The 71,322-nt window shown below is 45.2% G+C and overlaps 3 protein-coding genes across 4 annotated transcripts in view; all 3 read left to right on the forward strand.

Moving 5' to 3' along the window:
* The first annotated feature begins 1,275 nt into the window (after positions 1–1,275).
* Positions 1,276–17,781, forward strand: LOC111839715 (sodium/potassium-transporting ATPase subunit alpha-3). Its single transcript, XM_023803902.2, has 22 exons — positions 1,276–1,424; positions 1,726–1,789; positions 6,589–6,705; positions 6,791–6,850; positions 7,202–7,405; positions 7,612–7,725; positions 7,865–7,999; positions 8,145–8,262; positions 8,451–8,719; positions 9,460–9,658; positions 9,884–10,128; positions 10,622–10,814; positions 11,210–11,522; positions 11,740–11,890; positions 12,953–13,121; positions 13,681–13,835; positions 13,937–14,060; positions 14,404–14,549; positions 14,638–14,768; positions 14,884–14,985; positions 15,072–15,163; positions 16,596–17,781. Exons 2-22 carry the CDS (start codon positions 1,784–1,786, stop codon positions 16,622–16,624), a joined length of 3,072 nt encoding a protein of 1,023 aa, XP_023659670.2. The 5' UTR covers positions 1,276–1,424; positions 1,726–1,783; the 3' UTR covers positions 16,625–17,781.
* Positions 17,782–28,532: 10,751 nt separating this feature from the next.
* Positions 28,533–54,363, forward strand: LOC111839697 (ETS domain-containing transcription factor ERF-like). The gene is made up of 5 exons (XM_023803857.2): positions 28,533–29,143; positions 45,777–46,011; positions 48,052–48,167; positions 48,461–49,329; positions 49,461–54,363. Exons 1-5 carry the CDS (start codon positions 29,122–29,124, stop codon positions 49,965–49,967), a joined length of 1,749 nt encoding a protein of 582 aa, XP_023659625.1. The 5' UTR covers positions 28,533–29,121; the 3' UTR covers positions 49,968–54,363.
* A 3,546-nt stretch (positions 54,364–57,909) lies between these two features.
* LOC111839695 (uncharacterized) overlaps positions 57,910–71,322 on the forward strand; it is a 14,199-nt gene continuing 786 nt past the window's right edge. The window contains exons 1-7 of one of the 2 annotated variants that reach the window (XM_023803855.2): positions 57,910–58,590; positions 59,674–59,829; positions 67,366–68,491; positions 68,606–69,032; positions 69,158–69,255; positions 70,624–71,039; positions 71,277–71,322. The exon at positions 71,277–71,322 is cut by the window's right edge and continues 786 nt beyond it. In XM_023803855.2, coding sequence (XP_023659623.2) covers positions 59,680–59,829; positions 67,366–68,491; positions 68,606–69,032; positions 69,158–69,255; positions 70,624–71,039; positions 71,277–71,322 — 2,263 coding nt within the window. In that variant the 5' untranslated portion in view covers positions 57,910–58,590; positions 59,674–59,679. The remainder of the gene's footprint in view (positions 58,591–59,673; positions 59,830–67,365; positions 68,492–68,605; positions 69,033–69,157; positions 69,256–70,623; positions 71,040–71,276) is intronic. The other variant, XM_023803856.2, reaches the window with a different exon arrangement.

Consider the following 71,322-nt stretch of genomic DNA (forward strand, 5'->3'; position numbering starts at 1 on the left):
ACGCAAGAAATCTAATGGCAAATCTATATTATTCCATTATAAATTTAAAATTATCTACATCAAAAGTGTTGGGATGGTTTGCAAACCCTAGAGACTATTTACAAGATAATAAAACTCTTACATACACGTAAATGCATGTGCAGACTTGTCTCAAATTGAAAATGTCGTGCCAGCCAGCTGCCCAAAGTTGGCAGCCCTGATAATGTCAAATGTTTGGACATTCATATTCTACAACACCTGCAGCTTTGGGAAGTTCTTCTCATGCATTCATGCTCGATGCTGTTGCAGTTGCAAAAATTCACATGAACACAGAGTGCATGGGAGGTGTCCTGACAGCAGCGGCCGCACATTACACCCACACACATCGCACACGCTCTTTGTATGTGATAATGTCTCACTGACTGAATTCTGCCGTCTATCAGCTTGGTTTGCTTTTGTCCAGCCGTTTTCTCTGTGCTGCATGTGGTAATTATTTAAGCTAATAACAGGAGCCGAAGATAGTGACTGAAGATGTAAAGCTTTGAATATATCAGTGAAATATATATATAAAAAAACTTTCAGAAACAAAACGAAAATGTTAAGATTTTCAGAAAATGTTAGTTTTCTGAAAACAGACACCAAAAACCAGAGAGTATGCTCTTAACCAAAAGTTATCAAAGTTAAACTTATGGCTGCAAGCCCCCATCCCCAGGAATGGTCTGTGGCTCAGCAGGCTCGACCTATGTAGTTGTGATCGGAAGGTTGCTGGTTTGAATCCTGTGCTTGATAGATTTGTTATATCACTGTTCCTCCCCCTACTAGTGCTTGGACTCCAAGCCTTGCTCTTCCCTGTATACCTGAGTAGGTGTAGTGGAAAGGAGATCAAGGTGGGATTTTTGCAAAGACGCCACTGGTACATTTCATCACAATCTGTAAAATAACAGGATACAACTGGATGTATGCGATAAGTGACACTAGCAATGGCTTTCCAGGTGACTGGGCTTTCACGAAATGCACAGACTACTGCAATCTGTACGCGAAAGTAAAGATAGGTAACCGCTGCGCGCCCATTCAAACTCCTCGGCCAAGGTCGCGCGCACGGGTTGCCTGGCAGCCCAGGAATTCTGCAGTAAAGTGGGCGTGGCGCCGGCACCATCCACCTGCCAGTCAACGGCTCTTCTCTGACATGAGTGGCCGTCTCGCCTGTCGCTCCGAAACGCTTCCGCTCCCTATTGGAGGCGGCCGTGGTCCGTTGGGCGGGTCCGTCGGCGCGCCGTTTCTGATCTCCGGGCTGTAGGGAGTGCGCGTACGCATACTCGCTGGCTCTTCTTCCTCAGGCAGAGTGGTGCGGAGGAGAAAAAGGGGGTGCAGCTGCTGATTGCAGCGCCGCGGAGGGAGACCACAATTAAAAACCAAATCAGGCGACACGGCTCCGTTTTTCAACGGTATTATTTCGACAGCCGCAGATCGACTAGTCAGACACCTGCATCTTCGCTAGCTACCCCGCCTGTCATTATACTATTAGAATAAAACACAAATATTTCTCAATTTGAATAAAACCTCCCAGAGGCGCTCAATGTCAGCCTCGTTATCTTTTCACGTATCCCCATATTAATTCTGACACTATTTTGATACAGTATATTTTATTATTATTTTTTTGTAACCGTCGTATTCTTTTTTCCTTCAAGAAAAAAAAACGAAAATTGAGCAGGGAACTGTAATTTTCTTGTTCCATCATTTTTTAAGTGTGCAGAGCAAAAACAACCGTTTCATCAGCTGAAGGAAAGCGACAGCCATCGCCAATATGGGGGTAAGACAGTCGTTTCGTCTATCTGTTTTAATATAATATAAACGCGTCTTTTGCCAAGTCTGAAATCAGATGTCTTTCTGTACAGGTGGGGTGCCTCAGTCAAAAAAAAAGAACTAACATGTACAATAAATTATGCGGTTAATGCGGATCCATTAAACGTTCAAATGCGTGACTGTGATATATGTAGTGCGCTTCATTGTTATAGCATTGGAGATCAGGTCATCACCTCCTTGTATGATATTTCAGTAAAGCACAGCTAAATGAACATTCCCTAGCTGGCGCGACTATACTGTGCAAATTGCGTCAGGTCTGTGCATGACAGCGAATCACCCACCCAGGCGTCATAATGCGGCTGCTGGCTGAAAAGATGTGCGATTTTATTTCTCTCGCTTTGTCACAGCTGTGTCACTCAGATTACTCTGCTTATTATACGTGTGCAGGTGTACTGTTAATGAGAAAGGCCATTTTAATACTGTAAGGTTTGTATTTTTATAGTTTTTTCTATCTATTACGAAGAAAATGTACAGAAAATGTCTTTGATTGTTCCCAAAACAAAATACAAATAATTCATGCATATTTAATATCATGATGTTTTGGTTCATTTATATTGGGTGAGAATACGCATCTGATAATGTGGCTTAATTAATTTTCACCCCTTAATATGATGTGATGCTTGCTATACGTTTTTCCCCTTTTTTCCTCCCCCTGGCTGTACAATGCCGGCTCCCTACATCTCGAACGTTCACGACTGCATTTACACCTATCGGCAGCCGAACATGAGGACGTTTGAACTGAATTGCTTTGAAAAGCTTAAAAATCATCCAGCACTAGTTGTACTGAAAATAGGTGTATGCCCAATTTATACCACTAGAGACACCAACAATTAGCGCTAAATCATGCGTATTCCTTTTTGGGTCTCGGCTTTAATGTAGTTGTAGTAACTGTTATGCATTTTACATAGGCGTGGCAACGTGCGAGCACAAATAATTATTTTATACTGAATTCTGCTGGTGGACTCTTTGTCTAACCTTAGCAAAACCATCCTTTCACATGCATTTTGAAGGTTGCAGTGAGCCCCATACTGTGGAGATCGCTGCTGGATTTGTATAGATTTGGTGTCATCCTGATTATTGAGAGGGAATCACCCATCGTGATTTATGCTTTAAATGTGGGCGTGGCCCGAATAGGAAATTCCCCAGTAAGAAATGTGATAGGGCAAATCTATGCCAGAGGCAGAAGGATAGACCATAGCTCTCTCCGGGGTCCTGCGTAAGAATGAACCTGCCCTCCCCGTGTGGTGGTACAGCCCACCGCATATCGCTTTGCCACAGTGGTATTTGTAGGCTGTTTTTGCTCTGTTTACTGTTAACATCGTACTTACTTTTGTCACATATATATCGAAACGTATGTTCAAAACAAAAATTTGACTGATGCATTTCAGCCAAAGGACGGATTTTTACTTACATAACTATAGCCTGTTATACTGTGTTGTATTACTGCTATAAGCGATGATTCGTATGATCTGTTTTACCTGGTCATTTGTAACTGGGTTTAAATCTTGTGAATTACCTCATTAAAGAAAGCCTTAAAGTGCATGTTTATTTATAAGCAAATAAAATGATTTGTAAATGATCTTCCTGTTAGTGTAAAACTGTTATATTGTCTGTCAAGGTGTCAGTGTAGCCATTTCAAAACCTCTCCTAAAGTCACCCCAGCATTTACGGTAACTGTCCCACACACCAATGCATTTATGACTCAACCATAAGCACATTTTGTTTGGCTAACCAATAGCTGATTTAGCTCAGTTATTTAATGAAATAATTAAATTTAACGAATACATGGAATGGCTGAGGGAGGTTGGTGTTCTTCTAGTTTAGCAGGATGAGACAGGGTCCACACCCTGATCAGGCACCGTCTATCAGAGATTATTTCCCTGCACAATTTGCTGACCTCAGCAGACGCCATTTTGAGGGGAAACGGGCATTAGATGTATGGAAGACTAAGCAGAGGAGCCACAGAGACACACAGATACGTAACTAAGAGCAGGTAGAGGGCAGTAATGTACCTTAACAGCATGAACGGTCTTTTCCTTTTCTGTTTCTAGCTGGTGAGCTGCATTAAGGCACTAATGATGTCTGCTGGGTAATGGCTGGCGTCCGTGCAGCAGGTGTGCCCATTTGCTGTAGTGCACGGGAGGCGCGGCCTGATACGGCCTGTCAGGGTTCAGCAGCCTGAGTCTGACTTCAGAGCGTCACCTTGCTGTATCGGCCTATAGCTGCCAGAAAGCCACTCACATATCTGTGTGTAGATGAAGGCCTGCCAGCATGTTTGTAGCACATATGCCTTATCTCTGGGAATGGTCCTTGGATTGTATGAGCTCTTTGCCAGTAATTGTGCGTGTGTCTCTATGTCTGTTAGAGACAGAGAGCGATTGAGAGCAAAGGAAAGAGTGTGTTGTGAGGGACTCCATGTGGCTGCAGCAGGCATGTTTAGTGTGTTAATCCCGGTGCGTGACCTTAATCCCCACAGAGCTCATTGGCTAGAGGCTACAAAGACTCACACATGTTCATTTCAATTACAGTAATAACTGTACACAGAGACCCGTCCGAGACCACCCACATAAACATCCCAGAACTCAGACAGACACATACGCTCACACCGATCTCTAAACTGCCAACTTACTTGGGCCGTATGGCGTATGTTTGCAGGTTATTTTCTGTTTTGATATCCTATGAAGAGTAGCGCCATTAGCAGTGTTTCCCCTACCGTTATATTAAGGGGGTACCCCGCCCCCCCCCAGCGGCACCTCCCGCCCCCCCCCAGCGGCACCTCCCGCCCCCCCTTGAAGGTCAAGTTAATTTTATTTTCTATATAGTGCTACATCACAACAGAAGTCATTTAAGGTTACCTTTTTGCTATAGAACAGGTCTATACATTGTCCTTTTATTAAACAAACTAAATAGCCTTATGTTATTTATCTTACTTACACAACAGCTTGTCATTTTTGTCTCTACACGGTCGCGCGTTTACAATTCTCCTCTGCTCTCTGTATCGCGCATGGCGGAGTTCCGCCCCGATGCGCACACACAGATACGTGCGTGCACAGACAAGTGAGCACACTCCCACCAGCGGACAGAGAGCGCGGGTCGGAAAATTACGTCGCGTCAACCACCTGAAAAGCAGACAAAAATATCTGCTTCCCAGGGTGGTGAAGATGGCAACACTCGCTCTCCTGCGAGTAGCAGAAATGTTCTGATGTTTAGTTCAGTTGTTATATTGACTGCTGTCATTAAAAGTAACACATGAACACCATGAATCCTGTCAGTGTCCGTCTGCCCCCCCCCCCCCAAAGCTGTAAACCTAGGGGAAACACTGATTAGTAACATTATCATTCGTAGGAATGTAATGAAAATCCAGATGTTCATGATACAGCTGCTATTCAAAGCCCCCAAAAACCCTCAGAAAGGGAACCAGTGGAAATGTGACAAAGCCATCAGATCAATACCTCAGTCGCATCACTATTAAAAACTGACAGGGTGTATGTTAATGCTGCATGTTACTGTAGCATTTTTTCATATTCAAATATTATGATTATCAGTTGTCTCTGATGGTGTTTGCAATGCAAATATATACACAGACTTGTTTTGTTGATACAATTCATATAAACTGTACCTAGTCAGAATTGCTAAATGTTTAAGCTAACTGTATATTTTTGTATTATATACCATGAATATAGACACGTATTGTAACACCCTAAACCATAAGGGGAGATATCATTGTATTAAGCTGAAGGGGTACGATACAGCATTGTATAATATACAAAAGTTTCTCAGCTCAGTGCTTTGGAAACCCAAAACAGTCCATATTTTTGCTTCCTCCCAACTCACAACATACCTGGGTTGAGAAACATTGCTTTATACCATTAAACAATAATTCAGGCACGAAATCATAACATTTTAATTCCTTTGTACATATGATCTTATCCAGTCGAGTATTTCAGGGTTATGAGAGTGAAAGGGGCCAACAGATCATAGTTTTTGAGTGAGCAAGAGGAGGCTGCTCTTTCTGATTATGTGCTATATGTGGAGAGAGAGGATCCAGTGGGCCATGGTTCTGTAACGAGCATGGAGGTCACTGTCCATGGTTATGAAATAAGAGAGGTGACTTCTCTCCATGGTTTTGGAGCGAGTGCAAAGAAAGCACTGATAGTGGTTTTGGAGTGAGTAAGAGGGGAGTAATGATGAAGGTATTGGAGTTAATGAGGAGAGATGATGGCGATGGAGTGAAAGAGGAGAGATGATGGAGATGGAGTGAAAGAGGAAAGATGGCAGAGTGAAAGAGGAAAGATGGCGGAGTGAAAGAGGAGAGATGATGGAGTGAGAGAGGAGAGATGATGGAGTGAGAGAGGAGAGATGATGGAGTGAGAGAGAAGAGATGATGGAGTGAGAGAGGAGAGATGATGGAGTGAAAGAGGAGAGATGATGGAGTGAGAGAGGAGAGATGATGGAGTGAGAGAGGAGAGATGATGGAGTGAAAGAGGAGAGATGATGGAGTAAGAGAGAAGAAATGGTGGAGGTATTGGTGTTAGCGTGTGAGCCAGGAACGGCTTGTGTTCCAGAGTGCAAGGGAGGAGGCAGCCAATGACGGATCAGCGGACGGCTAGATGCAGTCTATGAAATCCATCCTTGCATTCTGAATGCGTCCGTTTGTATGTTTAATGAGGCTGACAGAGTGCAGTGATACCGACATGGGTGATGGTACTGTTCCTGCTGCTCGATGCTGTCTTCTCTGCTCCACAGTTCGGTCGCTCAGACAATTACCATGAGGACACCACACAGGATGGTGATGACAAGGACTCTCCCAAGAAGAAGCCCAAGACCAAGGACCTGGATGACCTGAAGAAGGAGGTCCCTCTGGTGAGTTCCTAACACAGTTTCCTTTATGCTCTGGCTCCCCCCAGGGCACGGTACCTTAACTTAAGGTCTCTCTGCTTACCCCCAGACCGAGCACAAGATGTCTGTGGAGGAGGTGTGTCGGAAATACAACACGGACATTGTGCAGGTGAGCATCATGCTGGTGAGCTGGGTGACCATTCACATCGGCGATGGAAAGTAATATACTCGTCACTTGGAGATTTAATATTGTCACAAGATCATGGATGGATTAGACATACGTGCAGTGCAGTGCAGTGCAGTGCCTGGGGCTTTTGGGTGGCTGTTGGCAGCATTGTGGTCCCCCACCTGCAGGGCTGAGCTTTAACTCCACCCTGATTCTCCCTTTGTTTCCTCCTACAGTCCAAAGACTCGTAGTTTAGCTGAATTGGTTTTTCCTGATTTCTGCACAGTAAATACACAGCTGTAGTCAAATTACTGGTTATAGTAAACCCACAAATCCTCTCTGCCCTCCCCAAAGGGCCTGACCAATGCCCGAGCAGCGGAGTACCTGGCCCGGGACGGGCCCAATGCCCTCACCCCACCCCCCACCACCCCGGAGTGGGTCAAGTTCTGCCGGCAGCTGTTTGGCGGCTTCTCCATCCTGCTGTGGACCGGAGCCATCCTCTGCTTCTTGGCCTATGCCATCCAGGCAGCCACGGAGGACGAGCCAGCTGGGGACAATGTAAGTGAGACGGACAGGACCGATTTGAGTAGGCGTGGCCAATATTGGGGGGGGCAGGAAAATGTGTGGCTGTGTTTCCATGGGATGGGATCAGTAAGGGTCAGTGTGACGAAGGGTGAGATCGTTGTGGGGATTTGGAATGTGGAAACTGCAAGCTGATTGATCGTTCCCCCATTTCTTACTTTCTGTCCTCTTCTGTCCTGCAGCTGTACCTGGGGATCGTGCTGTCGGCTGTGGTCATCATCACCGGCTGCTTCTCCTACTTTCAGGAGGCAAAGAGCTCCAAAATCATGGAATCTTTTAAGAACATGGTGCCGCAGGTATGGAAAGGAGACTTTTCTGTAATCGTGTTTGTTGCAGCTGTTCATCTAGATGCTTAAGTCGCTGCTGAATGTGCTGCTGCAATAGTGTGACGACGGCTGTGCGTGACCGCTAACCACTGTGGGTCACATGATTCAGCAAGCCCTGGTGATCCGTGAAGGAGAGAAGATGCAGATCAATGCTGAGGAGGTGGTGGCAGGAGACCTGGTGGAGGTGAAGGGGGGGGATCGGATCCCTGCTGACCTCCGAATTGTCTCCTCTCACGGTTGTAAGGTAAGTACACTGACTCTACACTCACATTGTGCACTTCTGATGTGCACACTACAGTACTGCTCAGTAAATGTGTGATGTTAATGTATGTTTAGAAGGTATCTTTATAATGTACATAAAATTTAATCAATCACTTTGTTTCATTCAGGTGGACAACTCTTCCCTTACTGGAGAATCAGAGCCCCAGACCCGATCACCTGACTGTACCCATGACAACCCCCTGGAGACACGGAACATCGCCTTCTTCTCCACCAACTGTGTCGAAGGTATCGTGCCTCGCTGTCTCGAAGGCACTGTGGGGACATGGCCTAATCTGTGCACCTTTACTTCCCGTTCAGCCGTAACAGAATGCTCAGTATGGACCGTGCTCCTGTCCTGCACAACTCACTGTGCCTATGATGTTGACACTGGCCTCCAGGATGAGTTTGAGCCTGGAGTCTTGCTCTCCCCCCAGGCACGGCACGTGGCATTGTGGTCTGCACGGGTGACCGCACCGTCATGGGCCGGATTGCCACCCTGACCTCCGGCCTTGAAACTGGAAAGACCCCTATTGCCAAGGAGATCGAGCACTTCATCCACCTGATCACGGGCGTGGCCGTCTTCTTGGGCGTCACCTTCTTCGTCCTCTCCCTCGTTCTCGGCTACTCTTGGCTGGAGGCCGTCATCTTCCTCATCGGAATCATTGTTGCTAACGTCCCTGAAGGCTTGCTGGCTACAGTCACGGTGAGTGCGTATAATGGAATTGTCATTTGTGTATTTCTTTCAGACTCTACGATGAATATGTACAACACATTAAGTACAACATCCAATATTTATTTGCGATGCTCAACAACAGCAATATTCAACATGGTTCCTACATCCATCTTCCTAACACTTATACAGTACAGGGTTGTGGATGGAACAACAGGCAATAAATAAGACTTAATGCACGACAGGCCATGATTTGCATTTTTGTAAAGACAAAGAAATAAAAATAACATGAGGCTGACTTTGTGTGTATTTTCAGTAACCACAGGTCCTGCCCCTCAGTCTGCAGCACTGTTGATGTGTAGCAGCACCTCTGCTTTTATAGTGTCTGTAGTCAGAATGAAAGGCTCTAATAGCGCATCGATACCCTGCTGTGATTCGCCTGGCTAGCACTACATGTCCAGTAATAGAACATTAATCTCTCACCCTCCAGCTTGAGGAATTTCACAGTGCAGTGTATAGATAACAATACACACCAAACACTCCACTGTGCAGATACGAGAAGAATCATAGAGCAGCGGGGTGAAACTCACTTCGGTTACTGGGCCATAATGGATCCAGTCCAATGTCTCATGTACCAAGCTGTGTGTGGAAGGCTAATATATTAACCGCAGCTTTAACAGCTGGCCGGGAACATGATTCAGCTTGAGGAAATACATCCCTATTAAATAGGGAGAGTTTCTCGTGCGTGACACACCGGTTCCCTGTCTCCCCAGGTGTGCCTGACTCTCACTGCCAAACGCATGGCCCGCAAGAACTGCCTGGTGAAGAACCTGGAGGCCGTGGAGACCCTGGGCTCCACCTCCACCATCTGCTCCGACAAGACGGGCACCCTGACCCAGAACCGTATGACCGTGGCCCACATGTGGTTCGATAACCAGATCCATGAGGCAGACACCACGGAGGACCAGTCTGGTGAGGCCTGGAATGGCAGCCATTTTGTGTAGCACCCCATTTACGGTAGATCATTGTTTCCAGTCCGGTCCTTGGGGGCCCACAGACAGTGCGTGTTTTTGCTCCCTAGACCTGGGTGTGGGTCCCTGAGGACGAGGTTGGGAAACACTGCTGTAGAGTATGAATGTCACAGTGCTGTCACAGGCAGGATCATGTCATGGATTCTCGCACCTCCCAAATCTTCAGGAACCTCTTTTGACAAGAGCTCAGTGACGTGGGCATCCCTGGCACGAATCGCTGCGCTCTGCAATCGTGCCGTGTTCAAGGCCGGCCAGGAGAGCATGCCAATCCTCAAGAGGGAGGTGGCAGGGGATGCCTCCGAGTCGGCCCTGCTCAAGTGCATCGAGCTGTCCTGCGGCGCCGTGAAATCCATGAGGGACAACAACAAGAAGGTGGCTGAGATCCCGTTCAACTCCACCAACAAGTACCAGGTGAGGGTGGGGCCCCGGCCACTGTGATGCAGCTGTGCCCATGTACACTTGCGAGAGGGACTGAGGTCAGCAGTCCCTACGTTTCAGCGCAAGGCTGCACGTTTCAGTTACACCTGCAGGGAATGTCCTTTGCAGGGTATATTGGAGCATCCGCATCAAGGTTGTTTGTTTCCAGTTAGAAGATCACAATTTCCGGAGATTCCTCCTGGATTTAATTAAGTTCATCCTATCTTTCCTAAAGACCTGGGGCTGGGATGCTCTTTGCTAAGCGACACCATAGAGGGAGCGTTTGCTAAATGGTTTTAGCCAGCGAGTATACTTAGGGATCATTGTCGAAATTTTCTTATTAAACTCTAAGGATATTATTTGCTGGTTTAGGAGATGCTGTCACGTGGCATTTATACAGACTGCAGTTTGAGCCATTAATTCATCAGAATATTTAACAGCGTAACAGCTCATCACGTGTGTGCTGTGATCCCATGTGTGTCTGCAGCTGTCTGTGCATGAGACGGAGGATCCCAGTGACAACCGCTACCTGCTGGTGATGAAGGGCGCACCGGAGCGCATCCTGGACCGCTGCTCCACCATCATCCTGCAGGGCAAGGAGCAGCCCATGGATGAGGAGATGAAGGAGGCCTTTCAGAATGCCTATCTGGAGCTGGGTGGCCTGGGGGAGAGGGTGTTAGGTGAGCTGGGGGGCTGTAGGCCAAGCTGAAAGCTGACAAGAAAATGAGACTGCTTTTCTTTTTCATTCCGCCATGTTGTACAGCACACTGGCCTTCACTAATTATCATACCACAATGCTTCATCAGACTGACTGTCATTAGTAACCATAGTAACCATAATTGTTTCACCACACTTACCTTCTTTGGTAACCATAGTAGCCTTCACTGCTTCATCACACTGACCTTCTTTGGTTACCATTATAACCTTCACTGCTTCATCACACTGACTTTCATCAGTAACCATAGTAACCTTCACTGCTTCACCACACTGACCTTCATTGGTAACCATAGTAACCTTCACTGCATCACCACATATTACAGTATGGCACATTAACACTTGTCTCTCCATGCGTTAGGTTTTTGCCACCTTCTACTGCCCGAGGACAAGTACCCCAAGGGTTTTGCCTTCGACTGTGATGATGTAAACTTCCAAACAGACAACTTGTGCTTTGTGGGCCTGATGTCCATGATCGACCCGCCCCGGGCTGCGGTGCCTGACGCTGTTGGCAAGTGCCGATCTGCCGGCATAAAGGTCATCATGGTGACCGGGGACCACCCTATCACTGCCAAGGCCATCGCTAAAGGTGTGGGCATCATCTCTGAGGGCAATGAGACTGTGGAGGACATAGCAGCCCGGCTCAACATTCCAGTCAGCCAGGTCAATCCCAGGTAACATACTCGCTCACACACACACACACACACACAGGAAGGGCTATACTCTAGCTGCATGTCTGCAATGAATAGTTACATGCTACTGCAGGTAATGTTCGAGCAGATACACAGTGATTCTCGTTTATGTACTGTGCTGTCGCTGACATGAGGCTGACTTTTGTGTGTGTGTGTGTGTGTGTGTGTGTGTGTGTGTGTGTGCATATGCGCACATCAGGGATGCTAAGGCCTGCGTGATCCACGGGACAGACCTGAAAGACCTCACTCAGGAACAGATGGACGAGGTGCTGAGGAACCATACTGAGATTGTTTTTGCCAGGACGTCCCCTCAGCAGAAGCTCATCATCGTGGAAGGCTGCCAGAGACAGGTGCCCCCCCCCCCCATACGATGAGTCAGCATAGCGCCCCCATGTCTGTCTACTTTTGTGGAAGTTGAAACAATCAAACTCAACGATTTGACAGGAGAAGAGAAACCGGAGAATAGCCTCTGCCCATGCATGATTCATACACTTCCTCTTATAGTATATTTGATTATCTTTCGTCAGTCAAGAAATGAGATTTCATTGGTTAGTCCGCCAGCGAACTGACACCCCTGTCCGGTTTACGCATTGCGATTGGTTCCCCACCCTTTCGGTGTCAGCTATGTGTCCTCCCAGCGCCAAAGCACCTGTCCTTGATTAGTTTTCATGCAGTTTTTTGTAGCGGGATTTGCTGTTTTCTGTTAATCAGCTAGTTCCCCTTCGGTTGGCGCCAACACCAGTCCATTCGTCTAAACCATTCTGTCTACGACCTTGAGAGACTGGAGAGTTACCTTATGGCTTCTGGCTGTGCCTAGGGAGGCTATTATCGTTATCGCCACTCGCTCTGTCTGCCCCAGCTACTCTGTGTCATGACAAACATGCTTCCCTGCTCTCACTAAGACTATATTCTCCAGCACAAATCGAAAAAATGTCAAAGTAAATGCAACTGAACTGAAACTTATATTGCACCATTTAACTACGAAAATCTGATCATTTCAAACTTCCACACATTCTTGCACCGTTTATGTCCAAACATGAATAGACTATGATCAACGTAACACCAGAGAGTTGCTATAACACAGTCACATGTAGCAGTCACATGGAAACATTTAGTATTTAGTTTTTTATGTATAATATAAAATATACACTTTGCAAATATTTAACAAATCATTCTGAAATTTTATACACAGTATCATGCATCTTGTATACATACACTAACATTATATTATCCAATTGTTATGTCTGATCCATATATTAATGCTTTTCCATAACATGCTGTCTATCGTCTGTTTTATATCCAATGAATCTTTCTGTCTTTGGCGTAAAAAGCCTTTCACGGCCATTGTGTGTCACGTTCTGTAGACAGACTTGAGGCAGTGGTAACCCCCATCCACATCGTGTCCTTGGCAGGGAGCCATTGTGGCTGTGACTGGCGATGGAGTGAACGACTCACCAGCGCTGAAGAAGGCCGACATTGGTGTCGCCATGGGAATTTCCGGCTCCGACGTGTCCAAGCAGGCTGCTGACATGATTCTGCTCGATGACAACTTCGCCTCTATCGTCACGGGTGTGGAAGAGGGTAAGCGAGAGAATCTGGGAGTGAGACAGAGCACAGAGTGAGACAGATCACAGAGCTGCGGTGATGAGCAATGCAGAGAATGAGACAGCAGAGAGTGAGACAGATGCTGTGGTGAGCAACGGAGAGAGTCATACAGAGTGAGATGTAGCTGCTGTGGTGAGCAATGCAGAGAGTGAGACAGCACAGAGTGATACAGGACACAGAGTGAGACAGCACAGTGTGATACAGAGCACAGATTGAGAAAGAACTGCAGTGGTGATCGACGCAGAGAGCGAGACAGCACAGAGTGATAGAGAACACAGAGTGAGACAGCGCAGGCTGATAGAGAATACAGAGCTGCAGTGGTGATCGACGCAGAGAGTGAGAAAAAGCACCGAGGGATACAGAACACAGAGTGAGACAGCGCAGGCTGACAGAGAACACAGAGCTGCTGTGGTGAGCAACGCAAAGAGTGAGACAGAACACAGAGTGAGACAGCACAGGGTGATACAGAGTGAGACAGAACTAGACACAGGGCTGCCCCGGTGAAGACCAACACGCCTCCATGTCATCCTGGCAGGTCGCCTGATCTTCGACAACCTGAAAAAGTCTATCGCTTACACTCTGACTAGCAACATTCCCGAGATCACCCCCTTCCTCTTCTTCATCATGGTGAACATCCCCCTGCCACTGGGCACCATCACCATCCTCTGCATTGACCTGGGCACTGACATGGTGAGAGTGAAGCTGCACTCCTTTGTACTTCATATGCTGTCAGCAGAATAGGGTCTTCCTGTACTTTTTGCCGCTTGGACGTTGGCCTGTGTGCTCCGCAGGTACCGGCCATCTCCTTGGCCTATGAGGCCGCTGAGAGTGACATCATGAAGAGGCAGCCCAGGAACCCGCGAGTGGACAAGCTGGTCAATGAGAGGCTCATCAGCATCGCCTACGGACAGATCGGTCTGTGCCCTGCATGGCCCATCTTCCAGTCCGCACTGCCCTCTAGTGGGAAAGCATTTGCATTTAACTACAGAGATTAATAAACTCCAAATTTTTATGTATACCAGAGCATGATGGGAAATGTATGCATTTCCCTGGGGGAAGGCGCTGTGTTTAATGCAGTGTCATTTAAACCAGTATGAGCCTTTAGATTAACCTGTCAGCATCCTTTAGAATTTCAGCATTCGGCTGAATTACAGGCAGTGTGTCATGGGCAGATGGTGCGCAGTTTGTGGTGCTTTGTGCTCCTACCTGTGACCCCCATCTCCTGATCTCTTACTCACTTCCATGCCACCCTTTGTAGGCATGATCCAGGCCCTGGGCGGCTTTTTCAGCTACTTCGTCATTCTGGCAGAAAACGGCTTCCTGCCCTCGCTGCTGGTCGGCATCCGTCTCAGATGGGATGATCGTTCCGTTAACGACCTGGAGGACAGCTACGGCCAGCAGTGGGTAAGTCAGGTGTCCTGTTGGCCTCGCCCCCCCCCCCCCCACCTGAGCATGATCCCGGGCCTCACTAAGCACCCCCCTTACCCCCCAGACCTACGAGCAGAGGAAGATTGTGGAGTTCACCTGCCACACGGCCTTCTTCGTCAGCATTGTGGTGGTGCAGTGGGCTGACGTTATCATCTGCAAAACGCGCAGAAACTCAGTCTTCCAGCAGGGCATGAAGTAAGTCCCCTGAGCGGCCTGCCTTCAGCGGCCTGCCCTGAGCGGCCTGTCCGTACGACCATGGGCTGCGATCAGGCCCTTCGTGTTTCTGAGCTTTCTGCTGTGTTTCTCTCAGAAATAAGATCCTGATCTTCGGGCTGTTTGAGGAGACCGCTCTGGCCGCCTTCCTGTCCTACTGCCCAGGCATGGATGTGGCGCTCAGGATGTACCCCCTGAAGTGAGTATGAGTACCCCCCCGAATGCCCGGAGCTTGCTGCTGCGTCTCTCTGCAGGAGGCTCACTCCGCTTCTCCTTCCTCTCCAGGCCCCTCTGGTGGTTCTGCGCTTTCCCCTACAGTTTCCTCATCTTTGTTTACGACGAAATCCGAAAGCTCCTCCTGCGCAGACACCCTGGAGGTATGGAGGCATCCTCATTCACACTGTGTCACAAACACGTCCTCAGATGCATCAGCAATAACACTCGGTTTGCTTTCTTTTTTATTTTTGGTCAAAGCCCATTGTCAGTAATACACAAAATAACAGAACCCTCCTCACAGTATATTATCAAGAACCTAAATGAGGAACCTTATGTGAAAGCTGTGGTGTAAGTCCCGGATTTTGTGTAGTGGGATATTGGGCCTTCTTCTTCAAGAAGAAGAGCTGCCATCTCTTTGAGGGATGAAGGAGGTGGGATTCTGATTAGCGTGCTGCAGGACTTCCCGTAAGGTTTCAGTCATGTTTAGATCCGGCGACAGAGGAGGAATTTAACATGACCTCGGCACAGCAGGACTCAAAACATCCCAAGCCAATCATCATACTACACTTTGAAAACTACAAGCAAAAACGTTCCCTGCCTGCGAGACACACAACCTTGAGACTTATGATCTTAATGAGGTCTCAGGCTACACTGGTGTAAGAGTCCTGATGTGTATGAAGTCACCCTTAATAGCCGTTTGTATTGGGGCAATGACATCTTACCCCTGTAAATGGCCTCATATTACACTGGCTAGTAAACGGTCCTACTTTCTGCCGGCTCCCTCTGCGCCGCCTACTCTGTGTCACGGCTGTTAAACGACCACGCGGAGCCAGTGATTCCCACGAGATTTCTGATTTCTGATTCTGATATGGCCACTTGTCAGCTGATGGGTGGCCAGGTTATTATCATTAACAGGAACTAAGACGAAAACTAAGAATGAAAAATCACTCTTATTAAATAAAAAAGATAATTTGCACAAAAATCAAAGGTAAACCAAAACTGTAGTTTCCACTACGTCATAAAGAAAAATAAATTCTAGAAATCTTTTCATATCATCATTGCATGAATCATGATCTTTTGAAAATGGATCACTTCTCTGCTGCCACATGATGCACACCAAGACCACGATGCTGTCCAATCTCAGGGCTGCAGACTAACCTTCCGAGTGGATTGGCTTTCAGCCGAATAAGACACACTTTTCAGTTGTGCTTATAATTGTGATTTAGTTCATTCAAAGCCAAAGTCCTTGTTTCCTTACCTCCCCCCCCCCCCATACAAGAGATGCAATAGAAACACTTTCAATTGTTACAGAACAGGCATATCAGCACAATAGCATCAATCAATACGGATACGCTACAGATTTCAGGATGACTGAGCGGACCTCCTAACTATTTCTCTCTCTCACTTTCTCTCTCACTCTCTCTCACGCTCTCTCACTCTCTCTTGCTTTCTCCCCCACTCTCTCGCTTTCTCCCCACTCTCTCTCACTCTCCCTCGCTTTCTCTCTCACTATCGCTCACTCTCTCTCCCTTTCTCTCTCACTTTCTCTTGCACTCTCTCTCTCTCTCTCTCTTTCTGTGTCTCTCTCTACAGGATGGGTGGAAAAGGAAACATACTATTAAATGGTGACCTGTGTATTTAGTCATCCTGCTCTACCCCCCCCCCCCCTCCCAAGCCCAATACCATGACAACGCCACCCGTGGTGTGCGACGTGGAGAGGACTGACCTGAGAAAGGAGAGAATGTGTCCCTGTTAGCTGGCTTGTCTCTATACTACACCTTCAGTGAACTCCTGCCAGTACAGTGCAATGTTTACATCCTGTTATGGTACTGTTTCTCTGTGCTGTTCCATTGCTGTGCACCTAAATACCGCTCTATTTACTCTACTCTATGTACAAACGGCAGCTGCATAGTGGTCCTGTAGATTGGCGGGGTCATCATGTCTTGTAAAAGCCTCAGTTTTGTGAATATGATACTCCTTCACTGCCTCCCCTTCCTCCCCTCTTTCTTCTCCTTTTCCTCCCTCCCTCTCTGTCCCTCTTTCTTACCCCCCCTGGGTTGTGCGGACCCTTCTTGCTGAACATTCCCATTGGAGTCACTGCCACTCTGAGTCTCCCTGGACCTGCCAAGTCCCTCTAGGGGACAGAGCATTCCGTAGCCCTGTCATTCGGCCCCTTTTGTAACCTTTTTGGTTGTAGTGGTGTTTTTTAGAGGTCGAATGATTTTTAAGGTGTATTTTTAAGTGTCTGTTGTTTCTGACTGAGTGGCTGGGAGCATCTTCTCTCTTTGCTCCTGAGAAAGCACATTGCTCCTCTTTCATGCTCGCTCACTCTGTGGGTGTCCATCATGTGTCTGTCTGTGTGCACTGTGGGAAATATTGTTCTTGGTCACTTCCTCACTGATTAAGAGAAACCATTCTGTGTTCTAGGAAAAAATATTTTTAATTCAAGAAATAAAAAGGGAAATTTAAATATGTTACAAAGAAACAAGAAGTTAAAATCTCTTTTTCTGTAGGTATCGAACTATGTCATTTTTTATTTAATTTGTGAAGTTTTGAAAGTGCCATTGTGAAAATAGCCGGTTGCTGTACATTAGAGAATAAGAGTGTCTGTAGGGGTCTGAAAGTGAAAATCATCCTGAAGCCACACAACCTCTGGGACCCTTACAGGCTGGCTGAGCCTCACCCCGCTGCAGGGGTGCCGAGGGGAACACTGTGGAGGTCACGTTAAACACAGCAAGGGCAATCAACACTAATAAAACATCTGGAACATTTAATACAACCCGCTGCTGTTGCTGTGTGTGTATCTGTGCATTTATGCTCACTGCTAATGATACATTCTCACTGCCAACTACACAAACTCAATGTAATAAGATCACAGTGTTTGAGGGAAGTTACATCCATCTGCTGGCATAAGCAGAAAGAGCAAAGCCCAAATTCCATGCAGGTAGCCGCAGCTCATGCCTTTAGGATGTTCAAACACATTTAGGCGACTTTGTGACAAGCAAAGAAAGCAGCCCGGGATTCATTCAATACCATCACTCTGCTTTTTCAAGCCACCCTCCACTCTGTATTTCCAGATGTTCACGTTTTAAGTACATATCATGAATTTAAAAGACCAATGTATTATGTCTGAATGTATCATGCAACTTCTCATGAGTTAATAAATTAAAGCTCATCATAGTTTCCTTGTCTAAATATAGCACGCAAGGGTCTAATGCATATTTAACTATACACACCGTAAAGACATTTTTGTATGTCTTAATATTTTGCAAATGAATCCTTCCGTCCATCTTTTGACGGCTTCTGTAGGTCAGGGTGGCCACATGCTGCCTCAGCCAGACCAGACCTCCAAGGTCGCATATTCTGCTCCTTCTGGGGTATCTCCTCTTGGTCTAAAAGAGCAGTGGTTCTATGTGTTGCTCCTTCTGGATCTCCGAACTCAGCCTGACACAGGGTGAGGCCAGAAACCCAAAAGGCCATAAATTCCCATTTCTAGCTGCAGGATCAGCTTTCTGTCAATAATACCAAGTCAGTTTGGAAAAGCCTAAAAGGTAGACTGTCCCCCACCCCAGCCTGAGCCTGATCTGCGCCTGCTTCCGCAGTGTCTCACCCCCCGCCACTCACTATTCATGAGAGCGATGTGGAAACTGTCTTCAGAAAAACCTCTGTCTGCTGAAGCTGAACATTCATTTTCCCTGTTCCTCAATTGCCTGGATCAGGAGCTTCAGGATTCAGTTTTGCTCCTACAGTTGAGCACCCCCTGCTGGTTCAGACTGTGGCATCACACCTCTGGGTTTGATTCCGGTTCTTCCCTCTATGCTCGCAGAGACTTACATCCATCCAAAGTACAACATCCATCAATCCATGCATCTGTTTTCTGTAACCGCTTGTCCTATTCAGGATCACAGTGGGTCTGGAGCCTATACTGGAGGCTATGGGCACAAAGCAGGGAACAACCCAGGATGGAGCACCAACTCATCACAGGACACACTCAGACACCAGTCACTCACACACCTCCAGGTAATTTAGTCACTAAAATTAATATCAGCGTGTCTTTGGACCATGGGGGGAAAATCAGAAAGGCTCGGATGACACAGGGAGAACATGCAAACCCCACATACACTGAACCCTGAGACTCAATCGCTGGTCCCACAAGTGTGAGGCAACAGTGCTGACCACTGCACCACCATACAACAGTGCTGACCACTGCACCACCATACAACAGTGCTGACCACTGCACCACCATACAACAGTTTCTTCCCGAAGCAAAAAATATGCGAGTTTGCATTTGTAATTACATGTTGCATAAATATTTATGATGATTTTTTTATTTGATGAAATGTTTAATATCAGGAGACCCTATGCTGCCTGGCACAGGCTCCAGGAACTCCCAGAATTCTTTGCAGTCAAGATAGTACATACTGATGACACACGGCATGTCTGGGTGTCTTTGCACTCTCTTTGTGGGCTGACTGCAGATCAGAAGGTGATCTGGGCTTGCTGGGGTGGGTAGGAAGATCTTGGGTGGCATTCTTTTTTTCCACTTACCTCTCTGTGATGCACCCCCCCCCCCCCAACCCCCAGCGACCACACAGCACAGTTGGGTGTTCCACTTTTCCTTGTTACTTTAGCCACCCATCACACAGATACAGAAATAGATGCTCGTTTTATGGGGCAGTAGAGAGAGACCCTCATAATGCTTCATGCTATTGTTCACATCCTCATTACTGCCAAAGATTTCATCTTGGATATTTTAACGGTCTAGGAGGGTTATGAAAAGATTGCAGGCATATACCCCTTGAGGGTCAAGATTTATTTAGGGAGCGATGAAAATACACAGAGTGGTGATGATGGTGGTGTGGGCCATGCTCACCAGTACAGTGTGAAGAGCCTCTTCTCATAAACTGGTCAGGATCAGGTCATGGGGAGGGAGGCGAGGGGGGACAGTCTCTCCGGGTCCTTCGGCCAGATAGACTCACTTTGGGGTGGGCGGGGGGGCACTCATCCTCCAGGCTGTCTACTTGTACAACTTGCTATTTTCAGTCTCCAAGCTTAAAGCCATGCTCACGTCTGATGATTGGCCAATGAGCAAAAGATCAGGCCAATGAGATGCTGCCAGTTGCTCCTGGTTCGCATTCCTTACCGATGGTTTCCGGGCCAACCATGAGCAAGCTGCTGTTATTATCCACCTGCATGATGCTGATTGCCCCCTGCTGGTGCACTGTGGAATCACACTTACATACTTACATACATAAATTTGTTGTACTTCAATAACCCACAAAGCAGTCCTTTGGATTCTTTTGCATGCAGTTATAGCAACAGTAATACTGTCCTGTTGAAGATGTGTAGAAAATGGCTTTTGACAAGTAGATATTTTAATGTATATTAAATTAAAGGCGCGAAACTGCAAAACTAGCCGTCATTAGGCATCATTCTGATGTAAAAATAGGCTACAGAAAATTAACGGAATTGATGCAGTACTATTACCAACTGATATGTATAAAACTCAAAAAAACATACTAACCCACACCCTACTCAGTCAGAGGTGCTGCTCCTCTGCTCCTCTACCGTCACCCTTACTCTTTCACTGAGCCTTCCTGAGTCAGTCTTTCAGATTCCTTCTCTTTCATGGAGATGCACCTGGCAGTGATGTAGCTTTTCCAGCTGGGAACATTAAATCCTTCAATCCATAGTGTTTCCTAACATATTTTACGTTAGAAAAAGAATCTCCTGAAACTGGAAGTGGTGACTTGTCAGTGTTACATCTCACAAAGGCAAATCTTTAGACTACCTTTTGGGTCAGAAGTATTCACTTCACTCATCATTATTTGTGCATCTAATTTTGTGCATCCTCCTTAAGATACATTAGTAAAATGACGTTTTACATGTTATTTGTAGGATGTCTATGGTAATTAAATGTTTTCAGATAAATTTAATTAAGGCTTTATTACTAGTAATTCCTGAATAGCGTTATAGTAATGTATTGATTACTTGGATTTGTTGAAAAAGGCCAAAAATAGCTCTTCTGTGTAGCTAAAAGTGATCTGGTCCACAGGGCCAGAGCTGCATAGAATTTTCCACATGGGTTTGTTGGATAGATTTGTACATGGAAAGCTCCATATCCAATAGAACAGCTGTGTACTGAAAGTACATACACTGTGTCTGTGAAGTACGCATACTGTACGCATTTAGAGTTGTTCATGATTGCAAGAAAATAAGCGTCTGTTTTTTTGAGCAATTCACAATATTAACCACAAGGGGGAGTTCATAGACCTGTTTTAGAACTTCACACTCCTAAGAAACCATTTGGGCTGAATAAATCAAAATTATTATAAATCTATGATGTTTACCTGGTTATTACCTCCATGGTTTTTCATCTGTTTTAGACAGCAGGACTATGTTGTTTCACTTTTTGGTTAACAGACATGTTCATATTTTGGTGGCACGGTGCTGTTGTGGTTAGTACTGTTCCCTTCCACCTCTGGGAACTGGGTTCAAGTCTCCACCATGGTTCCATGTGTGGAGTTTGTATGTTCTCCCTGTGTTGTCATGGGGTCTCCACCATGGCTCCATGTGTGGAGTTTGTATGTTCTCCCCGTGTTGTCATGGGGTCTCCACCATGGCTCCATGTGTGGAGTTTGTATGTTCTCCCTGTGTTGTCATGGGCTCTCCACCATGGCTCCATGTGTGGAGTTTGTATGTTCTCCCCTTGTTGCCATGAGGTCTCCACCATGGCTCCATGTGTGGAGTTTGTATGTTCTCCCTGTGTTGTCATGGGGTCTCCACCATGGCTCCATGTATGGAGTTTGTATGTTCTCCCCGTGTTGTCATGGGCTCTCCACCATGGCTCCATGTGTGGAGTTTGTATGTTCTCCCCGTGTTGTCATGGGCTCTCCACCATGGCTCCATGTGTGGAGTTTGTATGTTCTCCCCGTGTTGTCATGGGCTCTCCACCATGGCTCCATGTGTGGAGTTTGTATGTTCTCCCCGTGTTGTCATGGGCTCTCCACCATGGCTCCATGTGTGGAGTTTGTATGTTCTCCCCGTGTTGTCATGGGCTCTCCACCATGGCTCCATGTGTGGAGTTTGTATGTTCTCCCCGTGTTGTCATGGGCTCTCCACCATGGCTCCATGTGTGGAGTTTGTATGTTCTCCCCGTGTTGTCATGGGGTCTCCACCATGGCTCCATGTGTGGAGTTTGTATGTTCTCCCTGTGTTGTCATGGGCTCTCCACCATGGCTCCATGTGTGGAGTTTGTATGTTCTCCCTGTGTTGTCATGGGCTCTCCACCATGGCTCCATGTGTGGAGTTTGTATGTTCTCCCTGTGTTGTCATGGGGTCTCCACCATGGCTCCATGTGTGGAGTTTGTATGTTCTCCCTGTGTTGTCATGGGCTCTCCACCATGGCTCCATGTGTGGAGTTTGTATGTTCTCCCTGTGTTGTCATGGGCTCTCCACCATGGCTCCATGTGTGGAGTTTGTATGTTCTCCCTGTGTTGTCATGGGCTCTCCACCATGGCTCCATGTGTGGAGTTTGTATGTTCTCCCTGTGTTGTCATGGGGTCTCCACCATGGCTCCATGTGTGGAGTTTGTATGTTCTCCCTGTGTTGTCATGGGCTCTCCACCATGGCTCCATGTGTGGAGTTTGTATGTTCTCCCCGTGTTGTCATGGGGTCTCCACCATGGCTCCATGTGTGGAGTTTGTATGTTCTCCCTGTGTTGTCATGGGCTCTCCACCATGGCTCCATGTGTGGAGTTTGTATGTTCTCCCCGTGTTGTCATGGGGTCTCCACCATGGCTCCATGTGTGGAGTTTGTATGTTCTCCCTGTGTTGTCATGGGCTCTCCACCATGGCTCCATGTGTGGAGTTTGTATGTTCTCCCTGTGTTGTCATGGGCTCTCCACCATGGTTCCATGTGTGGAGTTTGTATGTTCTCCCTGTGTTGTCATGGGCTCTCCACCATGGCTCCATGTGTGGAGTTTGTATGTTCTCCCCGTGTTGTCATAAGTTATCCACCCACTCCCCCCCAAAAATTCACAGGCTCATTGGAGTTCCTTAATTGCCCATTGGTGTGTGAGTGACTGGTGTGTGAGTGACTGGTGTGGGAGTGACTGGTGTGTGAGTATGCCCTGCAGTAGGTTGGCACCCCATCCTGGGTTGTTCCCTGCCTTGCACTTATAGGCTCCAGACCTCCTGTGACCATAAACAGCAATCACAGAAAACAGATGGATGGACTTCATATTATATTTCGTAGTTCATATTTTCTTCTATTTCCACAGTATGGATTATCTGTAAGAATTACATTTTATTTGCATGCCTAGAGTGTTTGTTTCCATTGTTTACTGATTAAGTCTAAAAATTGCATTCTTTGTTTAAAATGCGTGTTCACATTTATTTGTTTGTTTACTTATATGTTTGTTTGTTTATTTGTTTGATTATTCTTCTGAAACAACCCAACCATATAATCCTTGTTACCGATATAGTAAAAAAAAAACTATGCAATATAAAACTACAGTGGTACCTCGGTTCTCGAACTCACTAGAACTCGAATTTCTTGAAAGTCGAACAAACCAGTTTGACCTAGAAGTCGATCTGAATATCAGAAGTCGAACCGTGAACGCTGACCTAATATAAATTGTGCACGCCAGGAAATGAGTTATGGGAGGTATTTTCTGCAAAAAATAAAATTAAAATGAAAATGATAAAAAGAAAATACAATCTCCACTTTGCCATTTACTTTCCAAAGTATGTGCGCAAAAATCCTGCAAAAATTAAAATTATGATGAAATAGCACCATTTGCATTTTAATTTTCCACTCATGTATGAGTCAGACCTGTAAAATTGAAAAATAAAATGAAAAACCCTTTTTGTCTTTTCATTTTCCAATTTGACTTTTCATTTGCTACTTTGGCTTTTCATTTTCAAGTTCGTATACATGGAAATATATGTTAATCGGAGCGGGGCGGTGGGAGGAGCTATTGATCACTGCTGCGCTTCTCAGTGCGTTTGCCGATTCCTTTCTTCTTGTGTTTCTTGCCCATGTCGCCCAAACTAATGGCAAAGTCACACGATGCTTAAGTTAGCTACTTATCTGCAGCTTCCGATTCATTTAGCTTCTTATTCATAGCGCAGGACAGGGGTAATGTTGGGATAATATCTAAGTTATCGTTTTGGAAGGCATTAAAAAAAATGCTTTTCTTGTTTTACCCTGTTCATTTTGTGTTTTTAAATTTTTTTTTAAACATATTTAGGTGTAATTTTGGGGGGCTGGGAACCAATTAATTGTTTTTCCATTATTTCTTATGGGAAAAATTCGATCAGAACTCGAACTTTTTAGGATTCGATCCGATTTAGTTCGAGAACCGAGGTACCACTGTATACAATATGTGTTAACTATACAAAAACGCAATATAAAACAGCACTCTATCAAAATATTTAACACGATTTAACTTAAAATAAACTGAGCTAGAATTCATAGCATTAAATAATAAAAACAGCCAAGAACAAAGCATACACATATATTTTCATGCAAGCAAAGATGCCTGGCATGTGACCTCTAAAATGAAAATAGGACAGGTAAAAATAAGTAAAAATAAAACCTGAAGCGATAGTTTTTGGTCCTTTGTTGAAGATATATTTTCCAGTCCTTAAGCTCATAGAAAATAGTTCTATCACACAGCATTCAAAAAAAATAATAATTAAGTTACTGTCTGATTTTTCTGACCAGGAACCATCATTATCATCAGATGCAGAGAAACACAGCAACTGGGAAAGGATGAAGGGTTTATAAGATCTTACCGGCACGGTAGTGCTGTTCGTCTGGTAACCCTGGATCTTACCGGCACGGTAGTGCTGTTCGTCTGGTAACCCTGGATCTTACCGGCACGGTTGTGCTGTTCTTTTAGTAACCCTGGCAGGTGCCAAAGTTTATGAACTTTATATGGAGCCCTGATGTTGGAAGTCAAAGAGATGAAGGACACGTGAACATTATGCAGCAGTGACCTGAGTGAGAGGGAAAGGGTTGGAATGGCAAGCAGGAAAGCTCGCCAAAAGGGATTTGCAGTTATCTCAGGGAGAGCTTGCCATAGCTTGGACCAGCAATTGTGTTGATAGCTTTGTGAAGTATGGGAGGACCTCTCAGGTATTGCATAGCACCATATTACCGGTATGTGCTGGGAGACTGACACCAGTGCTTTTGACTGTAGTGGATAATACTAACACTGATTTACTTAGTATTATGATAAACTTTAAGTGAAGTAGCTTATATATGGGGAATATCAGTTTTCGGAAGGTTATGCTAAGATAAGCTTTATTGATCCCAGGGGAAATTCTTGTAAAGAATGGGTGGGATTTGAGACTATGCCTCCTAGGAGAGCAGAGCCTCTGATAACTCAGCCTCAGCTCCTAGGGCCTCCCAGGAGAACAGAGCCTCTGATCACTCAGCCTCAGCTCCCTGGCCCTCCCAGGAGAGCAGAGCCTCTGATCACTCAGCCTCAGCTCCCTGGGCCTCCCAGGAGAGCAGAGCCTCTGATAACTCAGCCTCAGCTCCTAGGGCCTCCCAGGAGAGCAGAGCCTCTGATCACTCAGCCTCAGCCCCCGGGGCCTCCCAGGAGAGCAGAGCCTCTGATCACTCAGCCTCAGCCCCCGGGGCCTCCCAGGAGAGCAGAGCCTCTGATCACTCAGCCTCAGCTCCCTGGGCCTCCCAGGAGAGCAGAGCCTCTGATCACTCAGCCTCAGCCCCTGGGGCCTCCCAGGAGAGCAGAGCCTCTGATCACTCAGTCTCAGCCCCCGGGGCCTCCCAAGACAGTGGAGCCTCTGACCACTCTGCCTCAGCTCCCTGGACCTCCTCCTCCTCTCTGAAAAAGATGTTGTCTGTATGGGAGCAAATGTAGCTCCAAAACCTGTATATCATGTTCAGCATTAATGGTGCCTTCCAAAAAGAATTTGAAATTTTGATTTGTCAGACCACAGGACAGTTTTTCATTTTGCCTGAGTCCATCTTAAATGAGCTCAGGACCAGAGGAGTCAGCAGCATTTCTGGATCATGTTTAGATATAGTTTCTTCTTTGTATGGTAGAGCATTTGCATTCTGTTTTTATTTACATTTTACACAGCGTCCCAACTTTTTTGGAAACGGGGTTGTAAAAGCAGGCTGAAGCCTCATCCATTTCCACAGCAGGATATCTTTAGGTGGCTTACTTATCTGCACAAAACCAGAGCCCTCCCCGGGAGCCGGAGCCCTCCACAGCAACTGGGGCCCTCCCCAGGAACCTGGGCCATCCCCGGGACCTGGAGAAGCCCTCCCCAGGAGCCGGGGCCCTCCCTGGGAGCCAGAGCAGCCCTCCCCAGTTGCCGGAGCAGCCCTCCCTGGGAGCCAGAGGAGCCCAGAGAGCCAGAGCCCTCACTACACTCCTCAGTCCATTACTTCTTCAGTGACCCTGACCTGAATACGGCTTCTTTCTTTTTCCCGCTCTTTTTTTCCTCCTGGGCGGTCACCATAATTAGGTGTGGGACTCATCTGACAACAGAGACGAATGAGAGGCGGGACAAACAGGACGGGGGTGGGGGGGGGGCAGCAGAACCCTTTGTGTGTGTGGAGAGGATGCCCTTAAATTCGTTAGCTGCCTAGTGTCCTTAAGGAGTCAGTTCTGTTCGAGGCTGATACCCAAAATATTCCCTCAAAAACCTCTAAACCAATGGCCATGCAAAACAAGACAAGATAAGATAAAATAAGATGGACTTTATTGATCCAATGAAGGGAAATTTTGATGTTACAGCAATTATAAACAGAATCAGACAATACACACACCATAAGCTGACAGCTGGAGGTACTGAAGGAGACAAAGACTGTTTTGTTTTGTCATATTTATTTATAATAAGGCTGTTTGATCATTGCAAGCAATTCAGTTTTATATTTTCAACCATACAAACATTGCTATTATAAAATTAATTCTATAATACTATTATTACAATGGAGGCAAAAAGGGACATATACCAAATACATTTTTATAAATATCATCAAACTGAGGGAATAAGTAAATATATTAGCCTTTATTTACAATGGAAATGGACACAGGAACACAGGAGAAGAACAATAAACAGTTTACCCAGAAGACAATCAATGATGAAGGCTGGAGGGAATGGAAACACTGGGACACAGATACACTGGAATGAGGGGGATTACAGGACCAAAGACCAGGGATACACTGTGCATAGCATGGTGCTGGTTTGCCAAGGTACAGACATTAGATTCACTGACTCTCCTAAAGAGTTACACAGCAAGAGAGGGATAAACAAGCAAGTAGCAGGAAAGAGCATTGCTCTCACAATCTTTTCCAACTAGCCATGTCATCAGTCTCTCCTGCCATCATCTCGTGGGAATAGTGAGGGAACTCCAGCACACAAGGCTACCCTCCTTCCGCAGCGGGACGGAAAGCTGAGTGAGAGACTGCTGAATGATTCGGATGTAGGGGTGGGGATATGCAACACAACACTGAAGATATATAACAATTAAGACCAAAAGCCACTAGTTTAACCGCGAGACCTATAAGGTAGTCAACCCAGACAACCACTAACAAATCAGGAACTTCTGCTTCTACTGATTGCAACAGAGATAAATATCACTGTCGTATGTTATAAAACAGGAATATTAAGCACTTCACAACCTCCTCAGTGTTACGAACCTCCTCAGTGACTGAATGATGTTTATGTTAAGATAAATTACATTTTCTTTCACAAATCTTTAAAAATGACTGCATATTACATATTTAATGTTTATTAGCAGAACATTTTGCAAAAATTATGGTTTAAATGTTTTAAAGAAATGCTTCTCAGAAATAGCATAATATTAATTGTCACGTGGCATACCTAGATGATTCACAGGCATAGTTTGCTCCTGAAAGGTTGAATGGAATCCCTAAGTGTGGTACATTGCCGAAATGTATGTGTTTTGATTAATTTCATTATTTAGCCGTCTTATTTAATACCAATATGCAGATTTAATACCGGCTGCATTGCCTTTTTAACATGAATTATTACTATGACGGTGACCTTCATCGCGAAAATTATGGCGAAAATTGTTATTTTTAATACTATCATATGGCAAGATACACCATGTTATAAATACCGTCAATCCTGGGGAAATAAGAAACGTTAATACTATATAAATTAAATACTGTATGACGCAAACAAAAATATCTAGGCAATAACTAAGTCAACTGTGCAATTAAATCATGCAAACTTACATGTGGACCTACAAGAATTACGTGTTTTAATGTACGTGCACGCTGTTTTCAAATATAGACCGTCCATTTAAAAATATTCAGACCTAGAATTTCTTTTAAAATATATATATATCGTTTATAGTCGTTTTTACCGCTTGTTCAAAGGTTATATATATATATATAACATCCCACGTCGACAGCCGCGAGTAGGATGCGTGCGCGCGACATATCGACGCGTCAAAGTTGGCGGTCTCCAAGGCGACGCCTCGCGCTGCAGTGACGCCAACCCGGTTCACTGCGAGTGGGCGTGATCAGCACCCCCCCCTCGAGTCCGCGTGGGCGGCCCCGTGCAGCATAGAGTGCGAAACGCGACACCCGAGAAAGAGAAAAAAGAAACGGGGGGAGAAACTGAGGGCAGGGATCGCTGAGAACTGGAGAAAGTCTGGGGGAAACAGAGAATAATAAAACTGACCAGTTCTTGAAATTTAGACCGCGTGTTGTTGTGAGTCGGGAAAATACTTTGAGTGGTAGCTGAAATGCCACTTTACACTGGGAAAGAGAGTAACGGCCAAGATAGAAGAGACGTCTCCCTTAGTTTGAAGGCTTCCACCGGGACTCTTACTTACACCTGGAGTTTGACACAAGACTCGGCCGCATTTAACGCCCCGGTGACTGGAAGAAAGTAAGTCGCCACTGCCGTGCAAACTCAGAAGAAGCGGGGTACAGGCGGTGCGCGAAGCAGTGTACCGTGGAAGTACTTCACGGTGGAGCGAAGAGACCGAGGGAAAGTAAAGAAGAAGCGCAAAGAAACTTTGCGATTGTTGAACTGACACGCTAACGACAGGAGGGACCACAAGACGCAGGAAGGCCGGCTCTACCTTCCTGAGAACCACAATGAAAACACAGGGGGACGCTGGTAAGTGGTACTGAGCAGAAAGTACCGACGCTGCCTGACGTTTCGCGCAGGAGGCTTGAGAAATACATGCCGTGAGCGGCGACTGTGTAGCCCGGTGGAGGATGTTCTCACAAAGCCCGTGATAGACGTGTCGGTGGCTGCTTAGTTTACGCCAACTAACTTGTCAAACGCTGCCCCCCGGGAACACTGGGCTCGGTTCGTGAATGCTGAGGTTTCCCGGCCCTGAAATGGGGGCGAATTTCAGAACTTTGGGATAGGAAAACGGCTCGAAAATTAGATGTGATCGTACATGGATGAACTCAAGATGCTAACTACTAGTTTGTCGGAAAGTCGTTTCCAAGTTAGTTAGCTAGATAGCTATGTGTAAAGGAGTGTACTGCTTACGGAATCTAACATACCCAGTTGTTACTAGTTCAGGTGGTCTACAGGTCTGTTAATAAGATATCTGTCCCCCGAATACTGATCTTTTCATGTTATTAAGAGGGCTAACTCAACTGATTGCAGGTTACACTTAATATTATGTGGATACTTTTGAGTGAGTTGTGTGATGGGAAAAATACTTAACTCCAGTTTGACGGGCTGTTTTGCCGTCAGTTGAGGTCACGCAGACAAAAGCCGGATAGTCACATGTCACTTAGATACGCAGGTACTAATGAAGAAAAAAACTTTGAGTTGCAGAAACTGACTTTTGGGTTAACTTGTTCTCGAATTAGTAATGCATTTTGATTGAATTGCATTTATTTTGTGTTGTTCAGAGAATATTCCGGTGTGCTATGCTCGAGATATGTCTTACTGTGCATGTTGTTCTGTAACATTGTTTTGCTCGGTAGCTAGCTAACCTGTTTGTGATTGTCTTGATGCAGAGCGGGGGTCCCCTTTGAAGTGCTCAACCGCAAACGAGTTCTGGGATTTCTTGACGTTTTCTTTCAAACATAATTGCATTCTGATTTCTGCTTGGGGCCAGTACAACTTTAAATCTTTATTCATGCTAAGGGTGATTTAGAAATCTATTAAAACACGTTTGATATTTTGCCAAATTCGTGAGAGCTCAATGGCAATCATACCAACTAAATCATACCACAGATGATGATTGATTTTAAAGGATTAGAAACAACGCTGAATTGAATAAGCACCCTGCGTTTAACATACACCCTGTTAGTAAATCTGTTCACGGTTGCGCTTGCATATTGTTTTATTCGCACTCTCGCTGCCCGCAAACTCATTTTCACTCAAACGAATACGTTTATTAAGACATGACTGGTGTACTTCTGTTCATTACGTCTTTTCGCAGGTATATATGGCTTATCTGCATGTAGATTATTTCACTACTTCTGTACTCCAAATACACATCAGCTATAGAAAAATATTAACAGAATTAATTAACACACCGAAGAAACACTTTATATATCACTTGCTTGACCGATACACTCATAGACACCAATCACAGTAACTAAGAAAGATTACCGTTAATAGTACAAACGGTAACCAGCGGCGATATTACGTGGTGGCGCGACGATGTGTTCTGTTTAGTTGTCAGTGTTCCCATGTTTACCTTTTTCTCTTTTAAGTTTGGGCTGTTTTTATGCCTGTATGATAAATTAGTAAGCGTTACTTTATCTAAAAATGTTTTCGTGGATAGTTAAATGTAGAACAGTAATAAATGATTTAGTTTTTGATTCTCGAGGAGGTTTCTACTGGGTAAAACCTTTATGGCAGTCTTCCAGGTTTGAAATTTATATTATGATGCCAAGGTTACTTTATTATATAGTAATAAGGAAAGTTTAAGATACCCAAGATGCTGTCTTTGTTACTGTATTATCTGGGTAAAAACCCATCCATGGTTTTCTTATACTATGCCTCTTGTTTCTTTGGACATTGTGTGTGTGTGTGTGTGTGTGTGTTTTATCCTTTATGTGGGATTGAGAGGAAATGGTCTGCAGTGACTAGAAGCACAGTATACATGTAGCAACTAAGGTAGTCACGCTTAAAGATGAAATGAAACGATACTTTATTTGCCAAGTATGATTGCAGTTACACTGGAGTGCTTCTTTTAGAATATCCCATCATGCTCTCCTTTTGAGATGCACACATGGGTGTACTGCTGAGAGTGAAGCTTGGGGCCAGGGTCAGGCCATGGATCTGGTGCCCTAAGAGCCTTTGGGGGAGGGGGGTGTTCGAGGCTGGCTTGGTCCTACCAGTGTAGAAACCGAACCCACACCCTTAATTCTACCAAGTCAAAATAAAATGTGTATGATCTTAGGAATATTCAGATGTAAATATGACGGCTAAAAGAAAAATCTGTAGCTGTATTTTCTTTTCATAATCATAATGAAGCCAGTCAGTGTGTTCTGTCATTCTGTGGTGATGCCTAATTTGGGAAACCCGGTATTTCAGGATTTTGATGTTCTAGAAGCTGTCGTCTCACCTAGAGTTAATCATGGAAAAAGTCTTTATGAAACCCAGGTTTGTGTTGTGGTTAATTACATGTGATGAAGAATGAATTGAGTTTATGTAGCGGAATTCAGAGGAATCTGATGTCTGAACGTGGAATTGATTAAGTGTTATGAGAGATTCTTCTTTTTATGTATCCAAGTTTTTATTAGTTACAGATGAATTGCATAGCTATAAAATGGATACTTAAAAACGTCAAGTTGATTGACATAAGGGGAATGTGTATTTAATCATATGCTCCAAATTAATGTTTGGTGCAGTGGTTATTTTAATAAGGAGTTCCTGGCAGTGATGGTGATGGTTTTTTTTTTTTTTTTGTTTCTTTATATTAAATAACATTTCTGTCAAATATAAATTTGCATTGAATTTTTCATTATGGGTGTTTTATTAAGTCCTGTAGGTTGCCATCTGAAATGATTAATTAAAATGTTCTGCTATCACATTTTTAATGGCCCATACCTGCATACCTGTAGTAGTACATTTGGGCAATAATACGGTATAATGTATGGACGGTATGATGGTATGAAAAATTAGACACCACCCAAGTCTATGTGGTAGGATAATTTTCTCTACAGTTTTATTTTTAAATGAGTACTTGAAAATATTTGAATAAAGGTTTTAAATTACTGGAGATAGAGTTTTGGTGTAGTTGAAATTCCAGTTTGCTAATGACCTTTAGTAGAATCACTGCCCATCTGTCATCTTATTTTGAAAGCTTTCCAGGGATCTTAAACTAAAGAATAGAATAGTTTATGCAATTTTATAATGGCTTGACCTGAAAATTGCACCTTCCCACAAAATGGATGCTGTTTTAAATTTCTTTCTTCTCAAAAGCTCAAGATTGACACTTTTTGCAGTTTAGCTGTTCTGGTAGGTTAACAGGAGCTCTGAAATTCACACTGTTGAGTTGTACATAGAGTAGTTTGCCCAGGATGAGACTAAAACTTTCATAAATGATCTAATGAGACATAAGTAAAAAGATGTAAGGCTGTTGAATTAAACATGCAGATAAAAGCAGCTTTCTTTGTGCTGGGATGGAAAAATAGCTGAAGATGACTTGTGGGTCATATTAACCTTGTCTGCATTAAGTGTAACTCTCAGTTGTTAATAATAAAGCCAGTCCAACCAGTTAGTTCAGAAATTCTACATGAGACCCGCTTAGAATTAGTGCGGGTGTTCTAACTGGTAGCTTTTAGTACAGCTCAGCTTGCTTTCTTATAGCAAGCAGGGTCCTGCTTATAAACACAATCAAGATAACTTATTAGCACATGCCCTAAATATCAACTAGCTAATATGTGTAATAATGTTTTGGTAAGTTTGTAGTCTGAAATAATGCAACTATCACCACTCTGACAGGCCAGCTGTTGTACCCAATAAAAATGGTCTAACCCGAATGGGTTCAGTGAAATTATTGTACAGATTGGTATAATAAACAGATTTTTCACTTTATTGTCTCACAATACTGAGTAAGAATAAGATGCATTTCTCCTTAGTGGGCTTGCATCATGTAGGCTCATGTTAAAGGTCTGGAAATTATTTGTATATTTTATGTTTTCTAAAAAAGTGGATGTTTTTTTGTTGTATGTGCTAGTTCCAGGGGCCAATTCAACAAAGTTAATTTCTTTCTTGCTTTTGTTCGGTTTCTATATGGCAAAAAACTTGAATACCTTATATATGTCTTTGCAGATTGATCAGAAATGCAAGTCACATCTGTAACTAAAGGCTGATTTATACTACAAAGAGCTTATGCGGCAGCCTACACAAGTGACCTACGCCATTGTGAGCTTTTATACGTATGTGCTGGTGTGTCTGTATCACTCTACAATTACACCGGCCAAAATGCTAGTTAGCTGAGCGCAGTGGTTTTCTGTTTTGCTAAAACATTTTTACTCCATTATAGGAAAAAAATAACTTTAGTAAACTTTGTAATTTTAGTGATTGTTCCTTCTCAAGATTATCTAGTATACATTTAAAGCTTACCACCACTGCTTTTGCATGAGTTCTACATGCACTGTCCAAGCCAATCATAATCATTTTCATCCTTGCTGTTTTAAGTCAGACGGGTTTGTTAGAAATGTATTTTGAACTAATTTTTTGCTTTAAAAATATCTCAAAATTTATTGCAAAAAAATCACGTTATGATATCTGACATTTTCCAATATCATTTAGCTCCAGTGTGAATGGCTGCATCTGTTTTATTTCTTTTAATAGTATGAAAGCTGCAACCATGGCAAAAACAGCAGGCTAGCAACAAGCTAAACACAAGTTGTTCCACGGTAAAATAGCTTCAGCTGGAGACAAACAACAACCAAACATTTGCGTAGGAGGATGTGCGATGCTACCAAGCGGACCAATCACAGTTGTTGTGTTGTGTGTCGCTGCAACGTGTAGTTACATTTCTGGGGAGGTGCGCTTCAGGCTACTGCGTATGGTATGTGGCTACACCGTACCTATGGCGTTGATTCGACGCAGAAATGTAAGTCAGCCTCAGGCCCATTATGAACTCATTGGGTAATAAAGGAACTTCCCTCTGACATTTGCCACAAAAGAAGAAATGAAGATTAGCTACCGTTTTCCTTTCCTGTCCCGGGTTTGGTTGGCCCTGTGAGTAGCACTGTTGTCCCTTTACTATCTGTCAGGAGGCATGTGGAGTTTGCGAGTATTTCCCTGTATTGCGTGGCTTTCCTCTGGGTACTCTGGTTTCCTCTCGCAGTCTAAATACAAGCAGTTATGAAGTTGGCATCTCTGACTTTCCACAGAGTATGATAGTTTGTGTGATCTTGTGTGTGTATATACCCCTTAATCTTAAGTATTTTGACTCGGCAGTACCATTTAATATTTTATATTTAATTTCAATTTTAACTTAATTTTTTATTTCAGTTTAACTTTATTTCCGTTAGAGATGCACCGATTGTATCGGCCAACTATCAGTATCGGCCAATACAGCAACAATTGGCCATCAGTTGATGGTTAAAAATGAGCTGATATTTGCTGCTGATAATTCCTTTTAAATTGGTCACCCATATTGCTTTAATATAGTTAAATGCATCTTGCAAACATTGCTTGGCTAAAATTTCATAAGCGTAATCTACCAATAAACATTGAAACGCAACAAATTTGATTGCTCACTTTAAGGCGAGACATTGAAGAGTGTGAAGAGTTTCTGAAAAACAAATTTGTTCCAACAAAGAAGGCTGCAGTACTGCCGAATAACGCTAGTCTGTCAGTAACGCAAGCGTTTGACAGCATAAATATATAAGATGTGCACAGTTGTAAAATAGTGCTCTGGGACTGTTGTATGCTAGAGTTGGTGTTTTCTTACCAAAAAATAAATGCTTTTTCATATTTTTGGAATGTAATTTCTTAATTTTTTAAAATTATTTGGGCAGAACCTCCCAAACAATTGGTATTGGTATCTGTATCAGTGTCAGTTTTTCTAATAATTGGCTATTGGTATTTGCCAGAAATGTCCTTATCAGTGCATGACTAATTTTAGTATTTGTGCTGTTCTGGCCAATGGTTCAGGATAGTTTTTGAGCCAAGGGTAAATGGAGGTGTCTTTCTTATGGTTGACTTGATATATCTATGATAAATCGTGTGATAGTGTAACAGGTAAATCTTTATTCATTTCAGGTTGAGCTGGCATTTATCAAACCAAAAAAAAGTTAAAATGTATATAAAAACCTTTTTAACACAATTGTGATGGGAGCGTGTGCACACGCACATAATTTTTAAATAACACATGGTTGTTTTGGGGCATCCATTCTCTGGTACTTGTAACCTGGGTAAAGGAAAATTCACACTGATTTTGTTTCCTGTGTCCCTTAACATTTCCTTAAAATTGTTATATTAGTCAGTATGAAATCTAAGGAAAACCCTGTGAATCATGTAATACAGTAAGCAGTTGGGATTACAACACTCTTTGTTTGTAGGGTTGGGCCCCACTTTTCTTTCTCCTGCTGTCACTGCTTTCTGATTGAGCTGTGTTCACACACTGGGAAGGGCATGGTGGTGGAGAGGGTGTGTGTGTGTGTGTGTGTGTGTGTGTGTGTGCCTGCAAGCGCACACAGTGCAGTAGCCCAGCTCTGCTGACTCCTTCTTCCTCCCTGGCATGATCTAAGAGTTCTGCTGACTCCACACATGGGTCTGTTCCTCAGACCACAGCAGCACTGTGATGATTACGTGTTGTGGCAACTGTCTTGAAGGAGTAATCATTTGTGCCTCAAATTTAGTCTCTTAAATCATGTTTCTAACAAGTGATTTCAATATGTTGATATCAAGTCTACATATATTACAGCTTGTTAGTATAAAAAAATAACTCTCCCGAGTTCTGGAGAGCCCAGAACTCCCAGTAGAAGTTCTTAAAAAGTATCTGGTACATTAAGCAAAGTAAAATTAAACGTGCATTTCAGCGAGAATGTACACAGTCTTGTGGTGATAACATACAGCCCGTTCTCTTCGCGTTTTTGCTTGTGATTTTGAGCACATTTTCAGTTCTAACCATATGTTGTGTATAGAGCAGCTTTGGAGTAGACAGCTTCAATTTTGCAGGACCAGGCATGTCCAGTGGGCTTATGAGAACATTGGTGGTTGCTTGTGCCCCTGCTGAAGCCAGTGTTCTCCTCCCCAGTGCTGCACTGCTGCAGGGTGTGGCAGGTCCTTGGCATGTGTTAGTTTTTCTCATAGTTCTCTAGACCTGCTGCCAACAGCCGACTTGCTGAATCCTCTGTTCTTTGAATGAGCAGAATTGAAGGGCAGGGTTCTATTCAGTTAATGAAAGCGCATCCAAAATGTAAGTGTGTAACAGTTCAGTTAGGCAGAGCTTTGATGGCACCGTTTTGTGCATAAACAATGTATAGGACACACAGTTCTAAAAATTTATTTATGCAAAGCAGGATTTTTTTTTTTAGCTCTGATCAGTGAATATGATAATGTACCTTTCAAGTACAACTATTGTAAAGAATTATACCTTTATCTAGTTACCAATACAAGGCAATTTGTGGGCATCACTGCAACATAACTAGTGTGAGATGTTTACCTTGCAATCTTTAGAAGCTTCATTATACTTGGTGAGCCATTGGGCTTCTTGGCAGGAAAACACCCAAGAAATGGAAAAAAAACTTATATTGCACGATAAACTCTTGTTTTGAACTGGATGTTGTTTGGGTTCAGTTTATGCATTCCTATTTTTACATACTGCTTTTTAGATGCCAGAGTAGTATATGTGGTGAAAGGAATTCATTTATATGTCTGTATGCATGCTGACACATACTACCAGATGTTTTGTTAAAAGTGCACCTTTGTCAGTCAAATTAATCGTATTATATTTTTATCATTTTAACTAACCTTGATTAACAATAATAGTACACATACATTATAAAATTCATCATAGAAAAAAGACTTGTTGCTCCAAGCCCTTCACTCTTCTAATAACCAAAAATACTCTTGAGTTTTCTTGCAAGCTACAGCTGTAGCTATTTTAGTAAATGTATGTGTAATTCACATGCCAAAATTAAAAATGGTGAAGCAAAAACCTTTTTTTTGGAAATTTGTTCAATTCAAATGGAATGATTATGTACCTTTTGCTGGGGAGCTGGGGATCCTGTGGATGTTTTGAATATCTGGATGGTTTAGTTGGTAATGTTTGTCTTGCATAGAAATTCTGGTTGTTGAATATTGTGTTCTTATTAAGCTATGTTGGTTAAAAGGATTTCTGTCATTAAGAGTAGCTCATGTCTCTCTCTTGTGCTACATAGACCACCTGCAGGGTATTTGGTTGATGACTGGGTAAATGGTTTGATTTGTTTGCGGATCATCAATTTCCAGTGCTTCTCATGTGCCTTCTGAGACATACGCATGCACCTGTTTCCTATGTCACTTCGACATGTTCACAGCTTTCTGCTTGTGGTGTTTAGGGCTGGAACAAATGAACTATAAAGGAAACCTTAAAATCTGTAGTCTGTAAAGGAATATTAAAATAATGTTTGTAAACTTAAGTTTTGTAGATTTAGTAGTTCATTCGTTGAATGTCATTGTCGCTTTTGTTGCATTATACATAATATTACAGTCCTGCGCAGTGCATCCTCCAGTTGTCTGCTTTGAGCTGTTGAGTTGTCTGATCCTTATTCGTGCTCAGGATTCAGTCTTTAACTTTTGAATATGAAGTTTCTTTATACTTTTAGAATGCACTATTTTTATTATAGGCAGAGATTGCTTATGTAATGATAACTAAATGTAGTTCAAATATGCCTGTACAACTTATCGAGGGTGGGCAGCATTTATTTAACAGCTGCTTTCCTCCTAGGCATATTTTCCAGTGAAGGCTGATTTGATCAAGAACCCAATTTTCCCACAATTTTTCTTGCAATCCATGATTAGCCAGCACCGAAGACATTGACACTCATCCTGCCTCGGTTCTAACTTTCTCAAAGTGTCTGCAGATTGTATACATCTTCTGCTGTAAGTGTGGTGTCATCAGCATTTCAAAAAAAAAATCCACTTTGGTGAAATTGCTTCATCTCACACTGAAAAAATATGAAAAATCCAACCTTTCATTTAAATAAATTTATTCAAATAAAAATAATGAAATCTTATTGTGGTCAGCACACTTCTCCCTCATTTGGTGTGTGTTCTCTTATCTTTCCCCTGTTGATGGATGACTAAGGGAATTTGGCTGCTGCGTCACCTCATGTTTGTACCCCAGTCAATCAGGAAGTCATGGATTACAGCTTGAAAGTTCCTACTCCAATCAACTCAATTTACAGGGGAAACGTTTCAGTTACATTGTATTCACTGAAAACTCCAGGGGTGCCAATAATTGTGGCACATGTGTTTTTGTTGAAAATAATTATTTCTTGATGAAGGATTTATTGTTTGAATAAATTTTATTTCCTCTTTTTAATTTTTTTTAGTGTGAGATGAAGCTACTTCACCAAAAGGTGGATTTTATTCCTAACCCTCTTTACAAATTTTTACAAGGAGTGGAGGGCACTGTATTGATGTATGAAAACTGTGTAGCAGTTGTCTTCAAGTCCAGCTTCTGTTACCATATTTTATGAATGTTTAATGTACAGTACTGTGTAAATCCTTTAAGGATATTTCTCTGGGTTGAAACTGTGTATTTGCTCAAAAAACGCTGTGCAAATTAACAGTAACACTATAAAAAATATCCAGTTGTTTCTTTTATCATCTCTTGCTGGATGGCTAGATGAGCACTGCTTTGGTTCCCAAACCTCTCCCCAGGGACACCATAGCCATTACATATATGATGTACATCCCCCCAATATGTAATCAGGATGTCCCAGCATAATCACGGCCCTTGTTATTCCATGTTTTTTTTTTTCCCTTCATATTTTTTTTTATTTTTCCTGTTTTTGTTATTTAGTGTTTGTATGATTGAAGATACTGTTGTGCTGTAGGGATGAGCCAAGAGGACGCACTTAGCGTGCAGCATGTTAGCCAAGCTTAAAGGTGAGGACAGGCTTGTGGACCAGCAGCAGCAGGCCTCGCGACAGCCGCCGTGGAGCCCTGTGTAAACCTCGGTGACTAATTATTATGCTTCGGTGTGACACACTGTCTTTCTTTGTAAAGCAGGCTAAAACTTGAGTTGACAGAACTCCGACACTTTATTGCCAGTACATACAAACATCAGAATTGCTTGTGGTTCGGTGCCAAACGTTCAGTATACGACAGAGACTTCAGGACATATGGAGGAACACTTCATGGAGCATATATATATGTGTAAAACTAAGAATTTAATAGAAATTGCAGATTAACGGAAGACAAATTTGCTGAATACATGATTACAGCTCTGCTCTTGGTTCGATATTCTAGTTATATCATGAGGTTGGGTGAGAACAAACACTGATGCATCGAACTAAGAATACCATTCAGAGCCGAGGCTTTGTTGGTTTGTGTGGCAAGGAAGTAATCTATGTATTCTTCCAGATTTAGTCCAGCTGAGTCAGGTTTAACTGTGTTAACCCTTAAAAGCCAATCAGTATTCTGACGGCTGAGCTGCTTCTACAGCCACTTTGCAGGTTTACTTTGACCACCAAAGGATGTACATCTATGCCAGTTTGGCTCACTGTTGGATCACTGCTACCTCCTGCTTCCATGCCCTTTCCCACACTAGGCTCAAATTTGTGCTCTGTGGGACTTCCGTGTTCTGCTTTCTTGTTGCTGCACACTGTAATCTGCGGTAAAGACAGTGGGGGCTGACCCTGGAAAAATGGGGCATTACTGAAATTAGTGGAGCAGTACTATGCTCTTTGAGAGCTTGTTATGATGCCTTGTTTTATGATCCAAGTAATGCCCTGTGTTTGGGCAACAGCAGGAGAATGGTGTGCAGCTCAGCAGGTTAAGGACACTGTGCTCGTGATGAGAAGGTTGCCAGTTCAAATCCCAGAGTCAGCAGAGTGATTCCGTGGTTATGCCCTTGAGCAAGGCCCTTAACCCCCAGGTGCTCTAGGGACTGCCTGACCCTGCTTTCAGTTGTATGTCGCTTTTGGACAAAAGCATCTGCTAAAAATGAATTCTTGTCGTGACTGGCGTCCCTTTTTCTTGCTCCATGTGTCACTAAGATTTTGTAAAATGAAGATCAGAAAAGTCTAATTAGCTTCAGCAGGCCAAGGTGGGCACATGTCATACATATTTTGTGTCTCAGTAAATTATTTTTTAACGTTTACATTATTGTAGTCCAAAAATGTCAGGTGGTACAGCCATCTAAACAAATAAGAAAACTTTTATAAAATTGGTCATTAAAAAAATAAATTGGACATAATTGGGTTTTGGAGGAGGTTTTTGTTTTAAAGTCATTTTGGAAAGCAGTAGACAGGATGTTACATCATAATGAAGATCTTAAATACCATTGTGGAGTAAAAATATGGAAATAAACTTTGTATGATGGCGCAACCGCAATTAATATTACTGCTAATTATAAATGCAAAAAAACAGATTAAAGAATTAAAGATGTATCATGCATTGTACACACTAAAATGATTAGGCTGCCTTATGAAGCTACTTTTTATTTTGAGAAAGTGTAAAGTTGTAATTTTTTGGTTGTGCTGCCTGATATTTTTCAGGTCATGAAAACTTATCATTTGCGCATCTGCAGAGCTGCACACAGGGCATGTAGTGTGTATCAGCCCCTGTGTTCTGCTGGGTGTAAGTGTGCAGGGTGTAAGTGCACAGTGCAGAGCTACACACAGGGCATGTAGTGTGTATCAGCCCCTGTGTTCTGCTGGGTGTAAGTGTGCAGGGTGTAAGTGCACAGTGCAGAGCTACACACAGGGCATGTAGTGTGTATCAGCCCCTGTGTTCTGCTGGGTGTAAGTGTGCAGGGTGTAAGTGCACAGTGCAGAGCTACACACAGGGCATGTAGTGTGTATCAGCCCCTGTGTTCTGCTGGGTGTAAGTGTGCAGGGTGTAAGTGCACAGTGCAGAGCTACACACAGGGCATGTAGTGTGTATCAGCCCCTGTGTTCTGCTGGGTGTAAGTGTGCAGGGTGTAAGTGCACAGTGCAGAGCTGCACACAGGGCATGTAGTGTGTATCAGCCCCTGTGTTCTGCTGGGTGTAAGTGTGCAGGGTGTAAGTGCACAGTGCAGAGCTACACACAGGGCATGTAGTGTGTATCAGCCCCTGTGTTCTGCTGGGTGTAAGTGTGCAGGGTGTAAGTGCACAGTGCAGAGCTACACACAGGGCATGTAGTGTGTATCAGCCCCTGTGTTCTGCTGGGTGTAAGTGTGCAGGGTGTAAGTGCACAGTGCAGAGCTGCACACAGGGCATGTAGTGTGTATCAGCCCCTGTGTTCTGCTGGGTGTAAGTGTGCAGGGTGTAAGTGCACAGTGCAGAGCTGCACACAGGGCATGTAGTGTGTATCAGCCCCTGTGTTCTGCTGGGTGTAAGTGTGCAGGGTGTAAGTGCACAGCGTAGGTGTTTTCGTAATCCCATGTGCTGTAGGAGGCTGGTATGATATGCTTTATGCTTGAGTTGCAGGATGTTACTTTTATATTCTGTCTGCTTAAATGTAAAATAAACTTGATTCATCATCATCGATTGATTGAACATATTACCACAATTCAGGTGAGATTAGATATAGAGATGGATAGCCCAGTCCAATTTTTTGGACATTTTTCTAGCCACCCACTTTAAATCTGTGGGAGACTCTTCACCTTTGAAAATGCATTTGATTTTTCCAGTGGCCAAGAACTGATATTCTATCTGATCTATGCCTAATTTTATATTGTCTGTCTGGGAACTAGTTTTTCTAGTTGTAGTTCATGTCTGCAGCTCAGTTACTAAGTTTTGGAGAATCTCTGAAATAGTTTTGATTTACTCTTCTGCCTGATCAGTAAAGCCTACGTGCAGTCACAAGTTTTATCATGTTCATATCACATTATTAAACGGTCATTGATATCAGTGTATTGTGCAGCTGTACAGCTGTGATGTTTGGCAGTACTTTAGTGTTATGAGAAAAGGAGGAATGCATTTTTCAATGTCCACTAGAAGGCATGCCACTTAGCTGAATTGGTTTGGCTTAAGTTGTTCTGGTTTGTTTTTTAACTGCAAGTCCTGTTACGTTTCCTGTTATCGTTGTGCTTATTTATTGTGATTTTGTTTGATGTTTTAATTAAGCCGTATTTAGTAGTCAACATTCCATTTGACAGTTGCCTTTTTGTGCACCAGGCAGCTATATCTAATAAGCCTAAACAGACTGACAAACTGTGAGTACTACTTTGGGGTGCAAAGATTATTAAGGTATGTAAAAGTGCATGCCATAATGGCCGTTTTTTCTGCAAGGCACACCCAGCCAAGAAGTAAGTGAAAAGCTTGCAAAGTTTAGATGATAGCGATGTCCTCATTGTGGCAGAATGTCATTTGACGGCAGTCTCCTGTGTCTGTGTCTGCCTCTGGGCCTCTCACTGTTCTCATCCACTTCCTTGGAGACAGCGAGCCCTTTAACGCAAACGTGCTGAATTGTTCTGCACCTTTTCAATGTCCAGGAATGCCTGGAATCTCAGCCTGGAGTCTCTTAGCTGCTACAGCATGTAGGGTGACCTGCATGTGTTTCCTATTATTTTTTGCACTGTCTCTTTTTTTTAATTTTTGTATTTGGGTCAAACGTCCCAGAGTGTAGTGTCTGCAGCATGTCTTTGTTAGTGCGCCTTGTCCATAAGGAGAAGTTTGCAGAGAAGATCAACTGCATGGCGTAGACTGGAAAGGGAGAATACTCCATGGAGAAGAAAGCAACACAACCTGTTGCTGTCCCCCCCCCCATACTGTCACCAGGTCTATTTCAGTCCTTGCTCGGGGTTTGAAAGGATTAATTATTATATTTATTTTTCTGTATGTTTCTGGAGCTTATTTTTAGTGCTGAAGTGTCTGGTTGCTAGGCGACGTGTGAGTGTGGAGAGTGAGCAGGAAAGTCGGAGAACAGAGGAGAGAAGTGTTCGCGTGGTGGAGTCAGGGCAGGCAGACCGCTTTATCTGCTGGATCGCTGTGCTTTGGGGGCTGTTCTGAGCCCCTCAATTATTGTATAGTCTCATTTAGTTTTCTGAGTTGTTCGCATTTCCACTTGCGTCTCGGTCCTCTTCTATTACGAGATCAGTGCCCTGTTTTGTGTTGCCTTTGACCAATGACAGTTCCGTGCCTGTTGCTCCTGCTTTTGTGTATATTTCTCCGCTTGCTGTTTTGGAGTCCGTTTGGAGAAAAGGATATTTATACATGCTTTGTTTTGTGTCAAAGCAAACGTCCCGGTGGCCTTGGCTGTTGTTTTCATGTAGAGGAGCCTATTCACTTCCTTTCATGCTCCAGTGACGTGTGAAGGCAGCTGTTTCCCTTTAGCAGGTGTGTGCAGAGGCACTTCTCAGGTGAAGGACGCGTGAGCCAAGGCTCTACCTGACATCGCCATCTTGTTGTTCTCTGATGCTGTTGTGCATGCATTCAGCCAATTTATATGTAGGGCAATTGTCTAAGTGAGGCTGACCTCACTGGTCAAACAAAAAGGCAGTGGACCCTTCTCTAGACACATTTTTTTCTTGTCCTTGTCGTTTGCCGCACAGTGATTCTGTAAGTGCCGAACGTGGGATTTCCCCTTCACATCGAAGGCTGTGTATTTGTGTATAGTGGTCCAATCAGCTTGATTTCCACACACTATCTCCATGGGCACAATCACTGGCTCACCCACTCATTTGTGCCTCTAGAGACGGTGGTTCTCAAAACCATGGAGGGAAATGGTCCGCTTTGAATCTCCTGTTGCAGGCCGGCACTGCTGCATTGCGAATAAAATATAACATTATGGTTTTTCTTGCATATTAAATGCGTCCCCAACATTTCGGGTACAGTGGGGGAACCTCACCTTCCCAGGCCTCTGCTAATTTGGAGGGGGCTGTAACCGTTTCAAACTAGCCAGCAGTTCTGTCAGTAGCTTCTGATGTTTGTGTTGTCTTTTTGAATTGCTTTTACACTATTACTCATGTTGTATTTGAATTGATATCAATCTTGCAAGGCATTTCAAATACCACAAAATACAAAAAAAAAATAATCAAATACTTATCTTCTAGTGATGAGCTCAGTAGTTTTAATTTTTTATACATTACATTTGGCCACTACCTCTATATGCTAAAGGATAAACTATAAACAAATTTGTGAGTTACACTTCATCAACAACACACACATACACGCACGCATATTTGTATTCATATCTTTGTGTATCATTTCTATGGGCATAACCCTATATCCAGGTTAAAGAGCAGAGTTGCCCTTATACACAGCTAACAGGCACAGCCTGGATGAAGAGCAGATTTACCCTTGTGTATACAGGCCGTGCCTGTTAGCTTTGCTGGCTGTGTATTAGCGCCGTGGCTGTGCATGTTACTCTGTTCTTTACCTTGGCAGTGTCTGTTGGCCCTCAGGCCAAAGGTCAGACATTGGGCAGCAACACAGGCTTGAAATATAGAAAAAAAAGTGTTGATATGGCAGGCCCAAAATGGCCTTAAATAGTACAAATATGCGTTTGACTGAGGTCTGACATAGCCTGCTAAAATCAGTCCATTTCCTGTGATGTAAGGTAAAATGTAAATGGTTCTTTTGTGAGTCTGTCTGCCTAAGCATAGATCAACAAAACCAGTGAGTACTGTTAAAATACTGAGGCTGGGAGTTGGGGAAGGATTTCTTGGTCTGCTCATCTGCTGCTGAGTGGAGCCTTTCGTTTTTTTTTTTTACTGTCTTTCCTTCACAGTGCTAGTGTCGGTGTTTAGGGTGTTGATGTTTTTGGAGATGTTTTCCCGTAACTGCAATGCTTTCATTGCATGGCATTTAGATTTTACCCTCGGGCTGTTTGAACTGCATGCCCCCTTCAGTTCTCGTCTTGCCCTGCAGGGCAGCAGACTTGACAGGCCACTTCCTTCCAGTCTTCCTGTCAGTCTAAACATAAAACTGTCAGGTTTCAGTATATCAAGTTAAATTTGCAAAAGGAATGGTAAAGCATATCACCAGTGCCCTCTTTATGCTGTAATCTAAGGGGCTTTGATGTAGCTCTGTTCACTGGATGTACTCTCACACTCTCTCTCTCTCTCTCACACACACACACACACACACACACACACACACACACACACACACACACACACACACACACACACACACACACACACGTACATATATATGTTGGCGCACTTATCTAAATGGGGACCTTCCATTCATCTCTGTGGGAAGAAACCTAATCTCAATCATGACCTTTAATCCCTACCCAGCCCAAAATCATATATAAGACTTTTGGCATTTTTACTCTTTTGATCGCATTCACAGATTTGTATACAATTGAGGTTATCCAAATGTGGATCTGAAAAATGTCCCCAAAACTAAGGAAGTTTTAGTTTTTACCCCACTTTGGGGACATTTTGATCCCCAAATGTGATCTATGCAAGTGCAGACACACACACACAAAAATCCACTTTGTGTAACACAACCAACCTGCCCTCATTGCATATGTGGCCTGTGAACAACACTGCAGCTGTTTTGCAACATGAGATCCCATGTGACCTCTGGGTTAGGTTATATGTGCCGGGCCTCACTCCGGCTAATCGTCTGTCGGGTAGGTCCCTGGCATTTGGGCACATGGCTGCCCCTCCAGTGACCTGTGCTGGGGGTGTTGATCTCCCGGCTTCTCTCCCCCTAAGGCTTCACCCTGCCAGACTGGGCCTGCAAGACCGAATCCAGCCCAGGCTCACGGCAGGTCCAGCTGTGGCACTTCATCCTGGAGCTGCTGCGCAAGGAGGAGTACCAGGACGTGATCACCTGGCAGGGCGACTACGGCGAGTTCGTCATCAAGGACCCCGAGGAGATGGCGCGGCTGTGGGGGGCACGCAAGTGCAAGCCGCAGATGAATTACGACAAGCTGAGCCGCGCACTCAGGTATGTGCCCAGTGGGAGGCGCTATGTTGCTAATCCCAGCTTTTTGTAATCTATAGCCTCTGTATTCTGCCTGACAAAGTGGAAAATTATGACTGGTACTCCTGAGGCTGGAGTTGACTGGAGTTTTAGTGTCTGGGGCTCTACTGGACAGCTGAGTAACACTGCCCTTACGAGGGGCTATGCTGGGGGGGGGCGCATGCAGAGCTGTGTGTGTCTGCCCTGTGCCCAGAATAAGGGCCTCATTCTAACAGAGGTGGTGACACAGAGCATGACTCACTCTCATGGTTACCAGCTCACCCTCTCACAATGGGCCCAGTGTAGCCAGTCTGAGGTCCTGCTGAGCACTGCACAGCCGGCCTGTATGGTGCCCTCATGTGGGCGTGGCTTCTGCAGAGCATGGGCAGCATGGGCTGATGCAGCCTCACAATTCACTGTGTATCAAATTTCATCTTAGAATTATGTGAAAGCAGTGTTAAAATGCCTTTCTCCAGCATGCTTTCTGGAAAATTCAGAGGTGAAGATTATCATACCAGTCAGACCTAGGACAGCATAATGAAAGAGCCAGGTCTATAATTGGTGGTTTCACTCCTCCACCAACTGCATCTTGTAAAATATTCTTATGAGACAAAAAGACATAGTGGTATCTGCCATTTAAGACAAGCCTTGACAGAGTGCTGTGAGATGTATAGGTACTGAAGCGTGTGACAGTAGGTCCACATCTGAAGTGAAATGCTTTGCTTTGTAAATGTCCAAAATTAAAACCATTGTTTCTTGACCATTTTAGCTAATAATATCTGGCATTGAGCTGTTTATAAAAAATAGTGAGCTTTTGGCTGGTACTGAGAGTAGGGGGTGATGTTGTCTTTGCCCTCTGATGCAGACGTCTATTTTTCTTGTGATCTTGTTAAACATGTGGGATGCAGGTTATCTCTGCTGGGTCAGTTGTAAGTGTTGCAAGTCACTAACATGAGAACCGCTTCAGCATGGACTCTCTCTAGCAGTGTGTGACCTACTGTGTTGGTGGGACAGACAGTCACACATATGTACTTCGTTTATTTTCCTGCTCATAAATATTTAGACACTCGGGGGAAAATGGGCTGTAAATGCCTTGGTAAGTGCTTCAGGCTGGATTACCTCTGGGGACTTTGTTTTCAGACTTGAAGTACGAAAATCCAATTCACACCATATGTTTGCAAGTGCTAGTGTAGACGGTGAGTAGATTAGTGTATGAAATTATAGCACAGCAAAGTTAAAATTAATGCTGATATTTATTGACAGCAAAGTTGTGAGGAAGAAGTGTTCTGTAACGTTGTGACAGTGTGTTTGAGTCTTGGGAAAACAATTCCCTGCTAACTGGTGTAGCAAGTGGCTCAGTGGGTGGAGCTGTAGCCTCTCATCTTTAGGGGTGTAGATTCTACTCCCAGTGCAGGTTTTGTGTATCTGTGAGTGAGAGAGAGAGTCCCCGGAAATGTGCCGGCACCCTGCGCTGCCTGAAATGTGCTGGATGAGTGACTGATTATGGAAGATTGGTGGACGTACGTATGGATATCCTGATAACTTGGGCAGGTTCATTGTCAGAAGAAATGAAGAAGGTGATAAAATCCTTGTCAGAAGTACGACACCTTTAAGACGACATTTGAATATGTTTTGTTCAGAGACACAAAGCAAACTCGCCTACATTTTACTATCATACACTTTTAAATGCAAAAATGGTTTATTTGAGCAGTTAAACACCTTTACAGAATGGGTGTTAGCAGTGATCAGGTTAAAGTAATGCTGATATCTGAGGTGAATAGATGTCTGGACAGGTACTGGGTCGTAGCGCTGCCTGTTGTTTGTAGACTGACTAAACATGGTCCATAGCCTTCCATTCTGGAGCTGAACGTGCTACCATTGTGTTTTAGTGGTACCTGTATAGTGCTTTATGGTATTCCTGTGCTGTGGCTGCAATCAGCCGAACTTGCTTTCATTCCTTTTAACAACAGAAGTGCATATATGTGTTCAAAGTAATTGTGAAGCCTATGTGCTTGGAATCCGCAGGTATTACTATAACAAGAGGATTCTGCACAAGACCAAAGGGAAGAGATTCACATACAAGTTCAACTTCAACAAGCTGGTGCTTGTAAACTATCCCTTTGTTGACATGGGCGCAGCAGGTAAACATAAAGGTTTTCTCATCTGTCATATGGTGCTTGAGGCAGTCTCTGTACCAAACAGAAAAACAATCCCTACTTTTGAAGCAGATGTATTTCTTATTCCCTTTTTTGTATAAATATATAAAAAAAGACTTGAGGATAAGGAGCTTCCACCTTTCCTTCTCTGCCTTCTGATGTGGTGAGATTACAGCTGTATTCCTGTATCCAGTGTTGTTTCACAGTGATGGCAGCGGTGGCTGAGTCCGCCAGCGAAGCTGTGATTGCGCTGTGCTGACAGCTCCGTGTCCCTGCAGGCCGCGGAATTCCTCAGAGTGCCCCTCCGGTGCCCTCAGGGGCAGGAACCCACTTTCGCTTCCCCCTGGTCCCGCCAGTGGAGGCGCTGTCCCCGAGCGAGGCCCCCTGCAGCCCCAGCTCTGCCAGCACGTTGGGGGCTCTCTCCCGCCGCATGGCCCGTGGCTCCGTCAGCGACTGCAGCGATGGTACATCTGTCCACTCGGAGCTGGAGGAAGGCGGAGTGGGTGACGAGCGAGGCTTCCGGGCTGTCCTACCATCCCGCCTCCCTCACGATCCGTTCCTCAGGGTGTACGGGCCCCCCCCGAACCCCTCACTCCCTCGCACGATCCAGCCTCCCCGAGTTCACCCCGAGCCGCTGTCCCCCTTCCCAGTGTCCCCTCACCCCGGACTCTCTCCAGCCCTGTCACTGACGCCCTCCTCTCACCTTTATACGCCCTCGCCGTCTCTTAGCCCCCTGATGGGCTCTCGCTTCTCCTTCAGCCCTGAGGACATGCAGCGCTATCTGCAGGCTCACACGCAGAGCGTTTATAACTATCACCTGAGCCCTCGCGCCTTCCTGCACTACTCCAGCCTGCTGATCCCACAGCCGCAGCGGCGGGACAAAGGCCCGGGCCCCATGCTCGGTGACCGGGGTCTCACCGGCCCCCATCCAGTCCTGTCTCAGGCCCATGGTCGCTCGACACAGGCAGCTGAGGACTCTCACCTCTTCCCCTTTGAGTTCAAGCTTCAAGCACCACCACTGGGGCGCAAACAGCGAGAAGGGCACACCCCGCACCGGCCCGCCACCAATGGCATGGGCCCCGGGCCCAGACCGGTCCCTGGCTCCTCCAACTCCGCGAGCAGCATGGACAGGCTGCCTAAGATCAAGGTGAGCCTAGCATGTGAGAAACTGATGATGCACCATGTTCATAAGGCATCCTGCTGTGTGTCTCCATGCTGCCTCGGCTTCAGTGGCTGACAGGGCAGCGTGGACACACCACTGGTTTATTTTTTTTTTAGGTGGAACACATCTCTGATGTAGAATCAGAGGAGGAGGTGGAGGTGACCGACATTAGTGAGGAGGAGAAAGAAGCAGAAAAGGAGCGGGACCTGCCTTCATCCCCGGACGCACAGCCCAGCGGCGGCCCCACGCCGCAGCCGTATGAAGACGACTCTGACGAGGATGTGTTCAAGACTCCTGTGACACCCCCGTCTCCCCTCCCCAGTCACTCATCTCTCCGGCCTTTAAGCTCCGCCCCAACGGAGCGTCCCGCTGGTGGGAGCACAAAGTGCATCCCCCTGAAACTGCGCTTCAAGCGGCGCTGGAGTGAGGACCAGCGGCTGGAAGCTGATGGCGCTGGTGTTGGTGAGGCCGACGACAAGAAGGTGCGTGCGGAGAAGGGGAAGGGAGACTGGCAGCGGCGTGGGGGCTGCGGCCTGCAGAGCCCTGCCCCCCCAAGTCAGCGCCGGGCGAGTGCTGAGCTGCAGCGTGCCACGGCCCAGCTCTCCCTGGGGGGCGATTGCTGAGCGTCCCACTGCACAGACACTGCTAACTGCTGTGGGTTACAGGACAGGAGTGTCTGAGAGTGCCAGCTCTGGCCACCCCTTGCCATTCACCTAACAGAGCTGGTCCAAGATGTGTGACGACGACTGGCTGAGTGCGGAATGTTCGGATGCCCCTGGATCGCACCCAACTTGCTTGCATTCTGATAGGCTGGGATTTTAATCTTTTGGTGACTGTTGGAACCAGTGTTGATTTTTCAAGTGCCTATTATAAACTAAAATTGTATACTTAAAGCGAATAAGGTGTTTTAGGTTTGTTATTCCTGGACACTGACAAACTTCACAGACGACTATGATCTTGATGTCTTTGTTTCTTGGGGAAAACGCTTCATCAATGGAAAACAAAAGCTGCAGTCTGTGGGTCCATGTGTGTCTGGATTATGACTGGGTTTGGCGCTGGATTAGCTGTGTTACTGGCCTTTCCAGTTGGCACGCGGTTGCTGGTCTCTCCGACCGGCACTCTTGGTGCATTTCTAAAGCCTGTAGTGTGGAAGGTGATGGAGATTTGCAGAAGATGGTCTCTGTTGGGCTTGTGCTGTTCTCTTTATAAGAGACAAACATGATGTGTTTTAATGGGCGTCGGTCTGCACCCTCCATCTGCCTTTTGTCCTGCTCTTTGTTCCTTTTGGTAGTATGAACGCCTGATTTCACACACCACCTTTTCTCTTTCTCAACACATTTACCTTTCTTCTTTTACTCACTGCTGAAAGCAAGACAAACATTCATCATTCCCAGTTACCTGGAAAACACCAAAGGATGTCTAATCAACACTAATATAGGCATTACACAAATAATTTAATCCTGTTTTTGCTTTTTGTCTCGTAATTAGAAACGAGCTTGTTGTCTCTGTATCACGGTAATGTTCTGAGTCGTTTTTTATTAAAGCAGGTGAGGGACTGGCTTAAGAATACTGCTTTCTTGAGATTACAGTAACTTTAGATATTAGTGGTTTTTGGAAACGGCACCTTATGTGCTACCTTATCACGTCTAGTCCTCACAAATTCTGGGCTTTTGCTTCTGCTGTTTGAGACTTGGTGCCATCACCAATCACAGATCAGCAAAATCCTAACCTGATTCTGGGAATTGCAGTCCAACCGGTTATGTCAGATGAGGCCACATCCAGGGGTAATTTGTAATTATATTTACATACGTGGATTGGGACCTTGCATGCGACCTAAATCGGAACTGGCTGAATCCACAGATGGTTTATCTATGTATCACAGCCTTTGTGTAGGTGGTCTGCATAAGACAGCTAGTCAAGTCAACTAATGGCACGTGATTCATAGTTCAAGTGGAGTCGTAGGTTGTCTGAAAATCTGCTATCTGAGTTAATGGTGCACAAACTAAGTAGGTTAGTCACAGAGAATCCAGTCAGTTGAAATATAAGCCATTCAAGGTTATTGCCATTCCCATTTCATTATGAGAAATGGCCAAGTCCAAGATGAGGTCCACACACTGCCTTTTTGGCCTTTATATGGCTCGTGAATTTAAGGGAAATCACAACATCAGATACCAGCTATACATTTTATATATAATGTGTATAATATATGATGATTAGTGATTAGTGATTAGTGAATTCCATTTAAGTTTCAGGACTCACCCCAAGTAAACATGGAGGGAGCTTGATTTTATTTTATTTTATTTTACAAAAAATAGATAATGACTTTTTTTGTTGGTAAAAGAGAGAAGCAAATGCTGAAAGATCCCAGGTTGTGCAGCTTTACCGAAATGCCTTATTGGGAGTTTGTACCTGTCAAACGGACCCACAGTCCCATCATGCCTCTGGCTCTGCCCCCACCTGAAGACCATCAGTCGTGCCAAACTAAATTCCAAACAGTTCTCCAGTTATGATGTCGGCCAGGGGAGTGGTGAAGTGGAGCAACATGGGAAATTATAACATGGAGTCCAGTCTGAAATGTCACTCCTCACTTGTCCCACGGTCTGTGTGAGGCAGGCAATCTGACAGTGCGTAAAGGTGCGTCCTGTACGGGGAGCGTGCTGGCTGAGTGCGTCACAGGAGAGCGTCCTGTATGGGGAGCGTGCTGGCTGAGTGCGTCACAGGAGAGCGTCCTGTATGGGGAGCGTGCTGGCTGAGTGCGTCACAGGAGAGCGTCCTGTATGGGGAGCGTGCTGGCTGAGTGCGTCACAGGAGAGCGTCCTGTATGGGGAGCGTGCTGGCTGAGTGCGTCACAGGAGAGCGTCCTGTATGGGGAGCGTGCTGGCTGAGTGCGTCACAGGAGAGCGTCCTGTATGGGGAGCGTGCTGGCTGAGTGCGTCACAGGAGAGCGTCCTGTATGGGGAGCGTGCTGGCTGAGTGCGTCACAGGAGAGCGTCCTGTATGGGGAGCGTGCTGGCTGAGTGCGTCACAGGAGAGCGTCCTGTATGGGGAGCGTGCTGGCTGAGTGCGTCACAGGAGAGCGTCCTGTATGGGAAGCGTGCTGGCTGAGTGCGTCACAGGAGAGCGTCCTGTATGGGGAGCGTGCTGGCTGAGTGCGTCACAGGAGAGCGTCCTGTATGGGAAGCGTGCTGGCTGAGTGCGTCACAGGAGAGCGTCCTGTATGGGGAGCGTGCTGGCTGAGTGCGTCACAGGAGAGCGTCCTGTATGGGGAGCGTGCTGGCTGAGTGCGTCACAGGAGAGCGTCCTGTATGGGGAGCGTGCTGGCTGAGTGCGTCACAGGAGAGCGTCCTGTATGGGGAGCGCGCTGGCTGAGTGCGTCACAGGAGAGCGTCCTGTACGGGAAGCGTGCTGGCTGAGTGCGTCACAGGAGAGCGTCCTGTATGGGGAGCGCGCTGGCTGAATGCATTTGCCATCCTTGCCTCCGGTTCGGTTTCCACTGGAGGCCTTTTTCACTAAGGACTGTGATGAGTCTCCAGTGATGTCTGCATCACAGAGTTTATGCATTAAGTCTGCGCAGCCGCAGCTGCTTTCTGCATTGGTGAGAGCTTGCAGTGGCAGTGATGGCACCTTGCAGTATTATGGCTGTCCATTATTGGTCCTTCTTGCATCTTTCTCACCAGGCTTGTAGCTTTTTTGGCTTTTGGTTGTGGACATGATTTTTATTTTCTGTACAGCCCCCCCTGTCCCTCACCACAGTTTTCTGGACACTTCTCCCCCCTTTCAGGAGTATCTTTTGCATTTACATTTCCTTTGAGAACTTCACTGTATACACTGTTGGGGAGGGACCTTGGCGGGGGGGTTGGGGGACAGTGGTGGGACTTCTTTGAGGAACAAGTGGGAGGTATGCTTGTTGTATGTTAATATTCATTTTGTAATGTTCTTTTGTTCTTGTATGCTGTGTATTTAGGGGATATTAATCATTTTAAGAGAAATAATTTTACTGTTAATATTTGCCCCCACAGCCCACTTCTCAGTGATTACATGGCTCAGTGGATGGGGGGCATTTTTAGGATGTTACAGTGAATGTTAATGCTCTCTTATACTCCCTCTTCCCGAATGTAATTAAATTGTAATCAGGGTTAAAAAGTCAATTTCATTTTTTAATTTTCATATTCTGTTATAGCCACGCCTACACTTTCAAGCCAGAAGTTATGGCGCAGTTATTCGATTGTGTTTGTGAGCAGTGCTCATGACCCCCAAGCTGTGTTTGTAAAGGTTCCCTCCTGTCAGGACAGGCAGGCACTTCACCAGGATCCATTTGCATATCTGCAGGAAAAGCTGAGAGGCTTCATGATCTGCATTTTTTAACTTGTTTATTTGACTGGGCGTGTTGGTAAAAGCCCATCATCATTTAGACTCACAAATCCAAATGTGTCAGGATGTTACATATGATACCTTCACCATAAACACACCAAGATCCGATTGCCTTCCACATGCACCCACAGAGGCCTCCTGTCACCCTCAGAGCTGCATGCTTGTCATACTTGTGTGCCACGTCCTGCGAACATTTGCTCACAGTTTTTCTCAAGCAGCACGTTCATGCAGACTGCAGTCGCACTTAATATGCAGCATGTAGGATTCTTGGTGCATGTCATTGTGTCAGGGGGGTGTCAGGTCAGGCAGCTGGCAGGGACGACTGCAGCACAGGCCTCAGTGAGCTACAGGCCGAGCAATCTGCAGGGGATTGTGGGCCACGTGGAAAGCAAGTAGCACAATTCATATTGTTCATCTTATTATAATCTACTTCTACTCTATATCAGGTTTTGTCAGCGTAATTATGAAACGCTGGGCCAGTTGGAGGATTGCTGTGGCTGCTGTGGGATTAATTCTGCCCTGGTAATTTGGACCCACAAACTTTAAAGATCCCTGGGTTTATTTTTACATTTTGCAGATTTATACACAAACCCTTCTGCAGTGTTGCTCGGACAGATTTGGTTTAAATAAACAGTGTGTGTGCGCTTCTGCTTGTCTCACTGCTAAAGTACTTGCTTCAAGTGTATGATGTAACTGGTTCTACTGGTGGGTTTCCTTCCGTTCACTGGCAGCCAAATGACTGTGGCTCAGAGGGGACTGGGGCTGTAAAACATTGCAGGTAAGATGTACTTGATGGTATGTATAAGTACCATATAGAAGTACAATATTCACTCAAAACGACCAAAGTGATAGATGCTCCAGAATAACTGTAGGAGAAATTTTATACCCATACTTGCATAAATGGTTTTTACTTTTAACATATATTTGGTGGTTAATTTTGTGATTTTTTTCGGATAATGTGCCATGAATCATTATTGCTTAACCATCCAGTCCAGTTAGATGATGTTCTTGGTGGTTCCGTACGTTTTTCCTTGCTGATTACTGATGATTCTGCTTGAACCTTTATTAAACCGAGGAGCTGCAGAAATCAGAAGTGGAATGAACTAAACACTGTAGGAGTCATGGTGATAAAAACGTGCCTTTGGTCTCCTCCCACTGCAAACACATTGGAATGGGCCAGTGAGGTTCGTGGGTTGTTCGAAGAGAACAGTTTCACTAAATGGGGTTACTGTAGACCATGTGTCAGGCTAACATGATAAGTGTGTTATTCTCTCCACAGTGTATTGATATGATGCTACGCTTATAAAAATATAAGAAGATGAAGACAATCCTCTAAGGTCTCGATTCTCTCCCAGGCACCACAGCACAGGTGCTGTGCAGGCAATGTGCAGTTGATTGGTGCCACATACTCTCACTGCATAACACTGGACTGCAGGAAGCCAGCGTACCTCACAGGAACCCACCCAACATTGGGAGAACATGCAGATCGCACACAGAGCGGAGGCAGGATTTAAACCCACGACCATGGAGGTGTGAGGAAGTCATGCTACCCACTGTGCCAGCCCTACACTTTCCATTCATAAAGTATTGAATAAGCAAATTGTCCACTGTCAGTCCAGCATGAATAAATGACAGATGCATGATTCATCGCCATGATTCAGTATGAGCACTGGTGATTCACTGTCTGCATTATGTACCTCTCCCACACCCATCATCCCAGCTCTACTGTTCACCTTATAGATCACAGAATCAACAGAGTGCATCTTGCATGTATGGATTGGAATTGTAACCCTTCTGTGACTCCCTGGCCTAATATATAAATTCCCAACTGGCTTCTCGCTGCAAGTTCGTTCAGCTGCAGGGCCACCGCAGCCAGGGAGCCTGCACTGAGAGGCGTGCCCCACTGCCGTCTGTTCAGACCTGCTAATGCTGCGACACTGTTAGCCTGTTAGTCTATGGCAGGCGCTCCTGGCCTTTCAGCTGTGCGTCAGGAATTCCTAGCACTGGAAGGGATTAGGATTCATAGGAGGCCAGTGAAGGATGGAATTCTTTGGAAGCCAATAATGGACTGCACTGTGATTGTTAGAACAGCGTACTATTTTAATTACCTCGCTTTACACATTTGGATCAGACTAAGATTCCAGAATGTTGGCTGAGATCTGTGACATGATGATTGACACACACTGATGGCAGATCACTGAGTGAGTCGTGTAATGGATTGTATCTGCTGCCTATCTGATGACCGCATGCTGACCGGCACCCGTGAGTACCCGCCCTCACCTGAGGTACTGATGCACTCAGCGACAGCTGATTCGCACATGGTTTACCGAACGCTTCCTGTGTGAGACCTTCCAGGTTTGTGCCTGCTTCGTCCTTCGACAGCTGCTTCGGTCAGCATTTCAGATCCTCCGTATGACAATATGCTTGCCGATGGTCAGATCTGAACCTTCAGGTCTGATGGAGGGTCATCATCAAGTTTGGTAATAAAATTACAAAATTTTGTGCAATTTTACGCAACAGCTCTTATCTGCCTAATTTGAAATATTTTTGTATACTTTGTTTAAAGATTATATATAAACAGATTTTTACTATTTATGACTATTTTAGAGCCATTTTTGAAATCCTGACTTCACTGAATATCAGAATATTATTTAGAGTTTTTGAACGGCACATTTATATCCGTTGGTAAAGTAATCCTACTAAAATGTAGACCCTTTTTTTTTATTATTTTTATTTTTTTAGCAGTGTTCTGTCCAAGTTTACTCCTTTTTCTGGAAGGAAAAGAAAACTACTCCTAACAGACACTTGCATCACAGCATGTATGATTTTTATAAACAAAATGCCACGTGTGGATATTCAAGTATTTCCTGGCACCAATCAGATGCATTTCAGTTTTCATCATCACCTCGTCATTTACTGTAAATGACTGACTATGACTGAATTGTTGCAGATATTTGTTTGATGAATGTGGACATAAATCCACTGATTCTCTCATGTTGGAGACCAGAACCCCATCTAAACAGAATTTAAATTCGCACAAATGAAATCACACCCCTGGGCAAAGGTAGAACCGGCCATCAGTTTAAGGCGGGCTCTCTGCAGCTTTGGGTTTTTGGCTCATATTTACATGTAGCGCTACTCTGTGCATTTGGAACATAAGAGATGCGAATGTGGGCGAGTCTCTCTTCAGGTCTTTAAGAAGCTGTAGCTTTGTTCTCCTGCCTGCTGACGTGGCCCCCAGCCCTGGAGGCCTGTGCTCACGTATCCTTCACCAAGCTGCAGGCTCCCGGTGCCCTGCGCAGACCTGCCCCATGGAGCCTTCTGGTCTGCGCAGTCCTGCTAGGGGTCATACGCCACACTGGCACACATACTCCCAATAAAGTGTTTATTTTACGGTCAAGATTGACTTGGGCAGCTAATGTGACGTGTCTAATTCGGTCATATGTCTGTGGCTGAACTTGGTTAAAAAAATGTCTACATTCAGTCTTGATGTCTACAAAAATGCTTCTATTGAACAATAAAGGTCAGTCAGATCCCTAAAATTTAATAGAATTTATGCATTACAAAGAAATGCTATATATTTAACGTGGTAAACAGCACCCCCTAGTGGCTCTACAGTCTTACCTTTCTGTCAGACTGCGTACGGATGAGGCAAAACATTGTGCCCTCCTCCATTTGAAGCAAATAATGGTGACTAGTAAAATATGGTCTGGGATATACTAGATGGTAAGCTAATGTTCACTGCAGAGGAAATGGAGAGGGTTAAAGATCCAAGTGACTTTGACGAGGGGCAGATCATTATGGCCAGGTGACTGGTCAGGGAACGTCCAAAACCCCAAAGCCTGTGGGGCGCTGACAGTCAGTCGTCACAAGTACCTCCTGAGAGTGATCCAAGCAGAGAAAAAGTAAGAATTGTCAATGCAGTAGGTAAGTGAGAGCTATCCCCTGTGGTATGAACCAACAGATGGGCTCCTGTGATGATCAAGGGAGCAACGTGTCATGGAACACAGGGCATCCAGTCCTATTGCATGTAGGGCTGCATAGCTGCAAGCCAGTCAGGGTGTGCATGCTGAGCCCTGTCCATAGTGTCCACCATGGAAGATCACCTGGTCTGATTAATCCCTTTTTCTGATGCGTCATGTGGACAGCTGGGTATGCGTCAAACATTTTTGGGATTCATTGGACTGACAAGTCCTATCTACGGTTACATCACCCCACATGCTGCAGGCCTCCAGTCTCCAGGGCAGACTCGAACCCGGTTCTAGAGATGTGAGGCCACAGTGCTAACCACTGCACCTTGCCACCCCGTGGAAGGTACTGTATGTGTTCCTCTTAATGCTGGAAGGAAAGGCATGGATGTTGTAATATTTTGTTTTTATTAAATAAGATTTATTAATGTCCAAGCTAGTTTACAAGGCCAGAGCGTCATAGAAGAGCAAAATGGAATATTCAAAGACATTTAATTGCACTCACTAGCTGTACAATGACAAAGGCATTCTTCGCATACATGTAAAACAAGCATATTTATGTGCAATGTGTCTGCAGGTCGCTGCATCACACATTTATCTTATGCAAAGGTATAATCGTTGTCTTGGAGACAGAAAAGTACCCTGAATTCTTAAGTACGTTTAAACTGAAAACTGCCATTTATGTGCAGTGCTATTATCCTGCACATGCGTATTATTTCAGTCTATTGTGGAGTGTGGACTGCACTCCCAACATTCGCGCCGTTTTGTGACGTCACCCTCAAGACCAGTGTCGCTCTGATTACAGTGGAACAATTGGTCGCTGTAAGACTGTAATCCAGCCAATCCTAAAACGTATTACTGGGACGTAACAGATAATATTGACAAAGATAGTGAAATCAACGAAACAGTAAGTAGTATTTGCGTTATGTTTTAGAAATTATGAAAATAATGTATATGTGTTAAAGGCACTATTGACGCGCTGCCCTGCGTATAACTTGGATTGTATATTTAGTGCTGTTGTGGGTCGCGGGTACAGGGAGCATAGACATTAGTCTTCCGACGGAGGAGCGGTTCTGGTAGCTACCATAGAGCTACACAAGATCCTGATACGGGGCTCGCTGGGATAGTCCATATCCGCCTTTACAAGTTTATTGTAGTCACAGAACTGATCGTTACATAAGCATTAGAATTGACAGCTGAAATGGATATTGGGAAAAAATACGTTTTTTTAAAATTTTTTACAGAACTAACATTGTTAATAATTGAAAATAACTCATACCAAATGTTCTTTTGTGTCACTACCAACAGACGCATGCTCATATAATTAATCAAAATCACTGATATGTAATAAGTTGTAACTGTATATACAAACTAAGAGTGTTTGTTATGCTATTGCTAGTCACCAGATTTTTTAAGCTGCAGGTCGTGGGCACTAGAGGGCGACTGTATGCATTTGTGTTATTTAAATATTCCTGAAAGTTATGTTGCGTCTTTAGTGAGAGTGACCGCAGTAATCACTGTATATTGTGTTCAGTAAACAGGACCATGCATCTGTTTTGCCACTTGACTCGCAACTGATGCGGCGTTAGAGCAACTCTGTGAAGACCACGCTGAGCTTCGCATCCGTGCTCTTGCGCGGCACAATCATGGAAACCAAATGTTTTCATGCCGCTTTGTGCGCTTCGTATAGCGGCAGATCTGAATATTCCCCCAATGACCGTTCACACTGTTTTAGAAGTTTAATGGACACCATTGGATAAAGAGTTACCTTGTATACAGTTAAACAATCGGTTGTTGATGACGTCATTATTGATCAGTACTTGATAGTAGTTGAGTCATAGGTGTCCCACGGATTGTGTTTGGACTATCACACTTGCTGTGAATCCCTACCAGTGAAGGCTGTGATGGACGTTCACGCTCTGTCCCTGTTAGGACAGTGTCTGACAATGACCAGTGCGCTGGGCTCATTGTTGTGTCTGTCACCCTTCAGCCCACGATGGACAGCAGCTCCTCTCTCTACATGTGCTTCCCCTGTTACCAACTGTTCAGCTCCCTGGAGGAGGTGCTCTCCCACCAGCTGACATGCCATCCTGATGGCCCGGGGGAGGAGGCCCGGCCTGCAGCAGCCGCCCTTCTGTCGTCTGAGGTACAGTGTGGCACATGCGCATGCAGGAGGCGTGTGAGGGGCTGTGGGCTTGTCTGCTCCTGGGTGACGGTAGTGCATTAACTGAGAACCTTGTTATACAGTGCTAACATGCTCATTGCAGATGTAGGCATTACAGTGCACTGTTACGGGCTTTTCTGCTCAGTCTCACATAGTCAAAATAACATAGTCAACCAGAATTAGCAAACCACTGCAGGTTTTCAGTCGTTTCCCAGCCATCAGCCATTTTAACCTCTAGAACAGGGGTGTCAAACTCATTTTAGGGTGAGGGCCGGATGAGAAGAAAATGTGACCATGTGCGGGCCGAATTTATTATTATTATTTTTTTAATCATAGTGCATCAAATTACAACAAATGCACTATATTCTGTAAAACTGCATTTAACAAGTCCTCAGAAACTGTTCATTAACACTCTTATTCCTTTTTAATACTACTACTACTAATAATAATGATAATAAAAAAGATTTGATATTTAATACTATTGTTCAAATCATCCCGCGGGCCGTATTGGACACCATAGTGGGCCGTATTCGGCCCGCGGGCCGTATGTTTGACACCCCTGCTCTAGAATATGTAAAAGACAGCATTCCATTTTTGATTTTCATGCTGAAAATGGGGTGGCTCATTGAAATTTATGAAGCAATTATAAAACACATATTATCACCTAATATTGTGGCATATTTTTTAACCAATTTAATTCCTAGTCATCATCATATGCTCTTTTTGGAACTTGTGGTATGTATACTGCTTTGGGTTGGTGCCCCAACCTGGGTTGTTCCCCGCCTTGCACCCATAGCCTCTGGTATAGGCCCTGGACCCCCAGTGACTCTGAATAGGACAAGTGGCTACAGAAAATGGACGGATGGTTGGGTATATATATTGTATTCACCTCAAGGTATACTACTCTCAAGTAAAATAAGCAAAAAGTATATATTATTATGACTACAGCTAAAAAGTTGAAAACATTTTGAGATTATCAAGACGTACTGTATGTGAGTTTAGCCGGGTTACTTGGTTGGCAGCAGTGCCCCACATTTACATTTGTTGTGTCACAACTCTCTGTACAATTTATCTAGAATAAAAATGTGTTCATATGGCCACCAGTTATTTCACAATAACTTTCCCAATAGCATTGCGTGTGCGTGAGTGGCAGTGTATGGTAATAAGCCAGCATGCTCTGCAGTTTCTTTGATATAATGCCTGTTTTACATCCCTTGGGGCACTGAGCTGGTCCCTTTTCCTTTTGTCTCTCCTTTTGTTGAGGGCCGCTTCGGGGAGGGGTGGGGAGGGGAGCTTGCTGCTTCTATCTTCCTCAGTAAATTGCTGGAGACAGGTGTGCAGGAAGCTCCTGCTGCCTTTGAATAAGAGCAGACTGCAGAGCCCTCAGGAGCTCTTTCAGCAAAGGCTGCTGCTGGGCGACGTTCCCTGGTTACAGGCTGCAAAGACATTGTACTGTATGCAGAGATGTTTCAGGTACTCTAGATGCTACAGGACACCAGCAGGGCCTGGGAGGTACGTGGGGTGCATTTGCCTGGTGGATTCTCAAGTGCTTCATATGAAAAAAGTTTAACATGTTCCCAAACAGCAGCCACATTTCTGCCACACTTCAGTGGTTATAATGACATTCTATTGCCAAATGTGTCAGACTGTAATTAAAAGACAAAATTATAAAATTCATACTTTTTCTCTCTATAGAAACAAAACAGCGTAACTTGGCTTAATGTACCAAAACAACAAGTTAGGAAAACGAAAGTTCTCTCACACTTCACTGCTCGTAAGCACTGTGTATTACCAAACGCATGCAACTGTAATCTTTTCCTCCTCATATAAAGACAAATTTTAAAGTGAGAGCTTAACGTAGCTTAATATGCCAGAACAGCTGCCTATGAAAGCAGAATCTCTAAAGGAATGTCTTTGAAATAAAATTTCTTTCAAATAAAAAACCACCTAACTTGAAATCCACATTTCATATACAGTGGTACCTCGGAACTCGAACTTAATCTGTTCAGAACTCCGGATTGAATCCTAAAAAGTTCGAGATCTGATTGAATTTTCCCCATAAGAAATAATGGAAAAACAATTAATTGGTTCCCGGCCCCAAAAAATTACACCTAAATATGTTTTTTTTTTTTTCTAGCACTTAAACACAAAATGAACCGGATAAAACAAGAAGAGCATATATTTTACTAAACACATCTAAGCACATTTATCAAAACAGTAATTTGTAAAGTAAGAAAATAAATGTATCCAAACAATGTGTAAAGTTAAAAAAACAATGTGTCCTGCCCTGATCGTCCGCTCCTTCCGTGTGCCACGCCCCCTCGTTATCCTCGTGTGGAATCCCCGTGTTATCAGCTGTTTCTGGATGTCATTAGTCCTCTGTATTTAGTCCGCGTTTCAGTTTGTTTCCCCAGTCAAGTCATTGTTTTGTCCGTCTGCGTTTTGCCTGCCTTACCTGTAATTAAACCCTGTATTCCCTGATACCCTGACGTCTGCGCCTTTGTCTCCATTCCGTCCCCGCTCGGCATGACAATATTATTATAATTAAATGTATTAATGGTTTATTATCAATATTAAAATAATGAATAAGAAATATATATTTTTTAATGTATTTTATTATATAATAATATTCACTGTTACCATCTAACATCCAATGTATTTTTACTGTCTAAATATATGTATTCAGCTAGTGTAAAAATGCACAATGCTATCCCAGCAAATGTGAGGCTGAGACTGAAGCTCTACCCTTTGTTTCCGCTGACAAACATGCCACGTGACTCATTTCCCCTCACATACAAGTTATCTTAGGTCAGCGTTCACGGTTTGACTTCTGAGATTCAGATCGAGCTCTAGGTCATTTTTTAAGAAATTTGAGTTCTAATGAGTTCGAGAACTGCGGTACCACTGTATTTGCCATTGTACTTTTTCCATAAGCATCTCTAAGTTCATGATGCATTATCCAACATCAAAAACAGATGTTCAGTTACTCAGTTTTCCAGAGCTTTATAATAGTAGATTTTTTTTCTGGCCTTTGATGATTTGTAATAAATTGTACACCTATTCCAGTCTTTACTGATTTTTGATTGATGAGGCAATTTTCTTCCTTTGAGTTTTTTTATGTGTTTATATACCTTGTCTCCTTCCTGTGTTTTGCCATGTGTGTGTAAGGATCTCTATCAGTTTTATCATTTTAATTCTTCTATGTTTCATGCTTTTGGCAATAGATAATATTTATCACCAGTGAAGTGTGAGAAAAATGTTTATTTCCGAAGTTGCTTTTATGAGGCATTAAGCTACGTTAAGCTGTTTTCATGTTAAGTTTCTTTGAACGTTCCCATTTGTCCTGGACATCTCCAAATGCACAGAGCTCGTCTTGTTGACGACCGGCAGGTCTTGAGTTTGGATTGTCAAAGCGAATGACTCTTCATACATTATGAAATGTCCGCATTGAGAGTAGCCTGAGAAATTCGCTTTGACAATCCAAACTCAAGACCTGCCGGTCGTCAACAAGACGAGCTCTGTGCATTTGGAGATGTCCAGGACAAGCCACAAGCTGGGGGGAGGGGCTTATTCCCTGCTCTGTATATGCCAGGATAGACCCAGAAATTCTTGTCCAGTCCATCTCTTTGCAGATATTGCTATACACACATGTCCTGTCCAGGTTTGTCATACATCGTGTAGTAGTTTCAGTGGCCTTTATCATGGGTGGGGGCACCGCATACCTTCCTGGCTCTGGGTCATTCTGATAACATTCTCAGCTGATTTGCTGCCTTGTCCCTCTAGGCGGATGCAGACTCCAGCATAGTCCCTTTCTTTAACCTCAGCGTAGCTGCCACCTGCGTAGGGCCCCTCCCCAGATCACTCTGCTTCGTATTCGGTGGTGCTCTCCATTTCAGATGCTGTTTCTTTTTATCTTCCGGTTGGGCATCATCCGGGTCTCTCTTCTTCTGGGGGGAGGACTTCTCGATCTGTAGGTGTGTGTGTGTGTGTGTGTGTGCACAAATTCTGAATTCTGCATTTTTATTAGAGTCTTGCCCATTCGTTTTCTGTGGTCCTTATGATTTGGAGAATAGTAAATCAGTAAAACAGTAAATTTGACTGCACCATGCAAGAAAGGTTAATTTGTCCTGCTGCTGTATCGCTGTACTACTGCCGTCAGAAGCAGCACCAGCCCCTGCCTGCCACAACTTTCCTGCCCGTCGCTTTGAGACTCAAATCTTTACATTTGGACAGTGTAAATTAGGATTTTGTCATTTTGTTCATTTGACTTCCTCTGCCGGCCCCTGGAGGATGGGCTCCCCCTTTGAGTCTGGTTCCTCCCAAGGTTTCTTCCTTCTAGGGCGTTTTTCCTTGCCACCGTTGCCTCTGTCTTGCTCGCTGGGGACTTTGGGCAGAGATAATGTAAAGTGCTTTGAGACAATGCAATTGCAATGCAGTCAATGTTGTGAAAATGCACGGTACAAATAAAATGGAATTGAACTGAATTATGCAGTGCTAAATGTAAATATTCTTCTAAAAACACTGTGACGCTTAGCTGCTATTCTGTACTGACATCAAAACAATCAACCTACTTGTCTGTTTGGAACAATGTAAAAATAATTATGGTTTCCTTTTGATGAAATATGTATTCCTTGAATACACTTACTCTGATTGGTGTGGTTTGTGTGGCCAGTGTCATTAGCGTGATTCATGTGCAAATACAATTTCTTGTGTTGTGGTTATCAAGTGTCAGGAGTAGAATTTATTACCATTATTCCAGTCTAAGTCCTTAGCTAATATTTTATGTTGCGTTTTTTTTAATGCCAAAGTTTATAATTGCAAGCTTTTACTTAATGTATATATGTAAAGGTAACTTTTGCAAGCGTAGCCGGTGGTATTGTACTCTGTATCAGGCATATGCTCAGCCAATCACAGGTAGCCTGACTAAGTGGAATCCTGTCGTTCGTTCATTGGCTGGTCACTGACTGGCGTGTGTTCACAGCTGTGATTGACACCTTATACACATGAGGATCTCACCCTTGCCTCCTCCAGCTGCTTGATTATTTCCATTCTCTTTCAGTTGTTTATTATTTCAGAATAACAAATGGCTCGTCTGAAAGGATTCACATGCAGTTTCAATATAAGTTGATGTTGCATTTAACTCTGGTATAGATATGCCCTTGGACCTTGGTTTATGGCCCAGTAATTGCCTGCAGAGTAATTCTGACTGAGTCCCTTCACAGCTGTCAGGGATGTCTGCCTCTCTGTCAGCCCGGTCCTCACAGTCCCCAAGGACGTGTCCCCTGCACAGAAAGTGACCTACATGCTGCTCAGAGACCCACGGGCATGTCTTGCTCTCCGCGTGTTTCATTTACTGCTGCACCTGCCTGTAACCCTTCCTAGCTGGACAATCAATGATTGTACACCAGAACTGAGTTTTCTGGTCAACTGGCTTGCATTTAAAACCAGAAACCCCCAAAATCTGGTTGTAATTTATAAAAGTTTATGTGACAGGCCTCGATGTTAAAATGTGTAAAAGGCCATGAGGAAGATTCGCTGAGTTCTTTGTTGTTGTCTCTTTTCAGTAGCACTGTATTGAAACAGTGAGGAATGATGCTTTTATTTAAAGTGACAGTGGCAGACCCCAGTGTACAGCTTACTGCTCTGTACACTGCATTCTCGCACACTGCATTTTCACTCTGCTGTGCACACTGCCTTCTTGCGCATTGCATTCTTACACTACACTTTCATTCTGCTCTCCACATTGCATTCTCACACCACACGCTCACTCTGGTCTGCACACTCCATTCTCGCCAGAGCATGTGAGCGGAGTGGAGCGGTGAGAATTTCCGCTCCTCGCTCACGAGACTGTTGGCTCCGCCCGCTCCTCTGCTCTAATTCGCACTAAGCCGCTCCGCTCAACACCGCTCCTCGCTCCACTAAAATTTCCTCCCGCTCCAGTCAAATCGCTCCACGCTCGCTCCAATTTAAAAGATCGAGGGACAAATAATCTGCATGCCTAACAAATGTCACCTTAAACCGAAGCCTTATATCATAAAGAAATATGAGCAACGGAAACATTGTCACTCAGAACAGAAAATATTTATTTTTAAACAACGTATAGGCAACAATGGACAGGTTTGGTAATGGCATTCCACACAATAATAGGCTTTAAAATAAAGGAATCAGTGGGCTTAATAGCCTAAAGAATATACAGGCTAAGCATCCATGTTTTAAATCCCTCAATTTTTTTTCTGTTGATGCTGCTACTGCGTCTCTCTAGAAAATAAAATTTCACTGACAGCGTTACGTGAAATTAAAAAATCCTATTAGACCTACTTTGAATGACAAAACTAATTTATTTGATTACCAATATTTACTTTATAGGCCTTTATACTTTTATTTACCTTATAGACTTGATATGCTACAACCATATATAACGTGCTCACGTTTTGCTCTGGCTTCCGCCTGTTCGCCTAGCACACTCTCATGTTTCTGAGAAAAGTGATTCCAAAGTGAATCTTTACTCACTGAAACCACATTGTTGTTCTTGCTCTACATTATTGTCATCTATACGTTTGCTAAGAATAGTACAGTACTTTGCGAATTCCATCTCGGCCAATTTGTGTAACAGTCTTGATAATTATACAGATGAATTCTGGGTAGATTTGGGCACGCCTCAGAGTCGTAGTGTGAGTGGTATCGGAGCGAAATTGGAGCGAGACAGAGCGACCGCTCCAGCCTTAATTAAAAAACCGCTCCACGCTCTGACCAAATTCCGCCCGCTCCACTCCGCTCACATGCTCTGATTCTCGCACACTGCATTCTCACACTATATGCTCATTCTGCTCTGCACTGCATTCTCACACTATATGCTCATTCTGCTCTGCACTGCATTCTCACACTATATGCTCATTCTGCTCTGCACTGCATTCTCACACTATATGCTCATTCTGCTCTGCACTGCATTCTCACACTATATGCTCATTCTGCTCTGCACTGCATTCTCACACTATATGTTCATTCTGCTCTGCACTGCATTCTCACACTATATGCTCATTCTACTCTGCACTGCATTCTCACACTACACACTCACTCTGCTCTATACTTGTCATCACTGCAAGTTCATTCATCCATGTGCATTCATTTTATGGTATCATATATACTGAACACTGCACAGTTACCTTATTATGTACTATATTATCCAGTATACACTGCTGTGATGCCCTTCAGTCTGTATCTTTCTGCCTCCCTTACTTTTTCATGTATTTGTTAAATATCACAGAGCCCCGGTTAAATTTTGTGGACAGTGACATTGAACAATCATTTGTTTGTGCTGCTCTCTTACACACACATGCCACCACCTCTGTCCACTGGCACCCAATGACATTTCTGACCTACCAGAAACCCAAAGGCCTTGATCTATTTTTTGTTTGCTGTCAGTTTGTTTACATGCTGCTTGAAGTCAATTCCATCTCACCAGTTACATTACAAATTATTTATATTATTTGTTTCCCACCTTTTCGTCCCAATGAGCAGATGCAGCCTGAGCAACCGGACCAGGCCAGTCCCACGGTATCCAGCCCAGATCAGAAGCTGCCCTCCTCCAGGCTGGCTGAGCAAGGCGGAACGGACCAAATCCGGCAGAACTGGGCCAGGAGGCCGAGCAGCACCGTGTCCACACCCCTCATCCGCTACCAGTGTGGCGACTGCGGCTCCCTCTTTGAGTCCCTGGGACAGTGGCAGCAGCACCGCAAGCTGAGACACTGCACAGAGCCCCCAGCAGGGCCTGGGGGGCAAGGGCTGGGGCAGGAACAGGGACAGGAGGGGCAGGTGGGGCAGGTGAAGCCAGAGCCCAGAGAACCGGCACCAAAGGCAGCTGAGACCCCCGGCAGGGAGGAAAGTATGGACCTGAAACATGAGACAGACCATGCCAAAGACAGCTTCATCAGCCAGGACCATTCATATGTGCCCCACGCTGGAGAGAGGGCAGAAAGGGGGGCAGAGGAGGAGAGAGAGGGGGAGGGACAAGATGGACTGGCAGAGGAGGAGAGAGAGGGGGAGGGACAAGGTGGACGAGCAGAGGAAGAGAGAGAGGGGGAGGGACAAGATGGACGACCAGAGGAGGAGAGAGAGGGGGAGGGACAAGATGGACGAGCAGAAGGGGCTGAAGCCAGGTCTTCTGTTACTGGTGAGAAGGTCCTGGAGCAAGGTGTGGAGACTGTGCCAGTCCATGGAGAAGCAGCAGGAGGAGAAGGAGGTGAGCCCTCCTGCAGTTCAGGCAGAGGACCCACACACTTCCAGAAGGGCTGCATTGCTGTAGAAGAGCGAAAGCGAAAGAGCAGCGAGCTCCCACAGCCACCCACGGCCATGCCCGCTGTACCAGGGCAGAGCTTTCTGTGCATGGGCTGTGGGTCCGGCTTCAGCTCAGAGCCTGCCCTGATAGCGCACCGAAAGACACGCCATGGCCTGGAGGGGGCGCTGCACTGCTGCGCGGTTTGCGGGGAGAGCTTCATGAGCACCACCTTGTTCCTGTATCACCGGCGACAGCACCGAGAGCAAAGGGCATCCAGCAGCCCAGCGGGGGCCCTGTCTGCTTCCTCCTCAGCTGATGTGAGGAATAGGAGCGGCTCAGAGATCAGCGTGTGCTCCAAGAGGGCGCAAGGTGAGAACATAACTTACTGTGTCACACCCCTGCCCCGAATGGAGAGGGCACTGGGGAGGGCAACGCCAGACCACTGTTCTGTTGCTGTTAACCATTTCCTGTTTATGTATGCAGCAACAGAGGACAGTGCAGGAGTGCTTCCTTGCCAGCAGGGGGTGGGCGACTGCCCTCCCGCAGGGTCATCTCCACCACAGTCCATGGCCGCCTCCCCCCCGTGTCTCGCAGACAGCCCCACCCCCCCGCCGAGTGAGACTGCCCCCCTCATGTGCCCCACCTGTGGACGTGGCTTCGGTCGGCACTGCCACCTCCGTGCCCACCTGCTGAGCCACACCGGCGAGAAGCGATTCAGCTGCGACTCCTGTCCCCGGGCATTCTCCTATAGCAGCAACCTGGCGCGCCATCGCCGTGCTCACCAGGCCGCCCCCCACGCCAGTGGGCAGGGGCCAGGCTCTCGAGGAAATGGGGCGGGGCTCCCGCTGCCCCACCCCTGCATGGACTGCCCCTCTCGTTTCAAGACACGCGCCCAGCTGTTGTTACACAGGTATCCCCGGCGGTGTCCCATCCCAGCAGTGGACCAGCTTGTGTCCTGTGATTCTGCTATAACGTGTTGGTGACATCGGTGTGATGTACAGTAACGCAGTTCCTCTGCCCTCCTGCCCCCCCCAGACGCACACACGCCGGGGGGCTCCCATTCTCCTGCAAGGCTTGTGGACTCTCCTTTCTGCGCAGGAAACAGCTGCAGCTGCACTTGCTCACACACCCAGGTGCTGCTCTCCTTTGTATTTCTGAATATCTGTCATGTCTGTTTCTCACCAGCCACCTCCTCCAACTCCTCCGTGGCGGGGGGGGGGAGGTATCAAGGCATCCCCAGACCAGCGAGAGATATAATCCCTTCAGCATGTCCAGGGTCCGCCCCGGGGTCTCCTCCCGGTTGGACATGCCCGAAACACCTCCCCAGGGAGATGTCCAGGAGGAATCCTAGATAGATGCCCGAACCACCTTAACTGGCCCCTTTTGATGCGGAGGAGCAGCAGCTCTACTTTGAGCCCCTCCTGAATGTCTGAACTCCTAAGGCTCCTAAGGCTGAGCCCCGACACCCTGCAGAGGAAACTCATTTCTGCCGCTTGTATCCACGATCTCATTCTTTTGGTCACTACCCAAAGCACATGACCACAGGGGAGGGTGGGAACGTAGACCGCCGTCCAGTTCAGCTCCCTCCTTACCACGACAGAACAGGACAGCATCCGCATTAGTGCCAACGCTGCACGATCTCCCGCTCCCTCCTTCCCTCACTCATGAACAAAACCCCATGGTACCTAAACTCCTCTGCTTGAGGCAGTAACTCCTGCCCCCTCAGGGAAGGCAATCCACCCTTTTCTGGTCGAGAACCATGGCCTCAGACTTGGAGGTGCTGGCCCTCATCCTGGCCGCCTCACACTCGGCTGCAACCGCCCCCCCCAGCACTTGCTGCAGGTCACAGCCCAAAATGCTCCTTCTGCCGCATGACTCCCTATTCGAGGTCAATGACGTGCCATCCCTGCTGTAAACAGCATGGGCAGAGCCCTGCAAATGCCTCTTGAGTTGCCTGACAGTTAGCCAGAATCTCTTTGAAAGTCATTCTCCTTGGCCTCACTGAGCTCTCACACCTGAGTTTCTGCTTCCACAACTGCCAAGCTGGGCTCAGGGGATGCTACCTCAACGGGCACCAACAACCTTATGGCCACAGCTCTGTACAGCCACCTCAGCAATGGAGGCCCAGAACATGGCCGCTTCAGGCTCAGGGTCTCCAGCCTCCCTCGGAACGTAACAAAACTTATGCCGGAGGTACAAGTTGAAGATCTCCCTCTGTCAGGCACTCCTAGTACCTCCTCACGATACGTTTGGGTCTACCAGGTCTGTCTGACAGGTCGGCTCCTTCTTTACTCCTAGACATACAGTCGCAGATCCAATGATTAATTACAAAATTGATGACTGAGCTGCAGCCTGGTGTGTTCTGCTGCCAAGTGCATATGCTCATCCATAGTGTTCTTTATGGACTAACTTTGGCTAGGACAGATCGCCACTCCGGATTACCCTTCCTGGCTTTGCTGTTGTCACCCAACTGAGCATTAAAAATTCTCTCTTCTCCACAGCAGGAGTCCTGTCATGTCCCCGCTGCACGGCCCAGTTCCCCGCTCAGTCTGAGCTGGTCGATCATATGCAGAGCTGCGACCAGGGTGGGGCTCTGGGGCGACCTCGGGGCCGGAACGGGGGCCAGCTGGAGTGTGAGATGTGCGGGCACCGCTGTGTGACCCCAGAGGGGCTGGACCTGCACCGTCTGTCGCACTCGGGCCAGACACCCCTGCGCTGCCCCTTCCCCGCCTGCCGCCGGCGCTTTCTCACCAGCGCCGGCCTGGAGGAGCACGTCCTCACCCACTGCGAGTCCCCCTCAGACCCCAACTCTTCCAAGCCACGCCCCTTCCACTGCGAGCACTGCGGGAAGGACTTCACCACGGCGTCCTCTCTGAGCGTGCATCTGAGGATCCACACGGGGGAGAGACCTTACCAGGTGAGGGCGCTTTGTGTGTGAAGATCTGCCTCCAGTCTGGATGAGGAGGAGGAGCTGGCCTTTGAAGCCCTGCTGCTTCCTCACTCCCGTTCTGCTCTGTACTCTTTTTCGTTTGTCTCTCTCATGGCTGCCGTGTCACTGACTGCACTCATCTGTTTTCTTCCTCCATCTCGTCTTCACCTGTCACTGGTCCTGCTGCTCATATTGTCACCTCCCTGCTCCCCCGCCTGCTCCCAGTGCTCCCAGTGCGGGAAGCGCTTCCGGCAGATCCCCCACCTCCGCG

Source organism: Paramormyrops kingsleyae, chromosome 23 (genome assembly GCF_048594095.1).
Source record: "Paramormyrops kingsleyae isolate MSU_618 chromosome 23, PKINGS_0.4, whole genome shotgun sequence".
NCBI lineage: Eukaryota > Metazoa > Chordata > Actinopteri > Osteoglossiformes > Mormyridae > Paramormyrops > Paramormyrops kingsleyae.

Excerpts from the sequence above, each read along its gene's own strand:
- LOC111839715 (XM_023803902.2), top strand. Across the intron at positions 8,263-8,450 it reads CTCCACCAACTGTGTCGAAG|GCACGGCACGTGGCATTGTG; the intron begins GTATCGTGCCTC and ends CTCTCCCCCCAG. Across the intron at positions 10,129-10,621 it reads ACTCCACCAACAAGTACCAG|CTGTCTGTGCATGAGACGGA; the intron begins GTGAGGGTGGGG and ends GTGTGTCTGCAG.
- LOC111839697 (XM_023803857.2), top strand. The coding sequence starts at position 29,122 with ATGAAAACACAGGGGGACGCTG. Across the intron at positions 48,168-48,460 it reads TGTTGACATGGGCGCAGCAG|GCCGCGGAATTCCTCAGAGT; the intron begins GTAAACATAAAG and ends GTGTCCCTGCAG. Across the intron at positions 49,330-49,460 it reads ACAGGCTGCCTAAGATCAAG|GTGGAACACATCTCTGATGT; the intron begins GTGAGCCTAGCA and ends TTTTTTTTTTAG.